Consider the following 70,471-nt stretch of genomic DNA (forward strand, 5'->3'; position numbering starts at 1 on the left):
AAACTTCAAGTCCATTTCCTCCACTACCAGCTCTGCAACCTGGACTGCTAGAACTGCTGCACATAGCTCCAATCTAGGAACCGTGATCTCTGGCAGTGGTGCTAATCGAGCTTTCCCAAAGACAAAGCTGACTTCACATCTCCCATCTTTAGCGGTGCGCTTTAAATAAGCCACCGCTGAAATTGCTTGCACAGAGGCATCAGAGAAGACACAGAGTTCTTTGTCTTGAGCGTCGGAGGGTGAGAATGATGAGTAAGGTCGTGGTATTTGGAGCTTCTGGAGGTCTTGAAGGGAGCTTTTCCATGTTGTCCATTCCTGTTTCATGTCACCCGGTAGTGGTGAATCCCAGTTCTCGGCTCGCTTAGAGAGCTCTCTGAGTAGCAGTCTGCCTCGTATGGTGACTGGGGCCAGGAAGCCGAGAGGATCATATAGGCTGTTGATTGTAGACAGAACTCCTCTTCGGGTGTATGGCTTCTCATCATCTGGGGTCTGAAAGGTGAATGTGTCTGTGGCAATGTTCCAAGACACTCCAAGACTTCGCTGCAGAGGGAGATCATCTCTAGAGAGGTCTAAGTCTTTAATTTCTTTGGTGCGATCCTCAGGAGGGAATGCCTCGATAACTGCAGGTCTGTTGGAAGCTATTTTGTGCAGCCGAAGGTTTGACACAGCAAGCATTTTCTGAGTGCGCCCAATGACACTGATGGCTTCTGCTTCTGTGGAGAAGGACTTCAGCCCATCATCAACGTAGAAATCTCGCTCTACATACTGTCTGGCGTTGCTGCCGAACTCTGCTTCTCCTTGCTTGGCTGCTCTTCTGAGGCCGTAGATTGCAACTGCAGGGGATGGGCTGTTACCAAAAACATGCACACGCATTCTGTAGTCTATGATTTCATTGCTTGGATTATTGTTACGGTACCACAAGAAGCGTAGATAATCTCTGTGGTCTTCTCTTACTACGAAGCAGTGAAACATGTGCTGGATATCAGCGGTGACAGCCACAAGTTCCTTTCTAAATCTGAGCAACACACCCAACAAGCTGTTGTTGAGATCGGGCCCTGTGAGTAGAACATCGTTGAGAGAGATTCCCTCAAAGGGAGCACTCGAATCGAAGACCACACGGATTTGTTCGGGCTTTTTAGGATGATAGACTCCAAATGACGGGAGGTACCAGCATTCTTGGCCTTCAGGGATTGGTGGAGCTACCTCAGCGTGTTGGTTGACCAGCAGTTTTCCCATAAACTCCAGGTACTGTGCCTTCATTTTTGGCTGCTTCTCGAGAGTCTGATGGAGTGAAGAAAGGCGGCGGTATGCATAGCCTCTGTTGTTGGGTAGCTGTGGTCTAGGGGACCGGAAAGGCAGAGGTGCAACCCAGTTCTTACTGGTGTCCTGATAGCACTCATCCATCCATCCATCTTCAACCGCTTATCTGGGGCCGGGTCGCGGGGGCAGCAGTCTCAGCAGAGATGCCCAGACTTCCCTGTCCCCAGACACTTCCTCCAGCTCTTCCGGGAGGATCCCAAGGCGTTCCCAGGCCAGCCGAGAGACATAGTCTCTCAAGCGTGTCCTGGGTCTTCCCCGGGGTCTCCTCCCGGTGGGACATGCCCGGAAAACCTCCCCAGGGAGGCGTCCAGGAGGCATCCTGAACAGATGCCCGAGCCACCTCAGCTGGCCCCTCTCGATGTGGAGGAGAAGCGGCTCTACTCCGAGCTCCTCCCTGGTGACTGAGCTCCTCACCCTATCTCTAAGGGAGCGCCCAGCCACCCTACGGAGGAAGCTCATTTCGGCCGCTTGTATCCGGGATCTTGTCCTTTCGGTCATGACCCAAAGCTCATGACCATAGGTGAGGGTGGGAACGTAGATTGACCGGTAAATCGAGAGCTTCGCCTTTCGGCTCAGCTCCCTCTTCACCACAACGGACCGATACAACGACCGCATCACTGCAGACGCTGCACCGATCCGCCTGTCAATCTCACGCTCCATCCGTCCCTCACTCGTGAACAAGACCCCAAGATACTTAAACTCCTCCACCTGGGCTAGGGTCTCTCCACCTACCTGGAGAGGGCAAGCCACCTTGTTCCGGTTGAGGACCATGGCCTCGGATTTGGAGGTGCTGATCCTCATTCCTGTCGCTTCACACTCGGCTGCGAACCGCCCCAGTGCATGCTGTAGGTCCTGGTTCGATGAAGCCAACAGGACAACATCATCTGCAAAAAGCAGAGATGAAATCCTGTGGTCCCCGAACCGGACCCCGTCCGGCCCCTGGCTGCACCTAGAAATTCTGTCCATAAAAATGATGAACAGAACCGGTGACAAAGGGCAGCCCTGCCGGAGTCCAACATGCACCGGGAACAGGTCCGACTTACTGCCGGCAATGCGGACCACACTCCTGCTCCGGTCATACAGAGAACGGACGGCCCCTTAACAGGGGGCCCCGGACTCCGTATTCCCGGAGCACCCCCCACAAGACGCCACGAGGGACGCGGTCGAACGCCTTCTCCAAATCCACAAAACACATGTGGACTGGTTGGGCAAACTCCCACGACCCCTCGAGCACCCTGTGGAGGGTGTAGAGCTGGTCCACTGTTCCACGACCAGGACGAAAACCGCATTGTTCCTCCTGAATCCGAGGTTCGACTATCGGTCGGATCCTCCTCTCCAGTACCCTGGAATAGACTTTCCCGGGGAGGCTGAGTGTGATCCCCCTATAGTTGGAGCACACCCTCCGGTCCCCCTTTTTAAACAGGGGGACCACCACCCCGGTCTGCCAGTCCAGAGGCACCGTCCCCGACTGCCACGCAATGTTGCAGAGACGTGTCAACCAAGACAGTCCCTGCACATCCAGAGACTTGAGGTACTCAGGGCGAATCTCGTCCACCCCCGGTGCCTTGCCACCGAGGAGCTTACCGACCACCTCGGTGACTTCGGCTTGGGTGATGGACGAGTCCACCTCTGAGACCTCAGCCTCTGCTTCCTCCACGGAAGACGTGGCGACGGGATTGAGGAGGTCCTCGAAGTATTCCTTCCACCGTCCTATGATATCCCCAGTTGAGGTCAGCAACTCCCCACCTCCACTGTAAACAGTGTTGGCAGAGACCTGCTTTCCCCTCCTGAGGTGCCGGACAGTTTGCCAGAATTTCTTCGAGGCCGACCGATAGTCTTCCTCCATGGCCTCTCCGAACTCCTCCCAGATCCGAGTGTTTGCCTCCACAACCACTCGGGCTGCGGTTCGCTTGGCCTGCCGGTACCTGTCAGCTGCTTCTGGAGTCCCGTGAGCCAACATGGCTCGGTAGGACTCCTTCTTCAGCTTGACGGCAGCCCTTACTTCCGGTGTCCACCACCGGGTTCGGAGGTTGCCGCCACGACAGGCACCAGAGATCTTACGACCACAGCTCCGGGCAGCTGCTTCGACAATGGAGGTGGAGAACATGGTCCACTCGGACTCAATGTCTCCAACCTCCCTCGGGACATGAGAGAAGCTCTCCCGGAGGTGGGAGTTAAAAACCATGCTGACAGAGGGTTCCACCAGACGTTCCCAACAGACCCTCACAATACGTTTGGGTCTGCCAAGTCTGTCCGGTTTTCTCCTCCGCCAGCGAATCCAACTCACCACCAGGTGGTGATCGGTCGACAGCTCTGCTCCTCTCTTCACCCGAGTGTCCAACACACGAGGCCGAAGGTCAGATGACACGACAACAAAGTCGATCATCGACCTCCGACCTAGGGTGTCCTGGTGCCAAGTGCACTTATGGACACCCCTGTGCTCGAACATGGTGTTTGTTCTGGACAAACTGTGACTAGCACAGAAGTCCAATAACAGAACACCACTCGGGTTCAGATCAGAGAGGCCATGCGATCCAATCACCCCCTTCCAGGTCTCACTGTCGCTGCCCACGTGGGCGTTGAAGTCCCCCAGCAGAACAATGGAGTCCCCAGTCGGGGGCACTGTCCAGCACCCCTCCCAGGGACTCCAAGAAGGCCGGGTACTCTGCACTGCTGTTCGGCCCATAAGCCGAAACAACAGTGAGGCACCTATCCCCGACCCGAAGGCGCAGGGATGCGACCCTCTCGTTCACTGGGGTGAACTCCAACACATGGCGGCGGAGCTGCGGGGCTATAAGCAAACCCACACCAGCCCGCCGCCTCTCACCGCAGGCAACGCCAGAGAAGTGGAGAGTCCAGCCCTTCTCGAGAGGTTGGGTTCCAGAGCCCAGGCTATGTGTGGAGGTGAGCCCGACTATATCTAGCCGGTATCTCTCAACCTCCCTTACAAGCTCAGGCTCCTTCCCCCCCAATGAGGTGACATTCCATGTCCCGAGAGCTAGTCTCTGTGTCTGACGATCGGGTCGCCGGGCACCCTGCCGTCGGCTGCCACCCAATCCACATTGCACCCGGCCCCTACGATTCCCTCGGCGGGTGGTGGGTCCACCAGAGGGTCGGCCCACGTCGCCCCTTTGGGCTGAGCCCGGCCGGGCCCCGATAGCACTCCTCTCCCATTAATTGAAGGAATCTCAAATCCTCCATTGATGGTGCAAGTTGGTGGTCATTTGCTGACTGATGGAAGACTGAATGACCCAAACTCTCTCCAGCATCTGTCAACAAGCGATGCGTGATGAGGTTCTTGCTGGCGGGAGGACAGGTGAAGTTCTCTTTTACTTGAACCTTGCTGGTGCACGGGTCTAAATAAGTTGGACGTCCATTTTCAAGAATGGAGGTCTTGAAGGCATTGACTTGAGATGGCCTGTGTGCACCCCCGAGACACACATCACCAACGATGACCCACCCTAAGTCAAGCCTTTGAGCAAAGGGGGCATCGTGTGGACCATTAATCTGCTCCCGTACCTTATGCACTCGCAGTATATCTCTCCCCAACAGGAGAAGAATGCCGGCCTCTGGATCGAGGGGTGGGATCTGTCCAGCAATGCGTTTCAGGTGACTGTGGTGAAGAGCTGCATTTGAGGTTGGGATCTCAGTGCGGTTTTTTGGAACTTGATTGCATTCCAGAAGTTTTGGAAGTGGAAGACTGATCTTCTCATCCACTGACTCGATCATGAACCCGCAGGCTCTTCTGCCAGCCGTCTGCTTCAGTCCCGCACACGTCTTCAGAGTGTAAGGTTGAGAATCTCCTGTGATGTTGAAGAGCTTGAAGAATTCGGACCGAGCCAAGGACCTATTGCTTTGGTCGTCTAGTATGGCATACATCCGTTTCAATTCTTCACGATGTCCATTGGGATATTTTTGAGCATGCTCTTTTGCTCACTCCATCTCCACATACTTTGGTGCACTTGGACGTAACCTTGTCATCATCAGGTTCGTCAGACTCCCCGCCATGCTCTGAGATGGGAGGATCTGACCTTGTCTTCGAAGGAGGTGGACCTGGGTGGAGTGCTGAAACATGGTGGGTGCTTTCACATTCTTTGCAATGTATTTCAGCTTGGCAGTCCTTGGCAAGGTGACTTGTGGAGGAGCAGCACCGGAAACATATAGAACGCTCCTTCAAAAACTGTTTGCGGTCTTCGTAACTTTTTTCTCTAAATGCCCTGCACTTCTTTAGAGGATGTGGCTTGTCATGGATAGGGCAATGTTTAGTGAGGCACACATATTTTTCCGGATCTCCTTTTCCTTTATTCTGAGCAGATCCAATTTGGGTCTTGTGGACTGCTACAGGTGTCCAAACAGCTTTTCCTTGCTTCTCTCTTTTTGCGGGCGCTGATTGGGAGAACGTGGTGTTGAAGCTGGGGTCCGTTCTTATCCTAGCCTCCATGCAGACAAAGTCTACAAAGACACAAAAGGGTGGAAATGCAACCTTGTGTTCAAACTTATATTTTGACCCCACCGATGGCCATTTCTCCTGGATGCCAAATGGGAGTTTCTCTGTGATGGGGCAGACACCTCTGGAAGTGTCTAGGTACGAAAGTCCAGGTAGGTTACCATCCAGTTTTGCAGCCTCCACCTCCATTAACAAGTCCGCCAGCTCTGTGACCTTATGAGGGTCTTTGTATGACACCTTCGGAAAATTCTCTAATCTAGTGAAGAGACTTTGTTTGATGGCCTCAGGTGAGCCATAGGTTACCTCAAGCCTTTCCCATACCATCTTTAGGCCTCTCGATGGATCTTTTATATTAACAGTCTTTAACCGGCGTGCATGCTCAGAAGATTGTTTCCCAAGCCAGTTAATGAGTAAATCCAGTTCTTCTCCCGGCGAGATGTCTAGTCCAGCAATGGCACTCTGGAAGGACGATTTCCATCCCCAATAGCTTTCTGGTTTGTCGTTGAAGACACTTAACCCGGTTGTCAGCAGCTGGGAACGGGCCATATATTTAGCGAGCTCGAGAGTGGTGGCTTGGGTGGGCACAAGAGGACTGTTGTGGGATTGGCAGGTGGTGGACGGCAGCCCATGAGGTTCCTGTTGGCAGTCTCCATGCTGGTGAGGCTGCTGAGGTTGTTGAAGACATGGCCTTGGGGCTTCAAACTGGGAACCGTTTCTCACATACTGGATACCATACTGCAGCTGTTGTGGAGTGGCTGGCTGCAGAAGGAGGTATCCACCTGGGGTCTGGCATTGTTGACTGTACTGACCAGCATCAGGAATGACAGGTGGTTCAACGGTGACTGGAAGTGGTGTGAAAGTCATGGTTTTGTAATCCTGGGGCGGGGTGGATGGCTGGTGGACAGATTTGACACTGGCTTGGTCTTTCACGTAGTCTGCTGTGCGCTGAAGTCTTTGTTGGAGAGGGACAGGTGAAGAACTTTTCTGTGACTCACAATCTGCTTCCAATAAGCCTGCCTCTAGTATATCAGCCTCAGCTTGAGCAGCATTCATTTCTTTTTCCTCCTGCATTGCTTCGAGAGTGGCTTGAAGGCGAGTAGCTTCAACATTTAGGGTGGCTTGAGCAACTTTCAGTTCAATTTCTTTACTTGCAAAGGCAGCCCTGGCTTGAGCAGCTTGTGCTTTAGCTCTTGCTTGTAGGGCCACCAGGCTGGCGCTGGAGACTGAAATTAGCTTTGATCTGCCTGATCTTGATGACTTGGACTGTCTATCATCATGTTGTGATGCATCCCCACGATGGCTTGATGACATGATGATATTAGATGTAGGAGAAGACACTTGGCTTGCGTTGGAGCAGAGACAGCAAGGAGGCTGTGATGGCTGGCAACGTGCTGTGTGTAGAATCCTTACAGGCTCTTCTTTCTTCACAGCTTATTGTATAGCTGTCTTTTCACTGTATTGGTCTCACCACCTGATAGGTTACCCAGTCAGTTAAACACAGGGCTCAATAACACCAGGGAAGCCGGGGCTTGTATTGATGATTTACTGAACCTCAGTGTGAAACTGTAACAAATAAAGGCACATATACAATACATCAGGCGAGTACATACTTTGTAAATACAGTAAATAATAAGTTTTTTCTCATTTACAGTTAATCATGACAGGTAAGTAATTATGAAGTACAGATATGCATAAAAATACACAGCCACAGACAGTCTTCACAACATCTGACTTAGTGAACAACTTAATAACTAAACAATTTAATAACTATCAGTTAAACTTCACAAATAATGTATTCTCAATATTAATATAAACCTTCCGAACATATATACTTACAAACCATGAAGGTCGACAGAGAAAGGAAAAACACAAAAACGCTTCCTCCCCAGCATAGCTGTCAAATTGGTCTCCTAGTTACCGTCACTTCCGCTCTCAACGACGTACTGGAGTGACGTAATGCTGGGACCAAAGAAGCGGCCCCACCGCCCAACTGCCAGCAGGGGGCGCCAAACAATATACAGAGAACACAATGAAATCATAAGCAGCGGTCCATATGGGGTCCATAACAACATTTGTAATAGGGCTGTCGCGGTAAACCGGTATTGACGATAATCGTGGTATTAAAAAAATGAAATTTCAATATCGTCTTCAAAATGCGCACATGATAATATCGTAAAGAGGATCCAGTGCCGCTTGAAACGTGTTGAAGTGTATTTTCAAAATCCGCTCCTGTTCTTCCGCCCTGCTTCGTCTCCCTCCTGCAGCTCCCCAGCCTCTCCCCCTCCCCTCACATGTAAACACAGCAGCAGCGGTAGCGGCACGGCTCCTAGCTAGCGTGGCTCCCAGTTAGCGAGCGTCACGAGTAAAATAAACATGTCGGCGGTGGCCGACCGCGACAGCGAGACGCTCTATCCAACCCAAAAAAAGTGTGTTTAGCAACACTGACTGCACGTTGATGCAAGCCGGGTAGTAGTGGGGCCCCATTCGGTAGGTTCCAGACGTGTCATTGTAATGTGTCCGGGGGGTTTCAAGTTGTGTCGCTGATATCCGCCGTCTTCTCCGCCGGCCCGCTTCGAGCAACTAACCGGTGAGCACTCGGAAAGGGCCCCATGCGGGGGATTTTCGACACGTTGTCGTTGCAGCGTCTAGCGTAGCGCCTTAAATTTGTCATTGAAATTGACTGATGTCAGCCGTTCCTCGGGCCCCCTTCAGCTCGGGGCCCCAGCCAGTAGCGGCGCCTCTGGCTGGAGAGAAGCAGCTGCTGCTCATTCCGCCTCGGATTTAAACAAACTAACAAACAAACAAACAACAATTCTCGGCAGTGTGGTGGTGGTACAGGATTTCACCCCAACAGGGCCCGTGGGTTTTCATGACCCACCAACCCCGACGTAAATGACGCCTCTGCTGTGGATCCTCTGTTAGTCAGTTCATCAGGTTTTAATTAGTTGAGAGTAACTACACTTTTGGTATGCAGTTGTACAGTTACTGTTCTCATATTGTTTCAACACCTCATTTGACAGGTATTCTGAATGTAATTCATCTGGGAAAAGAGAGAAAACAAACAAAAATAAAATTAAAGATGAATCTGAATGCTTGTACCATTATTAGTTAAATTTTTGCTGATATCGTGATAATATCGTTACCGTGATATTTTTTGCCCATGATAATCGTGAAGAGAAAATTTGATATCGTGACAGCCCTAATTTGTAATTATATTTAATAGATGCAGAAATATAGATGATCACATAGTCCGATAAAGAACTGGACATAGTGATTTATAAACAACTGAATATCTATATTTGAATATATATTTTCAAAAAACAATAAGAAATGTGAAAGGCTGTGGTAAAGGAGTGCTAAAGCAGGAAGCATGTGTCACATAATATTTCAACTGCTCAGCTGTGAAAAACCTGCAAACTCGGAAGATTGAAAAATCCAGATTACAACCCATTAAGACACCCTGAGAAAGTAGCTGCTGAACTTCGGCTGGTTGTGATTAGTGTGTGTGTGTGTGTGTGTGTGTGTGTGTGTGTGTGTGTGTGTGTGTGTGTGTGGTGTGTGTGTGTGTGTGTGTGTGTGTGTGTGTGTGTGTGTGTGTGTGTGTGTGTGTGTGTGTGTGTGTGTGTGTGTGTGTGTGTGTGTGTGTGTCAGTGGACAGGTACTGCCCCTGCGACGCTCTCGGGGATGTGTGTGACATTAACTGCTGCTGTGACAGAGACTGCAGCAGTGAGGACGTGTCTCTGTTCAGCAGCTGCTCGGTCCAGACCGTCAGGTCAGTGAACGTCTCAGCTCCAGGCAGGCTGGGAGGCGTACCTTAAGGTGTGCAAATGAAGGCGAGCAGCCGCTGTGGTGCATCTTATTGGGTATCTTGATTAAATCTCAAAGTGACTGGAGGAAAAAACACACTGAGTAATGAAATTGTATTGTTAATACATTCTCTGTGAGTTTCTCCTGTTTAATGTAGAGTAGAAAGTTACTTTATTGATCCCTGACTGGGGAATTCAGGGTTACAGCAGCCTCAGAAAAAAAACAAAATAAATATGAAATATCAAATCAGACCGTCCCAGATCATGAGTAACTGCTGGTTTGACTACATTAAGTGTTAGTTGGATGTACAGACTGAAGGAATACGTCTCATGATGGGACTGGCTCTGAAGAGGTGTTCACTGTGTGTTTAGAAATCTCAGGAAATGGAGAAAGGAGGAAGAGGTCAGAGTCACTGCTGTCATGATGGAATAGTGTCTCATCATCCACATACGTGCATCTCAGCAGTCGGTCTTCTGGTTTATTGAGTGTTGGTTTGTCTGACTGGACATGCGGTCTGAGCGGCTGTCCTCCCTTTGCAGCGGCAGCCGGCAGCTGTGCAGCCGAGACGTGGCGTCCTACTCCCTGAGGAGCACCGAGGAGGGATACTCCGAGCTGCAGGCGTCCGTCCGACAGCAGAGCAGCAGTGACGCTCTGTGTGTCCAGTTGCAGAACCGTGAGTGTCTCAGAAAGGCAGTGCGTCGAAACCGGGACGACGAGTCCGATGAGAGGGATGTAAAGCTGCTGCGTGTCTCGTCCTCAGGCTTCGACGGGTTGTCCCACTCCTCGCCGGCTATTCCCACCGACAGAAGCTTTGAGGGGCTCTTCCAGCAGTTCACCAGCTTCATGTTTGGCTCAGAGAGCAGCGATCAGGAGTCCCAGGCTTCCCCGGGATACCAGGCCAGTCACCTGCTCACCTCGTCCTCCTGCAGGCTCCGAGGTGGACGCCACTCCTCCTGTCAGTGTTACCTCTGCTGATCACAGATCAGCAGTGTCGATCAGATGGGGCCATTGATGAGTTTTATCATAGGAAGTAATGGACGTTTCTTGAACTGTCCGTGTCCAGACATCTTCTCTCCAGTCCCTCATGTTCCTCACTCCCACAGCTCGTCCAGGTTCCTCCCTGCTGTGGACACTTCTCTCTGCTCTGAAGCAGCTTCCTGCGTCAGACAGTGACATCTAGTGGCCACAGAGGGTGTATCTAACGAACTAACGAACTCATAACTAGTGATTAGTTAGTTAGCAGAAGCTGACCAGCCAGCCAGACAACTAAACAGTGCAATTTAAGGTATGCAAAGTAGTTTTTAGTGTAGAAAAATAAAATCATTATAAAGTGTTTTATTGAGTGCAGAATACATTTACTACAAGGTGGAAACATTCCCAGAAGCACCAGAGTTGACAGTGTTGAGTGTGTGTTGAGTGTGTGTTGACAGTGCTGAGTGTGTGTTGAGTGTGTGCTGAGTGTGTGTTGACAGTGCTGAGTGTGTGTTGAGTGTGTGTTGACAGTGCTGAGTGTGTGTTGACAGTGCTGAGTGTGTGTTCCAGCTGGGGGACGTGATGCTGACAGCAGGCCAGAGTGGACAGACGGGTGTGTTTCTCCTGCCGGCTCCTGGTCTCACTGCTCACTGTGTGGACAGCAGTCCTGCAGGTAATGGGGGTCCAGGGTCCAGGGTCCAGGGTTCTCTTCCTGTTCCGTGGAGGACAGTTGTTTGTTTTAAACGGTTTAAGCTGTGTTCGGCTTTGCTTTGTTCTGCGTTTCCAGCTGTGAAGCAGATCATGCAGTGAAGCCGGCCAGCCTGGTTCATTCGTCCTCAGTCCTTTGGATCCAGCTGTTATTAAAGTTCTGTCCTCGCCGCTGGGACTCGCCTCTGGCTGTCAGCCATCCTTGCTTTGTATTTAACATGCTTTATGGCAGCCGCTGTGGCGTGACTTCCTGTTTTATTAGAAAGTGCTCCGGCTGCTCAGACACCTGCAGGCCGTCCAGACCTGGTCCAAAGTGCAGCTCATATAAAAGAGAAGCCAGACTGAGTGACGGCCTCAGAGCCGCTCACACATCCAGGACTCCTAAAGGTAAAGTGAAGCGGAGCGGCTGGTCGTGACTGTTGTTGTTGTTGTTTGTGTCCACAGCGTTCCTGAAGGACCAGAGCAGCGTCTGCTCCCGGCGGCTGGTCCTGGATCAGGACTGCGGCTCTCTGCCTGCTCTCAGCATGGACGCCTACACCAGCATCCGGCTGCTGGCTGTGAGTCCCGCGCTCAGGACCAGATGCTCTCTCAGTTTGATAACTTTAACCCGCAGCAACACACTCAATCATTCAGCTGCACAGAAGTACAAGGAATTCACTGAAAACTATTGTTTGGAATAAAAATAACATGAAATCATTAAATCTGCATGGTATGATGTTAGAAAACAGAACGACATGGAAATCATTCCAGCTTCAAGTTCAAAACAAGATGTGAAATGTTGAAACTTTAGACTTTTATTGTATTTGAAGCGTCGTCATCAATGTTTTGATGAAATCAGTCAGGAAAATAACAGCTCTGAGACTGGTTGGATACTTCACAGACAGATGTGTAAACGACAGAAGACTGAGTGTCTGTGCTTCCTGCTGTCAGGTTGTTCCTCTGGAGGTGTCGTCAGTCGTCCTGCGGTCTACAGACAACACCGAGACGGAGCTGAAGCTCAGCGCAGGACAGACCGTCAGGCCCTCTCTGACTGAGCCCACGCTCTGCGCTAATGTGGTGCTGAAGGTAACGCAGACCCCACAGACCCCTGATCACATGACGCCCTGATCACATGACGCAGCCCCCACAGACCCCCTGATCACATGACGCCCTGATCACATGACGCAGACCCCCTGATCACATGACGCAGACCCCACAGACCCCTGATCACATGACGCAGACCCCACAGACCCCTGATCACATGACGCCCTGATCACATGACGCAGACCCCACAGACCCCTGATCACATGACGCGGACCCCCTGATCACATGACGCCCTGATCACATGACGCAGACCCCACAGACCCCTGATCACATGACGCCCTGAACATGTATGAACCTCCCAGAGTGACGGGTGGAGGTCAGATGTCTCCTGATAGATGGGTGTAGTTTTGTGTGTCGGACCGAGCAGAGCGAGCAGAATAAAGTCACAACTCATTTCCATATGATTCCGCTGGCCGCATCACATCAGCCCCCGCCTCTTCTTGTAGTCCTCCAGGCTGAAGGACCTGCGGGGGGCGCCGCCGCTCACAGGCAGTGGGTTGGAGCTCACAGGCAGCGACTGTGCTCCTGCTGTGGGAACTTGTAGATCGATGCTGAGATCAAAATCATGAGCTTGAAGCCAGTCTTCTGAGAGCTGAGTGGCTGGCGTCTTCTCCTCTGCGTTGGAAGGATCTGCTGCTGCCGAATTGCTCCGGTACTTCTGGTCGAGCTGAGCGAGGATCGCTCCTCGGGCCAACGGATCTCTGGTGTTTGACATCAGGGTGGGCTGGCACTTCCTCCGCGCGAAAGGATTGTATCCTTCAGCCACCAGGGCTTTCTGAGACGCAGTAAGATTCCAGCTTCTGTTCCTCTGGTTGATGGAGCTGATGTAGGAGATGCTCTGAGTCCGTTTTCTGTCCAGAGCAGCTGCCCTGTCCTCCAGCTCCTCCAGCTCCTTCTGGATGGCCTTCACTCGACCACCATCTCTTCGCTCCTCTGCCACGGCCTTGTCTTTGAGCAGCTGCGTCTTCTTCATGGCGTAATTTGGGGGACCTTTTCGGAACTTGTCTTTTTCTCTGACGATGTCGTCAATGTCTTTGTCGTTAAGCTGGTAGTTGATGGCGTCTTGGATGGACTGCTCCTTCTTGGAGATTTCATCTAGTGTTGGCACCTGCAGGCCAGCACCTGCCATGGCTTCTTTCCACTTTGTGAATTCACCTCCTGTGAACTCCTGATTTGAAACAAACTCCAGCCTGAACACCCGAGCGTCGCCACCGTGCCGTAGGAGTAATCCCTTGTTTGTTCGCGTCGATCCAAGCTGGTAAACCTTCTCCGTTTCTACCACGTCCACAACTTCAGCAACCCTATAAACTGGTGGACTGCTGCTGTTCCCGACCGCTATCCTGACGAAGCAGCCGGTCACGGTGCGAGAGAAGAAAGGCATGTGGCACCAGCGCTCCAGCTTGTGTCTGGACAGGCGGATCTTGTTGAGCTCATCCGGTAGAGAAACAGGCTGAGACTTTGGAGGAGTTTCCTCTTCTTTGTCACTGTCGCACAACGAGCTGTGATCGCTCTGGACCGATGACTTGCTAACCTGCAGAGGCCGACGTTTGGCCCGCAGCCAGACTGTCCTTGACTGTTCTTGGTTGCTCTTGGTCTTCTTCGATCCGTTCGCTGAGCCTGTGGGTGCTGCTGCTCGGCTGACCGGCTCTTTCTGCTCACCAGAGTCAACTCTCTTCCTCTTTGCCGGAGGCATCGACTCGCTGGCTCTGTCTTCAGAGTCGGAGTCGATACTGACTCCACCTTTCCGCTTCTTTCCATTGTCCATGGGTCGCTTAGCTAACCATGGTGGCAGCTCTTGTGGCGGCTGATGGAGGCTTGTTCCTCCTGCTAGCAAGCTACTTGGCTCTGCACTCATGTCTGCAAAAGAAAGAAATACCAGTGAGTTTGAACATAGGAAGATCTGCCAACATTTGTCTCTGGTTTCTAAAACCTCTGCAGGTAATTTGATTAAAGCTCAGTAAACTCAAAGCTCTAAAGAAAAGATGGACTCTTACTGAAACTGCGTCCGTTGTTTCTCTCCGCTCTGTCTGTCTCGTCATGTCCGTGTCTCTCGTCCGCGCTGCTCAAAAATCGAATGTCAAACCTGTGACTTGAGCTGGCCTGTCTGAACTGATGACATCACTCTCTTGTGATGACATCACACAGTCCCAGTGGAACACACTTGTTGTCATGGAGACGGCTCCCGGGTGCAGAGCTCAGTCTGTGTGTAGAACGAGGTTCTAAACTGTGCGTTAAGAAGGAACTTCAGAAAGTGTGTCAGATCAAACAAATGGAGAATGACTGGACTGACTGGAGCGTTTCTCTGGGAAAAGAGAAAGAGTGTCCGATCACTCCACAGGGAGTGATCGGACACTACGTTTTGGGTTCCAGCGTTCTCTAGCCACGATTCAGGCCTGCAAGTTTTTTTTTTTTTTTAATTAATTAACGAATTTAAAAAGGGGGTGCCGGCTTTATTTTGGTAAAATATTTGAAGACTGTGAAACTGAGACACTGATTGTGTGAAATATTGTATTTGCTGAAGAAAAAGATTGCTTTTTGAACTGTTGTTTACCTTTGTGTTAACTTTCCCACTACAAGGGTACTCATAGCACCTGTTTTAACATAGTCTGTTTTTGTTTACAATTATTTTATTTCATTAAATTGGAAATTTGCTATTTTGATTAAAAGGTTTCTGTTGTGTTTCAAAGAAAAAGTCCCATTCATCCAGTTAATTGTATTGTCCTTAGTAACTGCTTTGGTCCCAGTTTTAAGTTAAAGGCGTTTTATTGACTTAATGATCTCATCCAAAATATCACACCATATATGAGAGTTTAACAGAAATGAACCAAGGGCCCTTTCTCAAGAAGTAGGATTGGAGGGGCTTCACAGTTATTGATCCTTCCTGACCTCTCATCATCACGGCAAAAAAGAGGAACACCTGTCAGCAGGTTGAAACAAACCACTAAATATGATTTAGTCAAGACATGATGGGAAAACCCAACTAAAGGAGGAATTGTGCCTGGGATCAGGTAACCACCACGGTTCATTTAAAAGACATCTTGTGGTGCAAATAGGAAAATAAATAAATAAAGAACATCAATAAAAGCCAAGCGGTCTCTGGTCCTCCTCCTGCTCCATCCATGAGGGGCGGCTGATGATATGAATCCACATCGACACATGAACTCTGTCACCAGATGTGTTTGGAAGCTTCAGACCTCGCCGGCTGCTTCTCCTGAGCTCTGTCCTGTGCAGCTTGATGCCGTTTCCAGCCGCTTTAACAGCAGACGGAGCTTCCTCTGCTCCCCGGAGGACACAGCGTCTGCAGGAAACAGGACGGGATTCTCAGGACCTCGGACCAGGGTTTGGAAAACCTCTCAATTCATGGATCTGCTGATGGCAGGGAGCTTTTAGCTACAAGCGAGGCGTCGTCGCTGTTTGAACACTGACAGCCAGACACGGTCCGGTGTCTGGGAGCCGCAGGCTGGACCACATCAAGTCCAGAGTCAGGACCAGGAGCAGGACCAGGACCAGGACCAGAACCAGGAGCCGAACCAAGTTCTCATTTCATCTGGTTTTTTTTTCTTAATTTAGCAGGTGTTTTCCTATTTTACCAGCTTTCTTTTACTGTTATCAGCTGTTTAATCCAGATAGCCATGAGTCTAACCCACCACAAGACAACAAGGTGACCGAGTCCACATGCAGAATATGAGGAGTGTTAAAGATCAGCCTGATCATGACCTTTGACATTACTGTAGCAGGCATAGCCTATAAGAGGGCCAGTCAGAAATGTGATGGAGCATCGTATGCTCACATCAAGTTCCAGCATTTTCCCCCTGTGCTTATAGTAACAGTGTTTTCTTCATTAAACTGGGTTGTTAGCTCTGTGTCCATCCCGAGCCTAGAGAAGTGGACTGCACTGAGTCAGGCTCTGCCTTCAGACCTGTCCAGCTGGGTGTCCCTCCTGAAGACTACGCTCCTGCTGGTATTGCCCTGAAGGTCACTGAGGCATGAAAACCCCCTCACCACAATAAGGTGGCAATCCCTCAAGGGGGAAACTGAGAAATAAAAATAAAATATCCTTCATGTAGATTTTATCAACCACCAATATATCTGAACTGGATGGCCTCATTCTCAAATAAATTTTAATATAAAGTCAGACTTCACACACTATAATCAATATTTACAAAACTGAAAGGTAGTCTTATTAATAAAAAAATTCTCAGTCTAATTTAGAAAACACAACTGATATTCAACAGAACATTTCATGTTTTCTTTCTTTTTCTTTTCTGGCTTTTCTTTGTTAGCAACCGAACAGTTCAAAAATGGCATTTGCTGGTTTGAAGACACCAAGCTCCTGCTGCAGAAACTTTCCTCTCAAAGAAGCGATGCCTCTTAATTGGACATAAAGGCCTGATGCCTCGGTGCACAGGTCGACTGCAGCATCACCGTCCTCTGTCATCTCAGGCAGGATTCTGGCTTGTCCATCGGATTTCAAGCAGCCTTTTCAGATTTGGTGCACCATATTTCTTGGACACATGGTGGTGCTGAAAAAACTTGTAGAGTGAACTTGAGAGGCCAAAACAACTTTTTGCACATGGTTCACTCTGCATGGCATCACAACTGCTCGGTGCAGTTGGTGGTTGTAGCAGTGGATGTATGGGATATATCTAGGAAGCTTCTTTTGGAGCAGAGCTTGTACACCACCTCTTACCCCAGTCACCACAGAAGCCCCATCATAACACTGGCTAAGTATGCTGTCAGCCCTGTAGCAGCATCAGGAAGGAGGGTCAATATCTCAGAGGTGATGTACCGTGGACGGTCAGTGAGGTAGTCCACGGTCCAGGCAGCTGGTCACCTGGGCTGGAGACGTGTGAAGAGGGGGAGGAGGGAGGGGGGCAGAGGGGGTGGGGAGAGAATCAAATCTGTTAAAGTAACAGTTTAATTCATCCGCCCAGCGCTGGTCTCCATCGCTGCCCCTCCGACACTCTGCCCAAGTCCAGAGACGTTCTTCAGCCCTCTCCAGTTCTGTAGAGTGATAACGTTCCTTCAGTCTACGGACTACTGGAGAGCAGCAGCAGAGACACGGTGATGAGAGGAGCCGCCGGCCAGCACCGAAACTGAAGAATGATGAAGCCCCACCTTCATTTACCACCAGCAGATCCCTTCCAGACGCCCAGCCAGTCCCAGACATCCTGAGACCAAGACAAGACCAAGACCGAGGCCAAGACCACAAAGAATTGGTCTCGAGAGCAAGACCAGTCTGGAGAACTACAAGTCCAGTTCAGAGTGAATGAAACAAAACCATGAGGCATAATGTGACTGGCCAGAACATTATGACCACAATGACATTACCAGGTCTTTGAGCCCTGACTGTCCTGACACACTGAATGCCACGACACCCCCGAAGTTGTGCCGTGGCATCTGGCACCAGATCTCAGACTTGACTGATTTACCATTCTCCAGACAATAAAAGAACAGCACTATAAGTACCTCAAATACAGAAAGACATCACCTGTTCTTTACCTCTCAAGCCTTCCTCTCTCAACCAACAGTTCATATTTTCACCTGAGAGTGTGTGTGTGTGTGTGTGTGTGTGTGTGTGTGTGTGTGTGTGTGTGTGTGTGTGTGTGTGTGTGTGTGTGTGTGTGTGTGTGTGTGTGTGTGTGTGTGTGTGTGTGTGTGTGTGTGTGTGTGTGTGTGTAATCCAGAGTCAACTGAACAAACTCTGTCTTCACTTCATAATGAGGCTGTACAAAAGGTTAAATTGAAGGAAAGATAACTGATAAGGACGAACAAGAGAACCTAAAAACTGACTAAGGAGAATAAAACAACCCACAGAAAGGCTCTCAAGAAAGGCGTGAATAAATTAGGATAAATATGACTATATTTGTCAAGAAAAATAACATTTTTTTGAAGAAAATTCATTTTGTCTGGTTGAGGAATACCTGCAGGTGTGGATGTAGTGAGTGTAACTGGCCAGCAGGGGGCGATAGAGGCACTCCATGGTGTTTAGCATGGGGGAACAGGGATTTCAGGGTGTAACTGCATTGCATTTGCAGTTCATCATTGATGACGTTTCTCTTTGATTAAATTTCGGTTCCTCCCTCTACTGGCAGAGAGCGTATTTACAGCGGAACTAACCGTCCGCCAAGGTTTCAAGTAGGACCGCATTAAGTGATGCACGGACAAACGCGGAGGGAGAAATAAGCTCCAGAAGTCTGTAAAAACAGCTGAAACACACAGCTTACCTCTCTTGTAGGGTGATGCAGCCAATGAGGTGTGTAAATTTCCGTTTTACGTGGTGTTTGTGTTGATCATTATAGCGATGGCAGTATAATATGCTTGGCAGCTGGGTGCTGGTGTGTCTCATGTTTCTCATGTGCAGGCTTGGGTGAATGTTTGTGTTGCAATGTAGGTTTCATGTGCATGTCTGATGTTGTAAATATGGGTTGTGTGAGGGTTTTGTGATTGCAGTTAAAGGATTTAAGACCACATGCTGTAAATGAAAAGGTTGAAGTTTTAATAGAGAAAGACAAACAATTTACTATATAAATAACAATGCCTTTCAGGAAACATTTTACTGTGCACAAGGATTATAGTGTCTTATGTTGAAGGGTTAAGGTTATTTGTTTTGTGCAATGTGTATATTTGCTAACTGCATAAGTTTCTGTTTATTAATATGTGTGTTTGTATGTTTCAGTTCTCACGTTTGGTGTTGAGATCAATAAACCCTGAGCAGTAGAAGGAACAGTTGTGCTGTCGTCGCTTCATCACGCCGAGGGAGGTACAGTGAGAACTCAACGCTCCAGAAGACAGCACCTGAGAGCAGTGACATATCAAGTAAGATGTCTCAGAGTGAAAGTGTGTGTGCAGATGTGGATGTCCTGCAGAGTCTCATGGACATGCAACTACAAGTGACTGGTGCACATAGTACTCATGAAGATGAGCAGAAAGGCTGCACTGGTATGCTGCCACCAGCATCTGAGGCCACAAGAGTTGACAACTCTACTTCCTCCAATGAGCCACAAAGAGACCGAAGAATCCGCAAGTTCACGGAAAAGGGTCAGCAACTGCTCGATGAGCAAGTGAAGAAAGTTGCACATCGCTTCAGTGTGTGCTATGAGAAGTGGAAAGCTGTCACTAAAGATGCCAAACAGACACTGAGTGGACAGTGCTCCAGCATTTTGCTGAATGAAAACATCACTAAAGTAAAGAATGCCTTAATGAGCGTGAATGCTGTTTATGATGAGTTTAGATGAATCAGCGTGGCTGATAATGACACACGTCGTAGAGTTGACACCTGTCAAACAGTCACAGAGAACATCATTAAGAAAGCAAAGGACATTGTCGACACAAGCCAAGGTGAAGATCCTGTGGATAAGGCACAAGGTGATGAAGAGACCAAGTTTGACAAGAAAAGCATCAGCGCTCACAGCGGTCACAGCTCTCACAGCTCCAAGTCTTCCACATCTTCCACTTCTTCCCGTCTCACTTCTGCCAGCAAAAGGAGCGCAGCTGCTGAAGTTGCTGCCAATGAGGCCACCTTGGAAGTGCAACTTGAGCAAGAACGTCACATTGAAGAACTGCATAAGCTAGAAGTGGAAGCTGCTGAGTTAAAGGCCAAACAAGAGGCTGAAAATGCAGAGAAACAAAGAGCGTTTGAAGCCAAACGCAGAGAGCTAGAACGACTAGAGACAATTAAGAAATTGAAGGCAGCCAAGGCACGATAGCGAGTCTATGAAGAGAGTGAACATTCAAGCCGCACATCTAAACAAAATGGATGCTCAGATGATGAGATAGATGAGCTGCTTCACCAAAATGTCTCTGTGAAGGTGAAAAGTGAAAGAAAGCATGACGTGAAGCATGACGTTAGCCTATCGCAACGCCATTCGCCACCACAATCTAGAAAACAAACAAGACAAGAGGCTAATACGGCAGATCTTGTTAAAGTGTTTGCAGAGTCAATCAGCAGCAGCCGCATTCCTGTACCTGAACCTACAACGTTCAGTGGTGACCCACTCAGGTTTAATGACTGGAAGGTTTCCTTTCAGATTCTCATTGACAGAAAGAACATCCCAGCTGAAGAAAGGATATACTACCTTCGGAAGTATGTGGGTGGATCTGCCAAGAAGGCCATAGAAAGCTACTTCCTCCTCGGTACTGAGTCAGCCTACCATGCAGCATGGAAAATCTTTGAAAAGCGATACGGCAATCCGTTCCTCATCGCTAAAGCCTTCAGAGACAAGATTGATGCGTGGCCCAAGATCAGTGCCAAAGGCAGCCTGGAACTTCAAGAACTTGCAGACTTTCTTCGCAGCTGTGAATCCGCAATGTCTGAAATCAGAGGTCTTGAAGTGCTTAATGACTGCAATGAGAACCAAAAAATCCTTACAAAGCTCCCAGACTGGTTGACTTCAAGTTGGACCGTAAAGTCATGGAAGTAGAAGAAGAAAGTCACACATTCCCAAGCTTCAGCGAGTTCGTTAAATTCCTCACACGTGAAGCCAAAATTGCCTGCAATCCAATTACATCACTTCACGCTCTGAAATTAAGTGAACAAGAGAAGAGCAAGGTTTCAAAAGTCAGAAATCTTGGAGCAAAGGTCTTAGCGACCAGCACAGATGAGAAGTCGGACACTACAAGTTGTTTTTTCTGTGAGAAGGCAGGCCACGACCTACAAGAGTGCCGTAAGTTCGCGAAGAAGACTATCACAGAAAGACTCAAGTTCGTCCAAGAAGGAAAGCTGTGTTTCGGCTGTCTGAAGTCTGGTCACCGCTCCAAGTACTGTGAAGACAGAAGTATCTGCAAAACGTGTGAGAAAAGACATCCAACTTGCCTCCATGATAACCGCACCAGAGATGAAAAGATGCAAGCAAGACCTGAAGCAAGGGACCGTGAGCAGTCAAAGGGAAGAAGGTCAGATCAGCCGCAAGACCAAAGGTCAAGCACATTATATGAAGCAACATCTAATGGAGTCACCCAGAATGGCCGAAGCACTCATACATCCACAATAATTCCAGTGTGGGTGTCTGCTACTACTGAGCCAAATCGTGAAGTTCTCGTATATGCACTCCTCGATACGCAAAGTGACACAACGTTCATCCTCGAGGAGACAGCAAAGGTGCTCAACGTAAAAAGTGAAGCAGTTCAGCTGAAACTGTCCACGCTGGCTTCACAGAACGCAGTTGTGTCCTGCCAAAGGCTAACTGGTCTTCAGGTGAGAGGATTCTACTCTGACAAAATAATCCCTCTACCAGTGACCTATTCCAGAGAATTTATTCCTGCGAACAGAGACCATATTCCCACACCAGAGACTGCAATGGCGTGGGCTCATCTTGAACGGATCGCTGATGAGATTGCCCCTCAGCAGAGCTGTGATGTTGGCTTGCTGATTGGCTACAATTGCCCTCAAGCCCTCGTACCAAGACAAGTGATGCCTGGTGAGGGAAATCAGCCATTTGCACAGCGAACAGATCTGGGATGGAGTGTGGTTGGCTATGGTAACCCATGTCTAAACCATGGCGACACAATTGGAGTAAGCCATCAAGTTATAGTGAAGCAAGTCATGCCAGATCTTCATTCCAACTCTAACCTCACAACTGAAGTGCACTACGTCTGCAGAACACAGATCAAGGAGGTGGTCGTATCAGCAGACATCATCAAAGTGCTGGAGTCTGACTTTGTTGAAAGAGCCTCAGACGCTAGTCAAGTCTCTCAGGAAGATTTCCGATTCCTGTCAATACTGGAAGAGGGCATTAGATTTAAGAGTAATGGTCATTTGGAGATGCCGTTACCATTCAAGAAAGACAGACCCAACTTACCTGATAACTAGGGCTGCACGATTATGGCCAAAATGATAATCACGATTATTCATCACGATTATTCATTATGTTATGTAAAACATACCTTTTTATTGCACTTTTTTTTTCAACAAACAAGTGTCGAATTGAAGATGTGTGTCTTCAGCACTTTAGTGAAGTCTGGTGTGCATGCGCACATAATTGAAGATGTTTTAATTAGAATCTAAACAACTATTTAGAACCATGTCAATGTTGTGAACGATCGCTTTCCCTTAGAAACGAACATATAGACGCGCCGACTGTGAGTTTTTACAAATGTTTGACCAGACCTGTTCTGAAAAGAGCCGGATTATGACTTTGGAACCTGAACGCCTCACAGCTGAGCGACCGTCACTTGCTGCATTCTAATCCCTGAGAGCAACACGATGATCACTGAACAACAAGATGAAGATAAAACAACAAGAGAACAGTAAACAGCCACGCTAAACCCAGAAATGAAACCTACCAGAACAATGATTCCCTCGTTCTCTCTAAGCCGCCGCTACGCCGCTCAGACACTGAACTGTCCATCAATAACAACTTTTCCCGTTCCGTCCCAGACGCTCAGCGTTTACATCTTCTTTCCACCGGTACAGAAGTTGAGATGCGTTCCATCGACTGATGTTTGAGCATGAAGGAATCATTCAAAGCCAGCTAGTTCATCGGTGGCTAACAGCTAAGCTAACAGCTGACTGAGACACCGCAGTGGCGTCCATCAGCAGCTACTTTTACGGAGTGTCCCTGAAGGCAGCAGGAGCTACATGGCTCAGGTTGTTCACTGACGCAGAGGGTTTCAGGTGTTCCACAGGTAATGAAGGCGGGTTAGGAGGAGGTGCATACTGACAGGTGAATGGACGGTGTTACTGCCTCCGTGAAGCAGGTGCCTCAGATTCTCAAAATCATCTGGCGGGCCAGATATTGTTGTTCGCGGGCCAAAAGTGGCATCGGGCCGCCAGTTGCCGACCGCTGCAGTAGATGATGCTCCTTTTGGAGGCGCTAGCAGCTCCTCGCCTCCAGATGCCTCAGCACTGTCACTGCCTGCTGCTCTCCACATTGTACTGTCTGCGGGGTTCACTCGCTTGCTGTTTAGGAGGCGTAATGATGAGGCCCTAACCTCGGTCGCCCCCTGGTGGTTGGCTGATTGTTGGATTTAAAAAGTGCTTGATTTGACACGCAACAGAGCCTGTTTTTTCAATTAAAAAATCGCAACGATCATCTAAATTTAATCGCAGCAGCCAAAATCGTGATCATGATCAAAATTCGATTAATTGTGCAGCCCTACTGATAACAAGGTGTGTGCCATCCAACGTCTCAAATGCCGAGAAAGAAAGCTGAGAAGAAATGAACAATACTACAAAGACTACAAGACTTTCATGAACGAGACCATAGCCCGTGGAGATGCTGAAAAGGTCCAAGTAGAAGAGATCAACAATGTTCCTGCCTGGTACATCCCACGTCATGGCGTGTATCATCCAAAAAAGCCAGGCAAGATACGCGTCGTCTTTGATTGCTCCGCCAAGTTCCAGGGAACTTCGTTGAATGATCATCTCCTGACTGGTCCGGAGCTGACAAATACTTTGGTGGGAGTTCTCTGTCGTTTCAGAAAGGGCCCAGTGGCGATGATGTGTGACATCGAACGTATGTTCCACCAGTTTCACGTGAAGGCAGAAGACCAACATTATCTTCGATTCCTTTGGTGGGAGAATGGAAACCTCGAAGCCCAACCTTCCACCTATAAAGTGAAGGTTCATCTGTTCGGCGCAGCTTCGTCACCTGGCTGTGCGAATTATGGACTCAAGCACATTGCCGCAGAAGGACAAGGACGCTTCAGTGATGACACTGTCAAGTTCATCCAGCGGAACTGCTATGTTGATGACGGCTTGTTAAGTGTACAATCCAAAGATGATGCAATACAGCTGGTGAAAGAAGCCAGAGAACTTTGCAACACAGGCAAACTTCGTTTGCATAAATTTATCTCCAACAACAAGGAAGTCTTGGCCACCATTCCCAAGGAGGAATGTGCTGAAGCTGCTAAGGACAAAGACATGGCACTGGGTGAACTGAACATGAAAGAGCACTTGGTGTGCAGTGGTGTGTAGCTTCTGATGAGTTCCAGTTCAGAGTGGTTGTCAAAGAGAATCCACTTACCCGGAGGGGAGTCTTATCCACGGTCGCTTCAGTATATGACCCACTTGGATTTGTGGCACCCTTCATCCTAGTGAGCAAGCAAATTCTTCAGCAGATGTGTCGCGACAAACTCAGTTGGGATGACCCCTTACCTGGTGACCTACGACCCCAATGGCAAAGTTGGCTTCATGACCTGCGAAATTTGGCTGATGTTAAGATCCGAAGATGCTATCTTCCAGCAAACTTCAAAGTCCAGCAGTACGAGCTTCATCATTTCTCAGATGCCAGTGTGTCAGGCTATGGTGTGTGCTCATACCTCAGAGCAGTCAGTGAAACAGGTGAAGTCCATTGTGCATTGGTCCTGGGGAAGTCAAGAGTTGCGCCTACTAAGGTTACCACCATACCAAGACTGGAGCTGTCAGCAGCAGTTCTTGCCGTCCGGATCAGTGACATGCCCAAGAAAGAGCTCGAAGTAGATTGCCTACAAGAATTGTTCTGGACTGATTCAATGGTTGTGCTCAGGTACATCAACAACGAGGCAAGAAGATTTCACGTGTTTGTAGCAAACCGCGTGGAACGTATCAAGCAAAGCACAGAATCCACACAATGGAAGTATGTTACTTCTGAAGAAAATCCAGCAGACCACGCCTCTCGAGGTCTCACAGCAGAGCAACTTGCGTCCTCAAGATGGTTTACAGACCCAGCGTTTCTGTGGAAGATAGATTTACCAGATGGAGAAGTTACGGTGGGAGAAATCTCGCATAGTGACCCAGAGATCAAAGAGGTTCAGGTGCATGACATCCAAGCAAAAGAGACAAAGTCGCTACTTCACCGCCTGAGCAAGTTCTCAAACTGGTTCAGAATGGTGAAAGCTATTGCGAGACTGAAACGCCATGTGAAAGAAACCAAGGGTCTCCAGCCTAGGTCCTGTGATGGCACCAGTCTGGAGGAAAGAAGAGAAGCATAGCTGACCATAGTCAAGATGGTTCAAGAAGCAGCTTTCTCAAAGGAGATACAGTGCCTGCAGAGACACAAGGAGATGCAAGTCAAAGACAAAACCACCAAGTTGCACCGATTAAGTCCATTCCTCGATGAGCACGGAATCCTCAGAGTGGGAGGCCGCTTAACACATGCTGCTCTTCATCCACATGTGAAGCATCCTGTTGTTCTTCCAAGAAACAGTCATGTATCAGCTAGGGCTGTCACGATATCAAATTTTCTCTTCACGATTATCATGGGCAAAAAATATCACGATAACGATATTATTACGATATCAGCAAAAATTTAACTAATAATAGTACAAACTTTCAGATTCATCTTTAATTTTATTTTGTTTTATCTCTTTTCCCAGATGAATTACATTCAGAATACCTGTCAAATGAGGTGTTGAAACAATATGAGAACAGTAACTGTACAACTGCATACAAAAGTGTAGTTACACTCAAATAATTAAAATCTGATGAACTGATTAACAGAGGATCCACAGCAGAGGCGTAATCTACGTAGGGTTGGTGGGTTATGAAAACCCACGGGCCCTGTTGGGGTGAAATCCTGTACCACCACCACTCTGCACTAGAATCTTTGTTTGTTTGTTTAAATCCGAGGCGGAATGAGCAGCAGCTGCTTCTCTCCAGCCAGAGGCGCTGCTACTGGCTTGGGCCCCGAGCTGAAGGGGCCCCGAGGAACGGCTGACATCAGTCAGGGGGGGTGGGGTTGGGGGGGGGGGGGGGGGGGGGGGGGTGCTGCAGGAGGGAGACGAAGCAGGGCGGAAGAACAGGAGCGGATTTTGAAAATACACTTCAACACGTTTCAAGCGGCACTGGATCCTCTATACGATATTATCATGTGCGCATTTTGAAGACGATATTGAAATTTCATTTTTTTAATACCACGATTATCGTCAATTCCGGTTTACCGCGACAGCCCTAGTATCAGCATTACTCATCAAGCACTATCATGAGAAAGTATTCCATCAGGGACGAGGAATGACCATGAATGCACTTCGATCCAATGGCATCTGGATCCTCGACTGCAGGAAGGCAGTATCATCTCATATCTACAAGTGCTTAAAGTGCAGGAAGTTCAGAAGATGCACAGAGCAACAAAAAATGGCAGACCTCCCAGAAGAGCGGATGGAAACAACTCCTCCATTTACTTATTGTGGGATGGACTGTTTCGGGCCCTTCTATGTTAAAGAAGGGAGGAAAGAACTGAAGCGTTATAGGTTGTTGCTTACCTGCATGTGTTCTCGAGCAGTGCATATTGAGATGCTCGATGACATGACCACGGATGCTTTCATTAACGCTCTGCGTTCATTCATCGCCATTCGAGGAAAGGTGCGCCAGCTCAGATCAGATCAAGGAAGAAACTTCGTCGGAGCGAGGCGCGAGTTCGCTGCAGCACTGAAAGAGATGGATCAAGACCAGCTCAAAGAACTTGGATGTGAGTTCGTCATGAACACCCCAGCCTCTAGTCATATGGGAGGAGTCTGGGAAAGACAAATCCGCACCATCAGAAGTGTCTTGACATCAATCCTAGAACAGTCATCCACACAGCTGGACTGCTCCTCTCTACGAACGTTTCTGTATGAAGTCATGGCGGTTGTCAACAGCAGACCTCTGACCACAGATTGCCTGAATGACTCATCAAGTCCAGAGCCCTTGACCCCTAACCACATTCTGACCATGAAGTCTACGATCCTTGCTCCACCTCCTGGGAGGTTCGTCGATGAGGACCTCTACCTCCGCAAAAGATGGCGTCGTGTTCAACTCTTAGCCAACAACTTCTGGATGTGGTGGAAGAAGGAATATCTTCTGAATCTACAACGCAGACAGAAGTGGGTCAAAGGTCGGAGAGACGCAAAAGTGAATGACATCGTTCTTCTGCAAGATGACATCACACCACGTAACGAGTGGAAATTGTCAAAGGTCATCGAGGTGTACCCAGGAAAAGATGGAAGAGTGAGAAGCCTGAAGTTACTCATCAGTGACTCTACTCTTGATTAGAATGGAAAGAGGATCACCAAACCTGTCCACCTGGAGAGACCCATCCATAAGACTGTGACACTGCTGGAAGCAGACTAAGGACTGCAGTCTTTCTATCTCTCTCTATCTCTTTCTTCTCTCTTTTTTCTCTCTTTTTTCTCTATCTACCTGCAGGTGCAGCCGGAGGTCATTACCCTTGAGATGACCAAGGAGGACACTAATATTGTTTGGTTATTTCGTAAATAGTTGTTACTGTGAATCATTTTTTGTTAGAAATCATGAATTTCGGTGGGAGTGTAACTGCATTGCATTTGCTTTTCATCACTGATGACGTTTCTATTTGATTAAATTTCGGTTCCTCCCTCTACTGGCAGAGAGTGTATTTACAGCGGAACTAACCGTCCGCCAAGGTTTCAAGTAGGACCGCATTAAGTGATGCACGGACAAACGCGAAGGGAGAAATAAGCTCCAGAAGTCTGTAAAAACAGCTGAAACACACAGCTTACCTCTCTTGTAGGGAGATGCAGCCAATGAGGTGTGTAAATTTCCGTTTCACGTGGTGTTTGTGTTGATCATTATAGCGATGGCAGTATAATATGCTTGGCAGCTGGGTGCTGGTGTGTCTCATGTTTCTCATGTGCAGGCTTGGGTGAATGTTTGTGTTGCAATGTAGGTTTCATGTGCATGTCTGATGTTGTAAATATGGGTTGTGTGAGGGTTTTGTGATTGCAGTTAAAGGATTTAAGACCACATGCTGTAAATGAAAAGGTTGAAGTTTTAATAGAGAAAGACAAACAATTTACTATATAAATAACAATGCCTTTCAGGAAACATTTTACTGTGCACAAGGATTATAGTGTCTTATGTTGAAGGGTTAAGGTTATTTGTTTTGTGCAATGTGTATATTTGCTAACTGCATAAGTTTCTGTTTATTCATATGTGTGTTTGTATGTTTCAGTTCTCACGTTTGGGGTTGGGTGTTGAGATCAATAAACCCTGAGCAGGAGAAGGAACAGTTGTGCTGTCGTCGTTTCATCACGCCGAGGGAGGTACATAGGGTTTCAACGGAAGAAGAAGAACTTCCATGGCAACGATGAAACAAAGATGGCGGCCTGTGTTGTCGTGTGTGTTTCTTTAACTTTCTCTCTGCTTTTGGCTGATGTGGCTTCAATAGAAACTACAACCAGCGACGGGATAAGGACCACCGCGCCCAGTGACCGGAACTCCACCTCTAACGTTATGGATGGTGGTCCACCGACACAGTGGACCAGCCCGACCCCGAGCGACCCCAGCCCCGCCAGCAGCCCCACGGAGGGGCCGGTCAGCCCCACGGAGGAGCCGGTCAGCCCCACGGAGCCTCTGCCCGTGTCCGGCCGCCTGCCTGTCCCTCCCCGGAGATAACCCGCTGCCCCGTGTTTCGGATTAACTTGATTCCGTGTTAACTGGTGACCGACTTCCTTAAGGCTGCGAGTGATAACCGGCAACAACAGGTCATACAATACGACTGACAAAAGGTTTTTTTCTCTTTAAAACTTTGTTGTGAATGCTGTTCAACGTCGTTCTCAAGAATCGCTCCTGAGTTTTTAACATCTGCTGTTAAACGCAGCGACCAAGTCCACGAAAGGAAATCTGTCACCAGTTAACAGGGAAACCAGCTAATCCAAAACACCTGCTCCGCCTCACCTCATGCTCTAACAGCTCACTTTGTGTTAATGTGTTTATGTGCAGATGAGAGAAGCACATTACATTTCCGTTGAGTAAATTCCATCAATATAGTTTCTGTTTTTTATTTTGAAATACATCCTAAAGCAAACAGGAAATGCAAACAAACCCAACACATTGTCCTGGCTCACCACCTGGCTCACCACCTGATAGGTTACCCAGTCAGTTAAACACAGGGCTCAATAACACCAGGGAAGCCAGGGCTTGTATTGATGATTTACTGAACCTCAGTGTGAAACTGTAACAAATAAAGGCACATATACAATACATCAGGCGAGTACATACTTTGTAAATACAGTAAATAATAAGTTTTTTCTCATTTACAGTTAATCATGACAGGTGAGTAATTATGAAGTACAGATATGCATAAAAATACACAGCCACAGACAGTCTTCACAACATCTGACTTAGTGAACAACTTAATAACTAAACAATTTAATAACTATCAGTTAAACTTCACAAATAATGTATTCTCAATATTAATATAAACCTTCCGAACATATATACTTCCAGACATTGCGTCTTAACAAACCATGAAGGTCGACAGAGAAAGGAAAAACACAAAAACGCTTCCTCCCCAGCATAGCTGTCAAATTGGTCTCCTAGTTACCGTCACTTCCGCTCTCAACGACGTACTGGAGTGACGTAATGCTGGGACCAAAGAAGCGACCCCACCGCCCAACTGCCAGCAGGGGGCGCCAAACAATATACAGAGAACACAATGAAATTATAAACAGCGGTCCATATGGGGTCCATAACACTCCCCGTCTGGGGTCTTTCATGACTCCACATAAATGTCATTCTTCACTTAGAGTTCTCAGAAGACAGAAGAAGAACCACTTCAGTAACAGGTCGACAGAATACTGTATGAGCTCCATCTCTGAAGACTCTAATTTCCACTTTTCTGACCTTTCCGTCTTGACTTGGAATGGCTTTCACAATGATAGCCATTGGCCACTCATTCCTTTTGGCCCGATTGTCTTTCATCAGGACAATGTCTCCTTCTTTGAGATTTGGCCTGTTGTCTTGCCATTTGGATCGACACTTGGAGAGAGCTCAGATATTCCCGACGCCACCGGTTCCAAAATGTCTCTGCCAGGCTTTGGACATGTTTCCATTGTCCTTTGAGAAGTTCCGCTTTCCCAAAATCTCCAGGAGGAGAGGGAGGGATGCTGGTTTTCTGGGTTAAGAGCACAGCTGGGGTCAGAATAAGTGGTGCTTCTGGGTCTGACGACACAGGAATCAGGGGTCTTGAATTAATCACAGCTGAGACCTCAGCCATGAACGTTGTCAGCACCTCGTGAGTGAGACGAGATGATCCATTTTGGAGGAGCATACAGTCTAGGATGCGACGGGCAATCCCAATCATTCGCTCCCACGCTCCGCCCATATGGGATGAATGGGGCGGATTGAAAACCCATCTGCACTGCTGTTCTTTAAGGTACTTCTCAACAGTCACCGAAGTTGAATTCGAGATATCCATGCTCAGCTCATTGCAAGCACCAATGAAATTAGTTCCGCAATCGGAGTAGATCTGCTTTGCTGGGCCTCGGATAGCAAAGAATCTTCTCAGAGCATTTATAAAGCTACCAGCACTCATGCTCTCGACAACCTCTATGTGTACTGCTCTTGTGCACATGCAACAGAACAGTGCAGCCCATCGTTTACTACTGGCGTGACCTCCTCTGGTACGGCGTGAGACCACCTCCCATGGCCCGAAGATGTCAACGCCCACATAGGTAAAGGGTGGTGCTGTTTGAAGCCGCTCTCCTGGCAGATCTGCCATTTGCTGGTGTTCTGTCTTACCACGAAGCTTTCTGCATGTGACTCATTTGAAGAGGAGGCTTGCAATACACCTTTTAGCGCCAATAATCCAGAACCCTGCAGCACGGATGGCACCCTCTGTGAAATGCCTGCCTTGGTGCTTCACGGCTTCGTGGTGATGACGTACAAGGAGAGTAGCCACATGATGCCGACCAGGAACGAGGATTGGGTTGGTTTCATCTCTCCCAAGGTTGGACTGCGTAATACGGCCTCCCACTCTCAGCAACCCACTACTATCAACGATGGGGCGTAGCTTCCTTAGATTGCTTTGGGAAGGGAGATTTTGGCCTTTTGTAATGCAGCACAGTTCTTTCAAAAAGCACTCATGTTGTACACTTTTGATCACAAGGATTTTGGCTTTCTCCTGCTCTTCTTCGGTGGGGCCTGTACTACAGATATGCCATCCATGGCAAGTATTGTCTGGTGTAGGTTGAGTGAAGGAGTGAGCGACATGGATTAGGTGTGCAACTGCAGTTATGAGTTTGCTCCAAGTAGAGAAACGTTCAAACCTTTCAGTGCTCATTGGTTGCTTCGAAACTTCGGTGGTGCTTGCTGTGATCAATGGACGTATCTCAGCGTCGGTGAGAGGGTTGATGAGGTTGAAGGTTTCTTCATGTTTGAAGAGGTGTTGGGATGGGTTCTGAAGGAATGCTGGTCCAGACAACCAATTTGTGGTGCCAAGTGAGGCTGCGGAAACTGATCTGGAGCCATGGTCAGCTGCATTGTGCTCAGTGGGAACATATTGCCACTGGTCAGGGGATGAGGACTGTCTGATACGCTGCACCCGGTTATTCACATAGACATAAAACCGCCTTTCTTGGTTGTGAATATACCCCAACACCACCTTGCTGTCAGTGTAGTAACTGATACGGTCAAACTTCAAGTCCATTTCCTCCACTACCAGCTCTGCAACCTGGACTGCTAGAACTGCTGCACATAGCTCCAATCTAGGAACCGTGATCTCTGGCAGTGGTGCTAATCGAGCTTTCCCAAAGACAAAGCTGACTTCACATCTCCCATCTTTAGCGGTGCGCTTTAAATAAGCCACCGCTGAAATTGCTTGCACAGAGGCATCAGAGAAGACACAGAGTTCTTTGTCTTGAGCGTCGGAGGGTGAGAATGATGAGTAAGGTCGTGGTATTTGGAGCTTCTGGAGGTCTTGAAGGGAGCTTTTCCATGTTGTCCATTCCTGTTTCATGTCACCCAGTAGTGGTGAATCCCAGTTCTCGGCTCGCTTAGAGAGCTCTCTGAGTAGCAGTCTGCCTCGTATGGTGACTGGGGCCAGGAAGCCGAGAGGATCATATAGGCTGTTGAGTGTAGACAGAACTCCTCTTCGGGTGTATGGCTTCTCATCATCTGGGGTCTGAAAGGTGAATGTGTCTGTGGCAATGTTCCAAGACACTCCAAGACTTCGCTGCAGAGGGAGATCATCTCTAGAGAGGTCTAAGTCTTTAATTTCTTTGGTGCGATCCTCAGGAGGGAATGCCTCGATAACTGCAGGTCTGTTGGAAGCTATTTTGTGCAGCCGAAGGTTTGACGCAGCAAGCATTTTCTGAGTGCGCCCAATGACACTGATGGCTTCTGCTTCTGTGGAGAAGGACTTCAGCCCATCATCAACGTAGAAATCTCGCTCTACATACTGTCTGGCGTTGCTGCCGAACTCTGCTTCTCCTTGCTTGGCTGCTCTTCTGAGGCCGTAGATTGCAACTGCAGGGGATGGGCTGTTACCAAAAACATGCACACGCATTCTGTAGTCTATGATTTCATTGCTTGGATTATTGTTACGGTACCACAAGAAGCGTAGATAATCTCTGTGGTCTTCTCTTACTACGAAGCAGTGAAACATGTGCTGGATATCAGCGGTGACAGCCACAAGTTCCTTTCTAAATCTGAGCAACACACCCAACAAGCTGTTGTTGAGATCGGGCCCTGTGAGTAGAACATCGTTGAGAGAGATTCCCTCAAAGGGAGCACTGGAATCAAAGACCGCACGGATTTGTTCGGGCTTTTTAGGATGATAGACTCCAAATGACGGGAGGTACCAGCATTCTTGGCCTTCAGGGATTGGTGGAGCTACCTCAGCGTGTTGGTTGACCAGCAGTTTTCCCATAAACTCCAGGTACTGTGCCTTCATTTTTGGCCGCTTCTCTAGAGTCTGATGGAGGGAAGAAAGGCGGCGGTATGCATAGCCTCTGTTGTTGGGTAGCTGTGGTCTAGGGGACCGGAAAGGCAGAGGTGCAACCCAGTTCTTACTGGTGTCCTGATGGCAGTCCATCCATCCATCCATCCATCCATCTTCAACCGCTTATCCGGGGCCGGGTCGCGGGGGCAGCAGTCTCAGCAGAGATGCCCAGACTTCCCTGTCTCCAGACACTTCCTCCAGCTCTTCCGGGAGGATCCCAAGGCGTTCCCAGGCCAGCCGAGAGACATAGTCTCTCCAGCGTGTCCTGGTTCTTCCCTGGGGTCTCCTCCCGGTGGGACATGCCCGGAAAACCTCCCCAGGGAGGCGTCCAGGAGGCATCCTGAACAGATTCCCGAGCCACCTCAGCTGGCCCCTATCGATGTGGAGGAGAAGCGGCTCTACTCCGAGCTCCTCCCTGGTGACTGAGCTCCTCACCCTATCTCTAAGGGAGCGCCCAGCCACCCTACGGAGGAAGCTCATTTCGGCCGTATCCGGGATCTTGTCCTTTCGGTCATGACCCAAAGCTCATGACCATAGGTGAGGGTGGGAACGTAGATTGACCGGTAAATCGAGAGCTTCGCCTTTCGGCTCAGCTCCCTCTTCACCACAACGGACCGATACAACGACCGCATCACTGCAGACGCTGCACCGATCCGCCTGTCAATCTCACGCTCCATCCGTCCCTCACTCGTGAACAAGACCCCAAGATACTTAAACTCCTCCACCTGGGCTAGGGTCTCTCCACCTACCTGGAGAGGGCAAGCCACCTTGTTCCGGTTGAGGACCATGGCCTCGGATTTGGAGGTGCTGATCCTCATTCTTGTCGCTTCACACTCGGCTGCGAACCGCCCCAGTGCATGCTGTAGGTCCTGGTTCGATGAAGCCAACAGGACAACATCATCTGCAAAAAGCAGAGATGAAATCCTGTGGTCTCCGAACCGGACCCCGTCTGGCCCCTGGCTGCACCTAGAAATTCTGTCCATAAAAATGATGAACAGAACCGGTGACAAAGGGCAGCCCTGCCGGAGTCCAACATGCACCGGGAACAGGTCCGACTTACTGCCGGCAATGCGGACCACACTCCTGCTCCGGTCATACAGAGAACGGACGGCCCTTAACAGGGGGACGAACTCCTACGAACTCCTCCCAGATCCGAGTTTTTGCCTCCACAACCACTCGGGCTGCGGTTCGCTTGGCCTGCCGGTACCTGTCAGCTGCTTCTGGAGTCCCGTGAGCCAACATGGCTCGGTAGGACTCCTTCTTCAGCTTGACGGCAGCCCTTACTTCCGGTGTCCACCACCGGGTTCGGGGGTTGCCGCCACGACAGGCACCAGAGACCTTACGACCACAGCTCCGGGCAGCTGCTTCGTCAATGGAGGTGGAGAACATGGTCCACTCGGACTCAATGTCTCCAACTTCCCTCGGGACATGAGAGAAGCTCTCCCGGAGGTGGGAGTTAAAAACCATGCTGACAGAGGGTTCCACCAGACGTTCCCAACAGACCCTCACAATACGTTTGGGTCTGCCAAGTCTGTCCGGTTTTCTCCTCCGCCAGCGAATCCAACTCACCACCAGGTGGTGATCGGTCGACAGCTCTGCTCCTCTCTTCACCCGAGTGTCCAACACACGAGGCCGAAGGTCAGATGACACGACAACAAAGTCGATCATCGACCTCCGACCTAGGGTGTCCTGGTGCCAAGTGCACTTATGGACACCCCTGTGCTCGAACATGGTGTTTGTTATGGACAAACTGTGACTAGCACAGAAGTCCAATAACAGAACACCACTCGGGTTCAGATCAGAGAGGCCATGCGATCCAATCACCCCCTTCCAGGTCTCACTGTCGCTGCCCACGTGGGCGTTGAAGTCCCCCAGCAGAACAATGGAGTCCCCAGTCAGAGCACAGTCCAGCACCCCTCCCAGGGACTCCAAGAAGGCCGGGTACTCTGCACTGCTGTTCGGCCCATAAGCCGAAACAACAGTGAGGCACCTGTCCCCGACCCGAAGGCGCAGGGATGCGACCCTCTCGTTCACTGGGGTGAACTCCAACACATGGCGGCTGAGCTGCGGGGCTATAAGCAAACCCACACCAGCCCGCCGCCTCTCACCGCGGGCAACGCCAGAGAAGTGGAGAGTCCAGCCCTTCTCAAGAGGTTGGGTTCCAGAGCCCAGGCTGTGTGTGGAGGTGAGCCCGACTATATCTAGCCGGTATCTCTCAACCTCCCTTACAAGCTCAGGCTCCTTCCCCCCCAATGAGGTGACATTCCATGTCCCGAGAGCTAGTCTCTGTGTCTGAGGATCGGGTCGCCGGGCACCCTGCCGTCGGCTGCCACCCAATCCACATTGCACCCGGCCCCTACGATTCCCTCGGCGGGTGGTGGGTCCACCAGAGGGTCGGCCCACGTCGCCCCTTTGGGCTGAGCCCGGCCGGGCCCCGATAGCACTCCTCTCCCATTAATTGAAGGAATCTCAAATCCTCCATTGATGGTGCAAGTTGGTGGTCATTTGCTGACTGACGGAAGACTGAATGACCCAAACTCTCTCCAGCATCTGTCAACAAGCGATGCGTGATGAGGTTCTTGCTGGCGGGAGGACAGGTGAAGTTCTCTTTTACTTGAACCTTGCTGGTGCACGGGTCTAAATAAGTTGGACGTCCATTTTCAAGAATGAAGGTCTTGAAGGCATTGACTTGAGATGGCCTGTGTGCACCCCCGAGACACACATCACCAACGATGACCCACCCTAAGTCAAGCCTTTGAGCAAAGGGGGCATCGTGTGGACCATTAATCTGCTCCCGTACCTTATGCACTTGCAGTATATCTCTCCCCAACAGGAGAAGAATGCCGGCCTCTGGATCGAGGGGTGGGATCTGTCCAGCAATGCGTTTCAGGTGACTGTGGTGAAGAGCTGCATTCCAGAAGTGTTGGAAGTGGAAGACTGATCTTCTCATCCACTGACTCGATTATGAACCCGCAGGCTCTTCTGCCAGCCGTCTGCTTCAGTCCCGCACACGTCTTCAGAGTGTAAGGTTGAGAATCTCCTGTGATGTTGAAGAGCTTGAAGAATTTGGACCGAGCCAAGGACCTATTGCTTTGATCGTCTAGTATGGCATACATCCGTTTCAATTCTTCACGATGTCCATTGGGGAACACATTAACAAGGCATATTTTTGAGCATGCTCATTTGCTCACTCCATCTCCACATACTTTGGTGCACTTGGACGTAACCTTGTCATCATCAGGTTCGTCAGACTCCCCGCCATGCTCTGAGATGGGAGGATCTGACCTTGTCTTCGAAGGAGGTGGACCTGGGTGGAGTGCTGAAACATGGTGGGTGCTTTCACATTCTTTGCACTGTATTTCCGCTTGGCAGTCCTTGGCAAGGTGACTTGTGGAGGAGCAGCACCGGAAACATATAGAACGCTCCTTCAAAAACTGTTTGCGGTCTTCGTAACTTTTTTCTCTAAATGCCCTGCACTTCTTTAGAGGATGTGGCTTGTCGTGGATAGGGCAATGTTTAGTGAGGCAGACATATTGTTCCGGATCTCCTTTTCCTTTATTCTGAGCAGATCCAATTTGGGTCTTGTGGACTGCTACAGGTGTCCAAACAGCTTTTCCTTGCTTCTCTCTTTTTGCGGGCGCTGATTGGGAGAACGTGGTGTTGAAGCTGGGCTCCGTTCTTATTCTAGCCTCCATGCAGACAAAGTCCACAAAGACACAAAAGGATGGAAATGCAACCTTGTGTTCAAACTTATATTTTGACCCCACCGATGCCCATTTCTCCTGCATGCCAAATGGGAGTTTCTCTGTGATGGGGCAGACACCTCTGGAAGTGTCTAGGTAGGAAAGTCCAGGTAGGTTACCATCCAGTTTTGCAGCCTCCACCTCCATTAACAAGTCCGCCAGCTCTGTGAGCTTATGAGGGTCTTTGTATGACACCTTCGGAAAATTCTCTAATCTAGTGAAGAGACTTTGTTTGATGGCCTCAGGTGAGCCATAGGTTACCTCAAGCCTTTCCCATACCATCTTTAGGCCTCTCGATGGATCTTTTATATTAACAGTCTTTAACCGGCGTGCATGCTCAGAAGATTGTTTCCCAAGCCAGTTAATGAGTAAATCCAGTTCTTCTCCCAGCGAGAGGTCTAGTCCAGCAATGGCACTCTGGACAGACGATTTCTATCCCCAATAGCTTTCTGGTTTGTCGTTGAAGACACTTAACCCGGTTGTCAGCAGCTGGGAACGGGCCATATATTTAGCGAGCTCCAGAGTGGTGGCTTGGGTGGGCACAAGAGGACTGTTGTGGGATTGGCAGGTGGTGGACGGCAGCCCATGAGGTTCCTGTTGGCAGTCTCCATGCTGGTGAGGCTGCTGAGGTTGTTGAAGACATGGCCTTGGGGCTTCAAACTGGGAACCGTTTCTCACATACTGGATACCATACTGCAGCTGTTGTGGAGTGGCTGGCTGCAGAAGGAGGTATCCACCTGGGGTCTGGCATTGTTGACTGTACTGACCAGCATCAGGAATGACAGGTGGTTCAACGGTGACTGGAAGTGGTGTGAAAGTCATGGTTTTGTCATCCTGGGGCGGGGTGGATGGCTGGTGGACAGATTTGACACTGGCTTGGTCTTTCACGTATTCTGCTGTGCGCTGAAGCCTTTGTTGGAGAGGGACAGGTGAAGAACTTTTCTGTGACTCACAATCTGCTTCCAATAAGCCTGCCTCTAGTATATCAGCCTCAGCTTGAACAGCATTCATTTCTTTTTCCTCCTGCATTGCTTCGAGAGTGGCTTGAAGGCGAGTAGCTTCAACATTTAGGGTGGCTTGAGCAACTTTCAGTTCAATTTCTTTACTTGCAAAGGCAGCCCTGGCTTGAGCAGCTTGTGCTTTAGCTCTTGCTTGTAGGGCCACCAGGCTGGCGCTGGAGACTGAAATTAGCTTTGATCTGCCTGATCTTGATGACTTGGACTGTCTATCATCATGCCGTCTTCTCCGCCGGCCCGCTTCGAGCAACTAACCGGTGAGCACTCGGAAAGAGCCCCATGCGGGCGATTTTCGACACGTTGTCGTTGCAGCGTCTAGCGTAGCGCCTTAAATTTGTCATTGAAATTGACTGATGTCAGCCGTTCCTCGGGACCCCCTTCAGCTCGGGGCCCCAGCTAGTAGCGGCGCCTCTGGCTGGAGAGAAGCAGCTGCTGCTCATTCCGCCTCGGATTTAAACAAACTAACTAACAAACAAACAAACAACAATTCTCGGCAGTGTGGTGGTGGTACAGGATTTCACCCCAACAGGGTCCGTGGGTTTTCATAACCCACCAACCCTACGTAAATGACGCCTCTGCTGTGGATCCTCTGTTAATCAGTTCATCAGGTTTTAATTAGTTGAGAGTGACTACACTTTTGGTATGCAGCTGTACAGTTACTGTTCTCATATTGTTTCAACACCTCATTTGACAGGTATTCTGAATGTAATTCATCTGGGAAAAGAGAGAAAACAAACAAAAATAAAATTAAAGATGAATCTGAATGTTTGTACCATTATTAGTTAAATTTTTGCTGATATCGTGATAATATCGTTATTGTGATATTTTTTGCCCATGATAATCGTGAAGTGAAAATTTGATATCGTGACAGCCCTAATTTGTAATTCTATTTAATAGATGCAGAAATATAGATGATCACATAGTCCGATAAAGAACTGGACATAGTGATTTATAAACAACTGAATATCTATATTTGAATATATATTTTCAAAAAACAATAAGAAATGTGAAAGGCTGTGGTAAAGGAGTGCTAAAGCAGGAAGCATGTGTCACATTATAATTCAACTGCTCAGCTGTGAAAAACCTGCAAACTCGGAAGATTGAAAAATCCAGATTACAACCCATTAAGACACCCTGAGAAAGTAGCTGCTGAACTTCGGCTGGTTGTGATTAGTGTGTGTGTGTGTGTGTGTGTGTGTGTGTGTGTGTGTGTGTGTGTGTGTGTGTGTGTGTGTGTGTGTGTGTGTGTGTGTGTGTGTGTGTGTGTGTGTGTGTGTGTGTGTGTGTGTGTGTGTGTGTGTGTGTGTGTGTCAGTGGACAGGTACTGCCCCTGCGACGCTCTCGGGGATGTGTGTGACATTAACTGCTGCTGTGACAGAGACTGCAGCAGTGAGGACGTGTCTCTGTTCAGCAGCTGCTCGGTCCAGACCGTCAGGTCAGTGAACGTCTCAGCTCCAGGCAGGCTGGGAGGCGTACCTTAAGGTGTGCAAATGAAGGCGAGCAGCCGCTGTGGTGCATCTTATTGGGTATCTTGATTAAATCTCAAAGTGACTGGAGGAAAAAACACACTGAGTAATGAAATTGTATTGTTAATACATTCTCTGTGAGTTTCTCCTGTTTAAAGGTGCTGTAGGCAGGATTCCGCATCTCCGCCATCTTGCTTAGGGTTACCGAAGGAAGATAGTGATTTGAAACCCAGCACAGCCAATCCTGTCCTGTTTTCTCTGACATCACGCCCTTACGCAAGTTAAGCCCCTCCCACAAGAATGTGCGATGAACGCCCCTCGACCAATCACGGTTAGAGCCTCATGGGCTCTTCTGATTGGTCAACGATACCTGAAGCTGTCGAGATTCCTTTTCAGCTCAGAACAGAGACAGATGGAAATGCTGCGCCCTCACGGTAGTGCAATTATGCTACACTCCTAAAGGATTATCAATGGATACTCTAACATTTAATCCAAAGAAAACACAGAAAAATTAGCATTGACTAGTAAAATCCTGCCTACAGCAGCTTTAATGTAGAGTAGAAAGTTACTTTATTGATCCCTGACTGGGGAATTCAGGGTTACAGCAGCCTCAGAAAAAAACCAAAATAAGTATGAAATATCAAATCAGACCGTCCCAGATCATGAGTAACTGCTGGTTTGACTACATTAAGTGTTAGTTGGATGTACAGACTGAAGGAATACGTCTCATGATGGGACTGGCTCTGAAGAGGTGTTCACTGTGTGTTTAGAAATCTCAGGAAATGGAGAAAGGAGGAAGAGGTCAGAGTCACTGCTGTCATGATGGAATAGTGTCTCATCATCCACATACGTGCATCTCAGCAGTCGGTCTTCTGGTTTATTGAGTGTTGGTTTGTCTGACTGGACATGCGGTCTGAGCGGCTGCCCTCCCTTTGCAGCGGCAGCCGGCAGCTGTGCAGCCGAGACGTGGCGTCCTACTCCCTGAGGAGCACCGAGGAGGGATACTCCGAGCTGCAGGCGTCCGTCCGACAGCAGAGCAGCAGTGACGCTCTGTGTGTCCAGTCGCAGAACCGTGAGTGTCTCAGAAAGGCAGTGCGTCGAAACCGGGACGACGAGTCCGATGAGAGGGATGTAAAGCTGCTGCGTGTCTCGTCCTCAGGCTTCGACGGGTTGTCCCACTCCTCGCCGGCTATTCCCACCGACAGAAGCTTTGAGGGGCTCTTCCAGCAGTTCACCAGCTTCATGTTTGGCTCAGAGAGCAGCGATCAGGAGTCCCAGGCTTCCCCGGGATACCAGGCCAGTCACCTGCTCACCTCGTCCTCCTGCAGGCTCCGAGGTGGACGCCACTCCTCCTGTCAGTGTTACCTCTGGGGCCATTGATGAGTTTTATCATAGGAAGTAATGGACGTTTCTTGAACTGTCCGTGTCCAGACATCTTCTCTCCAGTCCCTCATGTTCCTCACTCCCACAGCTCGTCCAGGTTCCTCCCTGCTGTGGACACTTCTCTCTGCTCTGAAGCAGCTTCCTGCGTCAGACAGTGACATCTAGTGGCCACAGAGGGTGTATCTAACTAACTAACGAACTCATAACTAGTGATTAGTTAGTTAGCAGAAGCTGACCAGCCAGCCAGACAACTAAACAGTGCAATTTAAGGTATGCAAAGTAGTTTTTAGTGTAGAAAAATAAAATCATTATAAAGTGTTTTATTGAGTGCAGAATACATTTACTACAAGGTAGAAACATTCCCAGAAGCACCAGAGTTGACAGTGCTGAGTGTGTGCTGAGTGTGTGCTGAGTGTGTGCTGAGTGTGTGTTGAGTGTGTGTTGAGTGTGTGTTGACAGTGTTGAGTGTGTGTTGAGTGTGTGTTGACAGTGCTGAGTGTGTGTTCCAGCTGGGGGACGTGATGCTGACAGCAGGCCAGAGTGGACAGACGGGTGTGTTTCTCCTGCCGGCTCCTGGTCTCACTGCTCACTGTGTGGACAGCAGTCCTGCAGGTAACGGGGGTCCAGGGTCCAGGGTCCAGGGTTCTCTTCCTGTTCCGTGGAGGACAGTTGTTTCTGTTTAAACGGTTTAAGCTGTGTTCGGCTTTGCTTTGTTCTGCGTTTCCAGCTGTGAAGCAGATCATGCAGTGAAGCCGGCCAGCCTGGTTCATTCGTCCTCAGTCCTTTGGATCCAGCTGTTATTAAAGTTCTGTCCTCGCCGCTGGGACTCGCCTCTGGCTGTCAGCCATCCTTGCTTTGTATTTAACATGCTTTATGGCAGCCGGTGTGGCGTGACTTCCTGTTTTATTAGAAAGCGCTCCGGCTGCTCAGACACCTGCAGGCCGTCCAGACCTGGTCCAAAGTGCAGCTCATATAAAAGAGAAGCCAGACTGAGTGACGGCCTCAGAGCCGCTCACACATCCAGGACTCCTAAAGGCAAAGTGAAGCGGAGCGGCTGGTCGTGACTGTTGTTGTTGTTGTTTGTGTCCACAGCGTTCCTGAAGGACCAGAGCAGCGTCTGCTCCCGGCGGCTGGTCCTGGATCAGGACTGCGGCTCTCTGCCTGCTCTCAGCATGGACGCCTACACCAGCATCCGGCTGCTGGCTGTGAGTCCCGCGCTCAGGACCAGATGCTCTCTCAGTTTGATAACTTTAACCCGCAGCAACACACTCAATCATTCAGCTGCACAGAAGTACAAGGAATTCACTGAAAACTATTGTTTGGAATAAAAATGACATGAAATCATTAAATCTGCATGGTATGATGTTAGAAAACAGAACGACATGGAAATCATTCCAGCTTCAAGTTGAAAACAAGATGTGAAATGTTGAAACTTTAGACTTTTATTGTATTTGAAGCGTCGTCATCAATGTTTTGATGAAATCAGTCAGGAAAATAACAGCTCTGAGACTGGTTGGATACTTCACAGACAGATGTGTAAACGACAGAAGACTGAGTGTCTGTGCTTCCTGCTGTCAGGTTGTTCCTCTGGAGGTGTCGTCAGTCGTCCTGCGGTCTACAGACAACACCGAGACGGAGCTGAAGCTCAGCGCAGGACAGACCGTCAGGCCCTCTCTGACTGAGCCCACGCTCTGCGCTAATGTGGTGCTGAAGGTAACGCAGACCCCACAGACCCCTGATCACATGACGCAGACCCCACAGACCCCTGATCACATGACGCCCTGATCACATGACGCAGACCCCCTGATCACATGACGCAGACCCCACAGACCCCTGATCACATGACGCAGACCCCACAGACCCCTGATCACATGACGCCCTGATCACATGACGCAGCCCCCACAGACCCCCTGATCACATGACGCCCTGATCACATGACGCAGACCCCACAGACCCCTGATCACATGACGCAGACCCCCTGATCACATGACGCCCTGATCACATGACGCAGACCCCACAGACCCCTGATCACATGACGCAGACCCCCTGATCACATGACGCCCTGATCACATGACGCAGACCCCACAGACCCCTGATCACATGACGCCCTGAACATGTATGAACCTCCCAGAGTGACGGGTGGAGGTCAGATGTCTCTTGATAGATGGGTGTAGTTTTGTGTGTCGGACCGAGCAGAGCGAGCAGAATAAAGTCACAACTCATTTCCATTTGATTCCGCTGGCCGCATCACATCAGCCCCCGCCTCTTCTTGTAGTCCTCCAGGCTGAAGGACCTGCGGGGGGCGCCGCCGCTCACAGGCAGTGGGTTGGAGCTCACAGGCAGCGACTGTGCTCCTGCTGTGGGAACTTGTAGATCGATGCTGAGATCAAAATCATGAGCTTGAAGCCAGTCTTCTGAGAGCTGAGTGGCTGGCGTCTTCTCCTCTGCGTTGGAAGGATCTGCTGCTGCCGAATTGCTCCGGTACTTCTGGTCGAGCTGAGCGAGGATCGCTCCTCGGGCCAACGGATCTCTGGTGTTTGACATCAGGGTGGGCTGGCACTTCCTCCGCGCGAAAGGATTGTATCCTTCAGCCACCAGGGCTTTCTGAGACGCAGTAAGATTCCAGCTTCTGTTCCTCTGGTTGATGGAGCTGATGTAGGAGATGCTCTGAGTCCGTTTTCTGTCCAGAGCAGCTGCCCTGTCCTCCAGCTCCTCCAGCTCCTTCTGGATGGCCTTCACTCGACCACCATCTCTTCGCTCCTCTGCCACGGCCTTGTCTTTGAGCAGCTGCGTCTTCTTCATGGCGTAATTTGGGGGACCTTTTCGGAACTTGTCTTTTTCTCTGACGATGTCGTCAATGTCTTTGTCGTTAAGCTGGTAGTTGATGGCGTCTTGGATGGACTGCTCCTTCTTGGAGATTTCATCTAGTGTTGGCACCTGCAGGCCAGCACCTGCCATGGCTTCTTTCCACTTTGTGAATTCACCTCCTGTGAACTCCTGATTTGAAACAAACTCCAGCCTGAACACCCGAGCGTCGCCACCGTGCCGTAGGAGTAATCCCTTGTTTGTTCGCGTCGATCCAAGCTGGTAAACCTTCTCCGTTTCTACCACGTCCACAACTTCAGCAACCCTATAAACTGGTGGACTGCTGCTGTTCCCGACCGCTATCCTGACGAAGCAGCCGGTCACAGTGCGAGAGAAGAAGGGCATGTGGCACCAGCGCTCCAGCTTGTGTCTGGACAGGCGGATCTTGTTGAGCTCATCCGGTAGAGAAACAGGCTGAGACTTTGGAGGAGTTTCCTCTTCTTTGTCACTGTCGCACAACGAGCTGTGATCGCTCTGGACCGATGACTTGCTAACCTGCAGAGGCCGACGTTTGGCCCGCAGCCAGACTGTCCTTGACTGTTCTTGGTTGCTCTTGGTCTTCTTCGATCCGTTCGCTGAGCCTGTGGGTGCTGCTGGTCGGGTGACCGGCTCTTTCTGCTCACCAGAGTCAACTCTCTTCCTCTTTGCCGGAGGCATCGACTCGCTGGCTCTGTCTTCAGAGTCGGAGTCGATACTGACTCCACCTTTCCGCTTCTTTCCATTGTCCATGGGTCGCTCAGCTAACCATGGTGGCAGCTCTTGTGGCGGCTGATGGAGGCTTGTTCCTCCTGCTAGCAAGCTACTTGGCTCTGCACTCATGTCTGCAAAAGAAAGAAATACCAGTGAGTTTGAACATAGGAAGATCTGCCAACATTTGTCTCTGGTTTCTAAAACTTCTGCAGGTAATTTGATTAAAGTTCAGTAAACTCAAAGCTCTAAAGAAAAGATGGACTCTTACTGAAACTGCGTCCGTTGTTTCTCCGCTCTGTCTGTCTCGTCATGTCCGTGTCTCTCGTCCGCGCTGCTCAAAAATCGAATGTCAAACCTGTGACTTGAGCTGGCCTGTCTGAACTGATGACATCACTCTCTTGTGATGACATCACACAGTCCCAGTGGAACACACTTGTTGTCATGGAGACGGCTCCCGGGTGCAGAGCTCAGTCTGTGTGTAGAACGAGGTTCTAAACTGTGTGTTAAGAAGGAACTTCAGAAAGTGTGTCAGATCAAACAAATGGAGAATGACTGGACTGACTGGAGCGTTTCTCTGGGAAAAGAGAAAGAGTGTCCGATCACTCCACAGGGAGTGATCGGACACTACGTTTTGGGTTCCAGCGTTCTCTAGCCACGATTCAGGCCTGCAAGTTTTTTTTTTTTTTTTTAATGAATTAACGAATTTAAAAAGCGGGTGCCGGCTTTATTTTGGTAAAATATTTGAAGACTGTGAAACTGAGACACTGATTGTGTGAAATATTGTATTTGCTGAAGAAAAAGATTGCTTTTTGAACTGTTGTTTACCTTTGTGTTAACTTTCCCACTACAAGGGTACTCATAGCACCTGTTTTAACATAGTCTGTTTTTGTTTACAATTATTTTATTTCATTAAATTGGAAATTTGCTATTTTGATTAAAAGGTTTCTGTTGTGTTTCAAAGAAAAAGTCCCATTCATCCAGTTAATTGTATTGTCCTTAGTAACTGCTTTGGTCCCAGTTTTAAGTTAAAGGCGTTTTATTGACCTAATGATCTCATCCAAAATATCACACCATATATGAGAGTTTAACAGAAATGAACCAAGGGCCCTTTCTCAAAAAGTAGGATTGGAGGGGCTTCACAGTTATTGATCCTTCCTGACCTCTCATCATCACGGCAAAAAAGAGGAACACCTGTCAGCAGGTTGAAACAAACCACTAAATATGATTTAGTCAAGACATGATGGGAAAACCCAACTGAAGGAGGAATTGTGCCTGGGATCAGGTAACCACCACGGTTCATTTAAAAGACATCTTGTGGTGCAAATAGGAAAATAAATAAATAAAGAATATCAATAAAAACCAAGCGGTCTCTGGTCCTCCTCCTGCTCCATCCATGAGGGGCGGCTGATGATATGAATCCACATCGACACATGAACTCTGTCACCAGATGTGTTTGGAAGCTTCAGACCTCGCCGGCTGCTTCTCCTGAGCTCTGTCCTGTGCAGCTTGATGCCGTTTCCAGCCGCTTTAACAGCAGACGGAGCTTCCTCTGCTCCCCGGAGGACACAGCGTCTGCAGGAAACAGGACGGGATTCTCAGGACCTCGGACCAGGGTTTGGAAAACCTCTCAATTCATGGATCTGCTGATGGCAGAGAGCTTTTAGCTACAAGCGAGGCGTCGTCGCTGTTTGAACACTGACAGCCAGACACGGTCCGGTGTCTGGGAGCCGCAGGCTGGACCACATCAAGTCCAGAGTCAGGACCAGGAGCAGGACCAGGACCAGGACCAGAACCAGGAGCCGAACCAAGTTCTCATTTCATCTGGTTTTTTTTTCTTAATTTAGCAGGTGTTTTCTTATTTTATCAGCTTTCTTTGACTGTTATCAGCTGTTTAATCCAGATAGCCATGAGTCTAACCCACCACAAGACAACAAGGTGACCGAGTCCACATGCAGAATATGAGGAGTGTTAAAGATCAGCCTGATCATGACCTTTGACATTACTGTAGCAGGCATAGCCTACTAGAGGGCCAGTCAGAAATGTGATGGAGCATCGTATGTTCACATCAAGTTCCAGCATTTTCCCCCTGTGCTTATAGTAACAGTGTTTTCTTCATTAAACTGGGTTGTTAGCTCTGTGTCCATCCCGAGCCTAGAGAAGTGGACTGCACTGAGTCAGGCTCTGCCTTCAGACCTGTCCAGCTGGGTGTCCCTCCTGAAGACTACGCTCCTGCTGGTATTGCCCTGAAGGTCACTGAGGCATGAAAACCCCCTCACCACAATAAGGTGGCAATCCCTCAAGGGGGAAACTGAGAAATAAAAATAAAATATCCTTCATGTAGATTTGATCAACCACCAATATATCTGAACTGGATGGCCTCATTCTCAAATAGATTTTAATATAAAGTCAGACTTCACACACTATAATCAATATTTACAAAACTGAAAGGTAGTCTTATTAATAAAAAAAATTCTCAGTCTAATTTAGAAAACACAACTGATATTCAACAGAACATTTCATATTTTCTTTCTTTTTCTTTTCTGGCTTTTCTTTGTTAGCAACCGAACAGTTCAAAAATGGCATTTGCTGGTTTGAAGACACCAAGCTCCTGCTCCAGAAACGTTCCTCTCAAAGAAGCGATGCCTCTTAATTGGACATAAAGGCCTGATGCCTCGGTGCACAGGTCGACTGCAGCATCACCATCCTCTGTCATCTCAGGCAGGATTCTGGCTTGTCCATCGGATTTCAAGCAGCCTTTTCAGATTTGGTGCACCATATTTCTTGGACACATGGTGGTGCTGAAAAAACTTGTAGAGTGAACTTGAGAGGCCAAAACAACTTTTTGCACATGGTTCACTCTGCATGGCATCACAACTACTCGGTGCAGTTGGTGGTTGTAGCAGTGGATGTATGGGATATATCTAGGAAGCTTCTTTTGGAGCAGAGCTTGTACACCACCTCTTACCCCAGTCACCACAGAAGCCCCATCATAACACTGGCTGAGTATGCTGTCAGCCCTGTAGCAGCATCAGGAAGGAGGGTCAATATCTCAGAGGTGATGTACCGTGGACGGTCAGTGAGGGAGTCCACGGTCCAGGCAGCTGGTCACCTGGGCTGGAGACGTGTGAAGAGGGGGAGGAGGGAGGGGGGCAGAGGGGGTGGGGAGAGAATCAAATCTGTTAAAGTAACAGTTTAATTCATCCGCCCAGCGCTGGTCTCCATCGCTGCCCCTCCGACACTCTGCCCAAGTCCAGAGACGTTCTTCAGCCCTCTCCAGTTCTGTAGAGTGATAACGTTCCTTCAGTCTACGGACTACTGGAGAGCAGCAGCAGAGACACGGTGATGAGAGGAGCCGCCGGCCAGCACCGAAACTGAAGAATGATGAAGCCCCACCTTCATTTACCACCAGCAGATCCCTTCCAGACGCCCAGCCAGTCCCAGACATCCTGAGACCAAGACAAGACCAAGACCGAGGCCAAGACCACAAAGAATTGGTCTCGAGAGCAAGACCAGTCTGGAGAACTACAAGTCCAGTTCAGAGTGAATGAAACAAAACCATGAGGCATAATGTGACTGGCCAGAACATTATGACCACAATGACATTACCAGGTCTTTGAGCCCTGACTGTCCTGACACACTGAACGCCACGACACCCCCGAAGTTGTGCCGTGGCATCTGGCACCAGATCTCAGACTTGACTGATTTACCATTCTCCAGACAATAAAAGAACAGCACTATAAGTACCTCAAATACAGAAAGACATCACCTGTTCTTTACCTCTCAAGCCTTCCTCTCTCACCCAACAGTTCATATTTTCACCTGAGTGTGTGTGTGTGTGTGTGTGTGTGTGTGTGTGTGTGTGTGTGTAATCCAGAGTCAACTGAACAAACTCTGTCTTCACTTCATAATGAGGCTGTACAAAAGGTTAAATTGAAGGAAAGATAACTGATAAGGACGAACAAGAGAACCTAAAAACTGACTAAGGAGAATAAAACAACCCACAGAAAGGCTCTCAAGAAAGGCGTGAATAAATTAGGATAAATATGACTATATTTGTCAAGAAAAATAACATTTTTTTGAAGAAAATTCATTTTGTCTGGTTGAGGAATACCTGCAGGTGTGGATGTAGTGAGTGTAACTGGCCAGCAGGGGGCGATAGAGGCACTCCATGGTGTTTAGCATGGGGGAACAGGGATTTCAGGGTGTAACTGCATTGCATTTGCAGTTCATCATTGATGACGTTTCTCTTTGATTAAATTTCGGTTCCTCCCTCTACTGGCAGAGAGCGTATTTACAGCGGAACTAACCGTCCGCCAAGGTTTCAAGTAGGACCGCATTAAGTGATGCACGGACAAACGCGGAGGGAGAAATAAGCTCCAGAAGTCTGTAAAAACAGCTGAAACACACAGCTTACCTCTCTTGTAGGGTGATGCAGCCAATGAGGTGTGTAAATTTCCGTTTTACGTGGTGTTTGTGTTGATCATTATAGCGATGGCAGTATAATATGCTTGGCAGCTGGGTGCTGGTGTGTCTCATGTTTCTCATGTGCAGGCTTGGGTGAATGTTTGTGTTGCAATGTAGGTTTCATGTGCATGTCTGATGTTGTAAATATAGGTTGTGTGAGGGTTTTGTGATTGCAGTTAAAGGATTTAAGACCACATGCTGTAAATGAAAAGGTTAAAGTTTTAATAGACAAAGACAAACAATTTACTATATAAATAACAATGCCTTTCAGGAAACATTTTACTGTGCACAAGGATTATAGTGTCTTATGTTGAAGGGTTAAGGTTATTTGTTTTGTGCAATGTGTATATTTGCTAACTGCATAAGTTTCTGTTTATTAATATGTGTGTTTGTATGTTTCAGTTCTCACGTTTGGGGTTGGGTGTTGAGATCAATAAACTCTGAGCAGTAGAAGGAACAGTTGTGCTGTCGTCGTTTCATCACGCCGAGGGAGGTACAGTGAGAACTCAACGCTCCAGAAGACAGCACCTGAGAGCAGTGACATATCAAGTAAGATGTCTCAGAGTGAAAGTGTGTGTGCAGATGTGGATGTCCTGCAGAGTCTCATGGACATGCAACTACAAGTGACTGGTGCACATAGTACTCATGAAGATGAGCAGAAAGGCTGCACTAGTATGCTGCCACCAGCATCTGAGGCCACAAGAGTTGACAACTCTACTTCCTCCAATGAGCCACAAAGAGACCGAAGAATCCGCAAGTTCACGGAAAAGGGTCAGCAACTGCTCGATGAGCAAGTGAAGAAAGTTGCACATCGCTTCAGTGTGTGCTATGAGAAGTGGAAAGCTGTCACTAAAGATGCCAAACAGACACTGAGTGGACAGTGCTCCAGCATTTTGCTGAATGAAAACATCACTAAAGTAAAGAATGCCTTAATGAGCGTGAATGCTGTTTATGATGAGTTTAGATGAATCAGCGTGGCTGATAATGACACACGTCGTAGAGTTGACACCTGTCAAACAGTCACAGAGAACATCATTAAGAAAGCAAAGGACATTGTCGACACAAGCCAAGGTGAAGATCCTGTGGATAAGGCACAAGGTGATGAAGAGACCAAGTTTGACAAGAAAAGCGTCAGCTCTCACAGCTCTCACAGCTCCAAGTCTTCCACATCTTCCACTTCTTCCCGTCTCACTTCTGCCAGCAAAAGGAGCGCAGCTGCTGAAGTTGCTGCCAATGAGGCCACCTTGGAAGTGCAACTTGAGCAAGAACGTCACATTGAAGAACTGCATAAGCTAGAAGTGGAAGCTGCTGAGTTAAAGGCCAAACAAGAGGCTGAAAATGCAGAGAAACAAAGAGCGTTTGAAGCCAAACGCAGAGAGCTCGAACGACTAGAGACAATTAAGAAATTGAAGGCAGCCAAGGCACGATAGCGAGTCTATGAAGAGAGTGAACATTCAAGCCGCACATCTAAACAAAATGGATGCTCAGATGATGAGATAGATGAGCTGCTTCACCAAAATGTCTCTGTGAAGGTGAAAAGTGAAAGAAAGCATGACGTGAAGCATGACGTTAGCCTATCGCAACGCCATTCGCCACCACAATCTAGAAAACAAACAAGACAAGAGGCTAATACGGCAGATCTTGTTAAAGTGTTTGCAGAGTCAATCAGCAGCAGCCGCATTCCTGTGCCTGAACCTACAACGTTCAGTGGTGACCCACTCAGGTTTAATGACTGGAAGGTTTCCTTTCAGATTCTCATTGACAGAAAGAACATCCCAGCTGAAGAAAGGATATACTACCTTCGGAAGTATGTGGGTGGATCTGCCAAGAAGGCCATAGAAAGCTACTTCCTCCTCGGTACTGAGTCAGCCTACCATGCAGCATGGAAAATCTTTGAAAAGCGATATGGCAATCCGTTCCTCATCGCTAAAGCCTTCAGAGACAAGATTGATGCGTGGCCCAAGATCAGTGCCAAAGGCAGCCTGGAACTTCAAGAACTTGCAGACTTTCTTCGCAGCTGTGAATCCGCAATGTCTGAAATCAGAGGTCTTGAAGTGCTTAATGACTGCAATGAGAACCAAAAAATCCTTACAAAGCTCCCAGACTGGTTGACTTCAAGTTGGACCGTAAAGTCATGGAAGTAGAAGAAGAAAGTCACACATTCCCAAGCTTCAGCGAGTTCGTTAAATTCCTCACACGTGAAGCCAAAATTGCCTGCAATCCAATTACATCACTTCACGCTCTGAAATTAAGTGAACAAGAGAAGAGCAAGGTTTCAAAAGTCAGAAATCTTGGAGCAAAGGTCTTAGCGACCAGCACAGATGAGAAGTCGGACACTACAAGTTGTTTTTTCTGTGAGAAGGCAGGCCACGACCTACAAGAGTGCCGTAAGTTCGCGAAGAAGACTATCACAGAAAGAGTCAAGTTCGTCCAAGAAGGAAAGCTGTGTTTCGGCTGTCTGAAGTCTGGTCACCGCTCCAAGTACTGTGAAGACAGAAGTATCTGCAAAACATGTGAGAAAAGACATCCAACTTGCCTCCATGATAACCGTACCAGAGATGAAAAGATGCAAGCAAGACCTGAAGCAAGGGACCGTGAGCAGTCAAAGGGAAGAAGGTCAGATCAGCCGCAAGACCAAAGGTCAAGCACATTATATGAAGCAACATCTAATGGAGTCACCCAGAATGGCCGAAGCACTCATACATCCACAATAATTCCAGTGTGGGTGTCTGCTACTACTGAGCCAAATCGTGAAGTTCTCGTATATGCACTCCTCGATACGCAAAGTGACACAACGTTCATCCTCGAGGAGACAGCAAAGGTGCTCAACGTAAAAAGTGAAGCAGTTCAGCTGAAACTGTCCACGCTGGCTTCACAGAACGCAGTTGTGTCCTGCCAAAGGCTAACTGGTCTTCAGGTGAGAGGATTCTACTCTGACAAAATAATCCCTCTACCAGTGACCTATTCCAGAGAATTTATTCCTGCGAACAGAGACCATATTCCCACACCAGAGACTGCAATGGCGTGGGCTCATCTTGAACGGATCGCTGATGAGATTGCCCATCAGCAGAGCTGTGATGTTGGCTTGCTGATTGGCTACAATTGCCCTCAAGCCCTCGTACCAAGACAAGTGATGCCTGGTGAGGGAAATCAGCCATTTGCACAGAGAACAGATCTGGGATGGAGTGTGGTTGGCTATGGTAACCCATGTCTAAACCATGGCGACACAATTGGAGTAAGCCATCAAGTTATAGTGAAGCAAGTCATGCCAGATCTTCATTCCAACTCTAACCTCACAACTGAAGTGCACTACGTCTGCAGAACACAGATCAAGGAGGTGGTCGTATCAGCAGACATCATCAAAGTGCTGGAGTCTGACTTTGTTGAAAGAGCCTCAGACGCTAGTCAAGTCTCTCAGGAAGATTTCCGATTCCTGTCAATACTGGAAGAGGGCATTAGATTTAAGAGTAATGGTCATTTGGAGATGCCGTTACCATTCAAGAAAGACAGACCCAACTTACCTGATAACTAGGGCTGCACGATTATGGCCAAAATGATAATCACGATTATTCATCACTATTATTCATTATGTTATGTAAAACATACCTTTTTATTGCACTTTTTTTTTCAACAAACAAGTGTCGAATTGAAGATGTGTGTCTTCAGCACTTTAGTGAAGTCTGGTGTGCATGCGCACATAATTGAAGATGTTTTAATTAGAATCTAAACAACTATTTAGAACCATGTCAATGTTGTGAACGATCGCTTTCCCTTAGAAACGAACATATAGACGCGCCGACTGTGAGTTTTTACAAATGTTTGACCAGACCTGTTCTGAAAAGAGCCGGATTATGACTTTGGAACCTGAACGCCTCACAGCTGAGCGACCGTCACTTGCTGCATTCTAATCCCTGAGAGCAACACGATGATCACTGAACAACAAGATGAAGATAAAACAACAAGAGAACAGTAAACAGCCACGCTAAACCCAGAAATGAAACCTACCAGAACAATGATTCCCTCGTTCTCTCTAAGCCGCCGCTACGCCGCTCAGACACTGAACTGTCCGTCAATAACAACTTTTCCCGTTCCGTCCCAGACGCTCAGCGTTTACATCTTCTTTCCACCGGTACAGAAGTTGAGATGCGTTCCATCGACTGATGTTTGAGCATGAAGGAATCATTCAAAGCCAGCTAGTTCATCGGTGGCTAACAGCTAAGCTAACAGCTGACTGAGACACCGCAGTGGCGTCCATCAGCAGCTACTTTTACGGAGTGTCCCTGAAGGCAGCAGGAGCTACATGGCTCAGGTTGTTCACTGACGCAGAGGGTTTCAGGTGTTCCACAGGTAATGAAGGCGGGTTAGGAGGAGGTGCATACTGACAGATGAATGGACGGTGTTACTGCCTCCGTGAAGCAGGTGCCTCAGATTCTCAAAATCATCTGGCGGGCCAGATATTGTTGTTCGCGGGCCAAAAGTGGCATCGGGCCGCCAGTTGCCGACCGCTGCAGTAGATGATGCTCCTTTTGGAGGCGCTAGCAGCTCCTCGCCTCCAGATGCCTCAGCACTGTCACTGCCTGCTGCTCTCCACATTGTACTGTCTGCGGGGTTCACTCGCTTGCTGTTTGGGAGGCGTAATGATGAGGCCCTAACCTCGGTCGCCCCCTGGTGGTTGGCTGATTGTTGGATTTAAAAAGTGCTTGATTTGACACGCAACAGAGCCTGTTTTTTCAATTAAAAAATCGCGACGATCATCTAAATTTAATCGCAGCAGCCAAAATCGTGATCATGATCAAAATTCGATTAATTGTGCAGCCCTACTGATAACAAGGTGTGTGCCATCCAACGTCTCAAATGCCGAGAAAGAAAGCTGAGAAGAAATGAACAATACTACAAAGACTACAAGACTTTCATGAACGAGACCATAGCCCGTGGAGATGCTGAAAAGGTCCAAGTAGAAGAGATCAACAATGTTCCTGCCTGGTACATCCCACATCATGGCGTGTATCATCCAAAAAAGCCAGGCAAGATACGCGTCGTCTTTGATTGCTCCGCCAAGTTCCAGGGAACTTCGTTGAATGATCATCTCCTGACTGGTCCGGAGCTGACAAATACTTTGGTGGGAGTTCTCTGTCGTTTCAGAAAGGGCCCAGTGGCGATGATGTGTGACATCGAACGTATGTTCCACCAGTTTCACGTGAAGGCAGAAGACCAACATTATCTTCGATTCCTTTGGTGGGAGAATGGAAACCTCGAAGCCCAACCTTCCACCTATAAAATGAAGGTTCATCTGTTCGGCGCAGCTTCGTCACCTGGCTGTGCGAATTATGGACTCAAGCACATTGCCGCAGAAGGACAAGGACGCTTCAGTGATGACACTGTCAAGTTCATCCAGCGGAACGGCTATGTTGATGACGGCTTGTTAAGTGTACAATCCAAAGATGATGCAATACAGCTGGTGAAAGAAGCCAGAGAACTTTGCAACACAGGCAAACTTCGTTTGCATAAATTTATCTCCAACAACAAGGAAGTCTTGGCCACCATTCCCAAGGAGGAATGTGCTGAAGCTGCTAAGGACAAAGACATGGCACTGGGTGAACTGAACATGAAAGAGCACTTGGTGTGCAGTGGTGTGTAGCTTCTGATGAGTTCCAGTTCAGAGTGGTTGTCAAAGAGAATCCACTTACCCGGAGGGGAGTCTTATCCACGGTCGCTTCAGTATATGACCCACTTGGATTTGTGGCACCCTTCATCCTAGTGAGCAAGCAAATTCTTCAGCAGATGTGTCGCGACAAGCTCAGTTGGGATGACCCCTTACCTGGTGACCTACGACCCCAATGGCAAAGTTGGCTTCATGACCTGCGAAATTTGGCTGATGTTAAGATCCGAAGATGCTATCTTCCAGCAAACTTCAAAGTCCAGCAGTACGAGCTTCATCATTTCTCAGATGCCAGTGTGTCAGGCTATGGTGCGTGCTCATACCTCAGAGCAGTCAGTGAAACAGGTGAAGTCCATTGTGCATTGGTCCTGGGGAAGTCAAGAGTTGCGCCTACTAAGGTTACCACCATACCAAGACTGGAGCTGTCAGCAGCAGTTCTTGCCGTCCGGATCAGTGACATGCCCAAGAAAGAGCTCGAAGTAGATTGCCTACAAGAATTGTTCTGGACTGATTCAATGGTTGTGCTCAGGTACATCAACAACGAGGCAAGAAGATTTCACGTGTTTGTAGCAAACCGCGTGGAACGTATCAAGCAAAGCACAGAATCCACACAATGGAAGTATGTTACTTCTGAAGAAAATCCAGCAGACCACGCCTCTCGAGGTCTCACAGCAGAGCAACTTGCGTCCTCAAGATGGTTTACAGACCCAGCGTTTCTGTGGAAGATAGATTTACCAGATGGAGAAGTTACGGTGGGAGAAATCTCGCATAGTGACCCAGAGATCAAAGAGGTTCAGGTGCATGACATCCAAGCAAAAGAGACAAAGTCGCTACTTCACCGCCTGAGCAAGTTCTCAAACTGGTTCAGAATGGTGAAAGCTATTGCGAGACTGAAACGCCATGTGAAAGAAACCAAGGGTCTCCAGCCTAGGTCCTGTGATGGCACCAGTCTGGAGGAAAGAAGAGAAGCATAGCTGACCATAGTCAAGATGGTTCAAGAAGCAGCTTTCTCAAAGGGGATACAGTGCCTGCAGAGACACAAGGAGATGCAAGTCAAAGACAAAACCACCAAGTTGCACCGATTAAGTCCATTCCTCGATGAGCACGGAATCCTCAGAGTGGGAGGCCGCTTAACACATGCTGCTCTTCATCCACATGTGAAGCATCCTGTTGTTCTTCCAAGAAACAGTCATGTATCAGCTAGGGCTGTCACGATATCAAATTTTCTCTTCACGATTATCATGGGCAAAAAATATCACGATAACGATATTATTACGATATCAGCAAAAATTTAACTAATAATAGTACAAACTTTCAGATTCATCTTTAATTTTATTTTGTTTGTTTTATCTCTTTTCCCAGATGAATTACATTCAGAATACCTGTCAAATGAGGTGTTGAAACAATATGAGAACAGTAACTGTACAACTGCATACAAAAGTGTAGTTACACTCAACTAATTAAAATCTGATGAACTGATTAACAGAGGATCCACAGCAGAGGCGTAATCTACGTAGGGTTGGTGGGTTATGAAAACCCACGGGCCCTGTTGGGGTGAAATCCTGTACCACCACCACTCTGCACTAGAATCTTTGTTTGTTTGTTTAAATCCGAGGCGGAATGAGCAGCAGCTGCTTCTCTCCAGCCAGAGGCGCCGCTACTGGCTTGGGCCCCGAGCTGAAGGGGCCCCGAGGAACGGCTGACATCAGTCAGGGGGGGTGGGGGGGGGGGGGGGGTGCTGCAGGAGGGAGACGAAGCAGGGCGGAAGAACAGGAGCGGATTTTGAAAATACACTTCAACACGTTTCAAGCGGCACTGGATCCTCTATACGATATTATCATGTGCGCATTTTGAAGACGATATTGAAATTTCATTTTTTTAATACCACGATTATCGTCAATTCCGGTTTACCGCGACAGCCCTAGTATCAGCATTACTCATCAAGCACTATCATGAGAAAGTATTCCATCAGGGACGAGGAATGACCATGAATGCACTTCGATCCAATGGCATCTGGATCCTAGACTGCAGGAAGGCAGTATCATCTCATATCTACAAGTGCATAAAGTGCAGGAAGTTCAGAAGATGCACAGAGCAACAAAAAATGGCAGACCTCCCAGAAGAGCGGATGGAAACAACTCCTCCATTTACTTATTGTGGGATGGACTGTTTCGGGCCCTTCTATGTTAAAGAAGGGAGGAAAGAACTGAAGCGTTATAGGTTGTTGCTTACCTGCATGTGTTCTCGAGCAGTGCATATTGAGATGCTCGATGACATGACCACGGATGCTTTCATTAACGCTCTGCGTTCATTCATCGCCATTCGAGGAAAGGTGCGCCAGCTCAGATCAGATCAAGGAAGAAACTTCGTCGGAGCGAGGCGCGAGTTCGCTGCAGCACTGAAAGAGATGGATCAAGACCAGCTCAAAGAACTTGGATGTGAGTTCGTCATGAACACCCCAGCCTCTAGTCATATGGGAGGAGTCTGGGAAAGACAAATCCGCACCATCAGAAGTGTCTTGACATCAATCCTAGAACAGTCATCCACACAGCTGGACTGCTCCTCTCTACGAACGTTTCTGTATGAAGTCATGGCGGTTGTCAACAGCAGACCTCTGACCACAGATTGCCTGAATGACTCATCAAGTCCAGAGCCCTTGACCCCTAACCACATTCTGACCATGAAGTCTACGATCCTTGCTCCACCTCCTGGGAGGTTCGTCGATGAGGACCTCTACCTCCGCAAAAGATGGCGTCGTGTTCAACTCTTAGCCAACAACTTCTGGATGTGGTGGAAGAAGGAATATCTTCTGAATCTACAACGCAGACAGAAGTGGGTCAAAGGTCGGAGAGACGCAAAAGTGAATGACATCGTTCTTCTGCAAGATGACATCACACCACGTAACGAGTGGAAATTGTCAAAGGTCATCGAGGTGTACCCAGGAAAAGATGGAAGAGTGAGAAGCCTGAAGTTACTCATCAGTGACTCTACTCTTGATTAGAATGGAAAGAGGATCACCAAACCTGTCCACCTGGAGAGACCCATCCATAAGACTGTGACACTGCTGGAAGCAGACTAAGGACTGCAGTCTTTCTATCTCTCTCTATCTCTTTCTTCTCTCTTTTTTCTCTCTTTTTTCTCTATCTACCTGCAGGTGCAGCCGGAGGTCATTACCCTTGAGATGACCAAGGAGGACACTAATATTGTTTGGTTATTTTGTAAATAGTTGTTACTGTGAATCATTTTTTGTTAGAAATCATGAATTTCGGTGGGAGTGTAACTGCATTGCATTTGCTTTTCATCACTGATGACGTTTCTATTTGATTAAATTTCGGTTCCTCCCTCTACTGGCAGAGAGCGTATTTACAGCGGAACTAACCGTCCGCCAAGGTTTCAAGTAGGACCGCATTAAGTGATGCACGGACAAACGCGGAGGGAGAAATAAGCTCCAGAAGTCTGTAAAAACAGCTGAAACACACAGCTTACCTCTCTTGTAGGGAGATGCAGCCAATGAGGTGTGTAAATTTCCGTTTCACGTGGTGTTTGTGTTGATCATTATAGCGATGGCAGTATAATATGCTTGGCAGCTGGGTGCTGGTGTGTCTCATGTTTCTCATGTGCAGGCTTGGGTGAATGTTTGTGTTGCAATGTAGGTTTCATGTGCATGTCTGATGTTGTAAATATGGGTTGTGTGAGGGTTTTGTGATTGCAGTTAAAGGATTTAAGACCACATGCTGTAAATGAAAAGGTTGAAGTTTTAATAGAGAAAGACAAACAATTTACTATATAAATAACAATGCCTTTCAGGAAACATTTTACTGTGCACAAGGATTATAGTGTCTTATGTTGAAGGGTTAAGGTTATTTGTTTTGTGCAATGTGTATATTTGCTAACTGCATAAGTTTCTGTTTATTAATATGTGTGTTTGTATGTTTCAGTTCTCACGTTTGGGGTTGGGTGTTGAGATCAATAAACCCTGAGCAGGAGAAGGAACAGTTGTGCTGTCGTCGTTTCATCACGCCGAGGGAGGTACATAGGGTTTCAACGGAAGAAGAAGAACTTCCATGGCAACGATGAAACAAAGATGGCGGCCTGTGTTGTCGTGTGTGTTTCTTTAACTTTCTCTCTGCTTTTGGCTGATGTGGCTTCAATAGAAACTACAACCAGCGACGGGATAAGGACCACCGCGCCCAGTGACCGGAACTCCACCTCTAACGTTATGGATGGTGGTCCACCGACACAGTGGACCAGCCCGACCCCGAGCGACCCCAGCCCCGCCAGCAGCCCCACGGAGGGGCCGGTCAGCCCCACGGAGGGGCCGGTCAGCCCCACGGAGGAGCCGGTCAGCCCCACGGAGCCTCTGCCCGTGTCCGGCCGCCTGCCTGTCCCTCCCCGGAGATAACCCGCTGCCCCGTGTTTCGGATTAACTTGATTCCGTGTTAACTGGTGACCGACTTCCTTAAGGCTGCGAGTGATAACCGGCAACAACAGGTCATACAATACGACTGACAAAAGGTTTTTTTCTCTTTAAAACTTTAAAACTTTGTTGTGAATGCTGTTCAACGTCGTTCTCAAGAATCGCTCCTGAGTTTTTAACATCTGCTGTTAAACGCAGCGACCAAGTCCACGAAAGGAAATCTGTCACCAGTTAACAGGGAAACCAGCTAATCCAAAACACCTGCTCCGCCTCACCTCATGCTCTAACAGCTCACTTTGTGTTAATGTGTTTATGTGCAGATGAGAGAAGCACATTACATTTCCGTTGAGTTAATTCCATCAATATAGTTTCTGTTTTTTATTTTGAAATACATCCTAAAGCAAACAGGAAATGCAAACAAACCCAACACATTGTCCTGGCTTTAAAACCTGCAGTTCAGTCTGATACCATAATATTCTTTGTGGATTACATTTGTACTGGTCTCACCACCTGATAGGTTACCCAGTCAGTTAAACACAGGGCTCAATAACACCAGGGAAGCCGGGGCTTGTATTGATGATTTACTGAACCTCAGTGTGAAACTGTAACAAATAAAGGCACATATACAATACATCAGGCGAGTACATACTTTGTAAATACAGTAAATAATAAGTTTTTTCTCATTTACAGTTAATCATGACAGGTAAGTAATTATGAAGTACAGATATGCATAAAAATACACAGCCACAGACAGTCTTCACAACATCTGACTTAGTGAACAACTTAATAACTAAACAATTTAATAACTATCAGTTAAACTTCACAAATAATGTATTCTCAATATTAATATAAACCTTCCGAACATATATACTTCCAGACATTGCGTCTTAACAAACCATGAAGGTCGACAGAGAAAGGAAAAACACAAAAACGCTTCCTCCCCAGCATAGCTGTCAAATTGGTCTCCTAGTTACCGTCACTTCCGCTCTCAACGACATACTGGAGTGACGTAATGCTGGGACCAAAGAAGCGACCCCACCGCCCAACTGCCAGCAGGGGGCGCCAAACAATATACAGAGAACACAATGAAATTATAAACAGCGGTCCATATGGGGTCCATAACACTCCCCGTCTGGGGTCTTTCATGACTCCACATAAATGTCATTCTTCACTTAGAGTTCTCAGAAGACAGAAGAAGAACCACTTCAGTAACAGGTCGACAGAATACTGTATGAGCTCCATCTCTGAAGACTCTAATTTCCACTTTTCTGACCTTTCCGTCTTGACTTGGAATGGCTTTCACAATGATAGCCATTGGCCACTCATTCCTTTTGGCCCGATTGTCTTTCATCAGGACAATGTCTCCTTCTTTGAGATTTGGCCTGTTGTCTTGCCATTTGGATCGACACTTGGAGAGAGCTCAGATATTCCCGACGCCACCGGTTCCAAAATGTCTCTGCCAGGCTTTGGACATGTTTCCATTGTCCTTTGAGAAGTTCCGCTTTCCCAAAATCTCCAGGAGGAGAGGGAGGGATGCTGGTTTTCTGGGTTAAGAGCACAGCTGGGGTCAGAATAAGTGGTGCTTCTGGGTCTGACGACACAGGAATCAGGGGTCTTGAATTAATCACAGCTGAGACCTCAGCTATGAACGTTGTCAGCACCTCGTGAGTGAGACGAGATGATCCATTTTGGAGGAGCATACAGTCTAGGATGCGACGGGCAATCCCAATCATTCGCTCCCACGCTCCGCCCATATGGGATGAATGGGGCTGATTGAAAACCCATCTGCACTGCTGTTCTTTAAGGTACTTCTCAACAGTCACCGAAGTTGAATTCGAGATATCCATGCTCAGCTCATTGCAAGCACCAATGAAATTAGTTCCGCAATCGGAGTAGATCTGCTTTGCTGGGCCTCGGATAGCAAAGAATCTTCTCAGAGCATTTATGAAGCTACCAGCACTCATGCTCTCGACAACCTCTATGTGTACTGCTTTTGTGCACATGCAACAGAACAGTGCAGCCCATCGTTTACTACTGGCGTGACCTCCTCTGGTACGGCGTGAGACCACCTCCCATGGCCCGAAGATGTCAACGCCCACATAGGTAAAGGGTGGTGCTGTTTGAAGCCGCTCTCCTGGCAGATCTGCCATTTGCTGGTGTTCTGTCTTACCACGAAGCTTTCTGCATGTGACTCATTTGAAGAGGAGGCTTGCAATACACCTTTTAGCGCCAATAATCCAGAACCCTGCAGCACGGATGGCACCCTCTGTGAAATGCCTGCCTTGGTGCTTCACGGCTTCGTGGTGATGACGTACAAGGAGAGTAGCCACATGATGCCGACCAGGAATGAGGATTGGGTTGGTTTCATCTCTCCCAAGGTTGGACTGCGTAATACGGCCTCCCACTCTCAGCAACCCACTACTATCAACGATGGGGCGTAGCTTCCTTAGATTGCTTTGGGAAGGGAGATTTTGGCCTTTTGTAATGCAGCACAGTTCTTTCAAAAAGCACTCATGTTGTACACTTTTGATCACAAGGATTTTGGCTTTCTCCTGCTCTTCTTCGGTGGGGCCTGTACTACAGATATGCCATCCATGGCAAGTATTGTCTGGTGTAGGTTGAGTGAAGGAGTGAGCGACATGGATTAGGTGTGCAACTGCAGTTATGAGTTTGCTCCAAGTAGAGAAACGTTCAAACCTTTCAGTGCTCATTGGTTGCTTCGAAACTTCGGTGCTGCTTGCTGTGATCAATGGACGTATCTCAGCGTCGGTGAGAGGGTTGATGAGGTTGAAGGTTTCTTCATGTTTGAAGAGGTGTTGGGATGGGTTCTGAAGGAATGCTGGTCCAGACAACCAATTTGTGGTGCCAAGTGAGGCTGCGGAAACTGATCTGGAGCCATGGTCAGCTGCATTGCGCTCAGTGGGAACATATCGCCACTGGTCAGGGGATGAGGACTGTCTGATACGCTGCACCCGGTTATTCACATAGACATAAAACCGCCTTTCTTGGTTGTGAATATACCCCAACACCACCTTGCTGTCAGTGTAGTAACTGATACGGTCAAACTTCAAGTCCATTTCCTCCACTACCAGCTCTGCAACCTGGACTGCTAGAACTGCTGCACATAGCTTCAATCTAGGAACCGTGATCTCTGGCAGTGGTGCTAATCGAGCTTTCCCAAAGACAAAGCTGACTTCACATCTCCCATCTTTAGCGGTGCGCTTTAAATAAGCCACCGCTGAAATTGCTTGCACAGAGGCATCAGAGAAGACACAGAGTTCTTTGTCTTGAGCGTCGGAGGGTGAGAATGATGAGTAAGGTCGTGGTATTTGGAGCTTCTGGAGGTCTTGAAGGGAGCTTTTCCATGTTGTCCATTCCTGTTTCATGTCACCCGGTAGTGGTGAATCCCAGTTCTCGGCTCGCTTAGAGAGCTCTCTGAGTAGCAGTCTGCCTCGTATGGTGACTGGGGCCAGGAAGCCGAGAGGATCATATAGGCTGTTGAGTGTAGACAGAACTCCTCTTCGGGTGTATGGCTTCTCATCATCTGGGGTCTGAAAGGTGAATGTGTCTGTGGCAATGTTCCAAGACACTCCAAGACTTCGCTGCAGAGGGAGATCATCTCTAGAGAGGTCTAAGTCTTTAATTTCTTTGGTGCGATCCTCAGGAGGGAATGCCTCGATAACTGCAGGTCTGTTGGAAGCTATTTTGTGCAGCCGAAGGTTTGATGCAGCAAGCATTTTCTGAGTGCGCCCAATGACACTGATGGCTTCTGCTTCTGTGGAGAAGGACTTCAGCCCATCATCAACGTAGAAATCTCGCTCTACATACTGTCTGGCGTTGCTGCCGAACTCTGCTTCTCCTTGCTTGGCTGCTCTTCTGAGGCCGTAGATTGCAACTGCAGGGGATGGGCTGTTACCAAAAACATGCACACGCATTCTGTAGTCTATGATTTCATTGCTTGGATTATTGTTACGGTACCACAAGAAGCGTAGATAATCTCTGTGGTCTTCTCTTACTACGAAGCAGTGAAACATGTGCTGGATATCAGCGGTGACAGCCACAAGTTCCTTTCTAAATCTGAGCAACACACCCAACAAGCTGTTGTTGAGATCGGGCCCTGTGAGTAGAACATCGTTGAGAGAGATTCCCTCAAAGGGAGCACTGGAATCAAAGACCGCACGGATTTGTTCGGGCTTTTTAGGATGATAGACTCCAAATGACGGGAGGTACCAGCATTCTTGGCCTTCAGGGATTGGTGGAGCTACCTCAGCGTGTTGGTTGACCAGCAGTTTTCCCATAAACTCCAGGTACTGTGCCTTCATTTTTGGCCGCTTCTCTAGAGTCTGATGGAGGGAAGAAAGGCGGCGGTATGCATAGCCTCTGTTGTTGGGTAGCTGTGGTCTAGGGGACCGGAAAGGCAGAGGTGCAACCCAGTTCTTACTGGTGTCCTGATGGCAGTCCATCCATCCATCCATCCATCCATCTTCAACCGCTTATCCGGGGCCGGGTCGCGGGGGCAGCAGTCTCAGCAGAGATGCCCAGACTTCCCTGTCTCCAGACACTTCCTCCAGCTCTTCCGGGAGGATCCCAAGGCGTTCCCAGGCCAGCCGAGAGACATAGTCTCTCCAGCGTGTCCTGGTTCTTCCCCGGGGTCTCCTCCCGGTGGGACATGCCCGGAAAACCTCCCCAGGGAGGCGTCCAGGAGGCATCCTGAACAGATTCCCGAGCCACCTCAGCTGGCCCCTATCGATGTGGAGGAGAAGCGGCTCTACTCCGAGCTCCTCCCTGGTGACTGAGCTCCTCACCCTATCTCTAAGGGAGCGCCCAGCCACCCTACGGAGGAAGCTCATTTCGGCCGCTTGTATCCGGGATCTTGTCCTTTCGGTCATGACCCAAAGCTCATGACCATAGGTGAGGGTGGGAACGTAGATTGACCGGTAAATCGAGAGCTTCGCCTTTCGGCTCAGCTCCCTCTTCACCACAACGGACCGATACAACGACCGCATCACTGCAGACGCTGCACCGATCCGCCTGTCAATCTCACGCTCCATCCGTCCCTCACTCGTGAACAAGACCCCAAGATACTTAAACTCCTCCACCTGGGCTAGGGTCTCTCCACCTACCTGGAGAGGGCAAGCCACCTTGTTCCGGTTGAGGACCATGGCCTCGGATTTGGAGGTGCTGATCCTCATTCTTGTCGCTTCACACTCGGCTGCGAACCGCCCCAGTGCATGCTGTAGGTCCTGGTTCGATGAAGCCAACAGGACAACATCATCTGCAAAAAGCAGAGATGAAATCCTGTGGTCTCCGAACCGGACCCCGTCTGGCCCCTGGCTGCACCTAGAAATTCTGTCCATAAAAATGATGAACAGAACCGGTGACAAAGGGCAGCCCTGCCGGAGTCCAACATGCACCGGGAACAGGTCCGACTTACTGCCGGCAATGCGGACCACACTCCTGCTCCAGTCATACAGAGAACGGACGGCCCTTAACAGGGGGCCCCGGACTCCGTATTCCCGGAGCACCCCCCACAAGACACCACGAGGGACGCGGTCAAACGCCTTCTCCAAATCCACAAAACACATGTGGACTGGTTGGGCAAACTCCCACGACCCCTCGAGCACCCTGTGGAGGGTGTAGAGCTGGTCCACTGTTCCACGACCAGGACGAAAACCGCATTGTTCCTCCTGAATCCGAGGTTCGACTATCGGTCGGATCCTCCTCTCCAGTACCCTGGAATAGACTTTCCCGGGGAGGCTGAGGAGTGTGATCCCCCTATAGTTGGAGCACACCCTCCGGTCCCCCTTTTTAAACAGGGGGACCACCACCCCAGTCTGCCAGTCCAGAGGCACCGTCCCCGACTGCCACGCAATGTTGCAGAGACGTGTCAACCAAGACAGTCCCTGCGCATCCAGAGACTTGAGGTACTCAGGGCGAATCTCGTCCACCCCCGGTGCCTTGCCACCGAGGAGCTTACCAACCACCTCGGTGACTTCGGCTTGGGTGATGGACGAGTCCACCTCTGAGACCTCAGCCTCTGCTTCCTCCACGGAAGACGTGGCGACGGGATTGAGGAGGTCCTCGAAGTATTCCTTCCACCGTCCTATGATATCCCCAGTTGAGGTCAGCAACTCCCCACCTCCACTGTAAACAGTGTTGGCGGAGACCTGCTTTCCCCTCCTGAGGCGCCGGACAGTTTGCCAGAATTTCTTCAAGGCCGACCGATAGTCTTCCTCCATGGCCTCTCCGAACTCCTCCCAGATCCGAGTTTTTGCCTCCACAACCACTCGGGCTGCGGTTCGCTTGGCCTGCCGGTACCTGTCAGCTGCTTCTGGAGTCCCGTGAGCCAACATGGCTCGGTAGGACTCCTTCTTCAGCTTGACGGCAGCCCTTACTTCCGGTGTCCACCACCGGGTTCGGGGGTTGCCGCCACGACAGGCACCAGAGACCTTACGACCACAGCTCCGGGCAGCTGCTTCGTCAATGGAGGTGGAGAACATGGTCCACTCGGACTCAATGTCTCCAACTTCCCTCGGGACATGAGAGAAGCTCTCCCGGAGGTGGGAGTTAAAAACCATGCTGACAGAGGGTTCCACCAGACGTTCCCAACAGACCCTCACAATACGTTTGGGTCTGCCAAGTCTGTCCGGTTTTCTCCTCCGCCAGCGAATCCAACTCACCACCAGGTGGTGATCGGTCGACAGCTCTGCTCCTCTCTTCACCCGAGTGTCCAACACACGAGGCCGAAGGTCAGATGACACGACAACAAAGTCGATCATCGACCTCCGACCTAGGGTGTCCTGGTGCCAAGTGCACTTATGGACACCCCTGTGCTCGAACATGGTGTTTGTTATGGACAAACTGTGACTAGCACAGAAGTCCAATAACAGAACACCACTCGGGTTCAGATCAGAGAGGCCATGCGATCCAATCACCCCCTTCCAGGTCTCACTGTCGCTGCCCACGTGGGCGTTGAAGTCCCCCAGCAGAACAATGGAGTCCCCAGTCAGAGCACAGTCCAGCACCCCTCCCAGGGACTCCAAGAAGGCCGGGTACTCTGCACTGCTGTTCGGCCCATAAGCCGAAACAACAGTGAGGCACCTGTCCCCGACCCGAAGGCGCAGGGATGCGACCCTCTCGTTCACTGGGGTGAACTCCAACACATGGCGGGTGAGCTGCGGGGCTATAAGCAAACCCACACCAGCCCGCCGCCTCTCACCGCGGGCAACGCCAGAGAAGTGGAGAGTCCAGCCCTTCTCAAGAGGTTGGGTTCCAGAGCCCAGGCTGTGTGTGGAGGTGAGCCCGACTATATCTAGCCGGTATCTCTCAACCTCCCTTACAAGCTCAGGCTCCTTCCCCCCCAATGAGGTGACATTCCATGTCCCCAGAGCTAGTCTCTGTGTCTGAGGATCGGGTCGCCGGGCACCCTGCCGTCGGCTGCCACCCAATCCACATTGCACCCGGCCCCTACGATTCCCTCGGCCCTTTTCTCCTGCATGCCAAATGGGAGTTTCTCTGTGATGGGGCAGACACCTCTGGAAGTGTCTAGGTACGAAAGTCCAGGTAGGTTACCATCCAGTTTTGCAGCCTCCACCTCCATTAACAAGTCCGCCAGCTCTGTGAGCTTATGAGGGTCTTTGTATGACACCTTCGGAAAATTCTCTAATCTAGTGAAGAGACTTTGTTTGATGGCCTCAGGTGAGCCATAGGTTACCTCAAGCCTTTCCCATACCATCTTTAGGCCTCTCGATGGATCTTTTATATTAACAGTCTTTAACCGGCGTGCATGCTCAGAAGATTGTTTCCCAAGCCAGTTAATGAGTAAATCCAGTTCTTCTCCCAGCGAGAGGTCTCGTCCAGCAATGGCACTCTGGACGGACGATTTCTATCCCCAATAGCTTTCTGGTTTGTCGTTGAAGACACTTAACCCGGTTGTCAGCAGCTGGGAACGGGCCATATATTTAGCGAGCTCCAGAGTGGTGGCTTGGGTGGGCACAAGAGGACTGTTGTGGGATTGGCAGGTGGTGGACGGCAGCCCATGAGGTTCCTGTTGGCAGTCTCCATGCTGGTGAGGCTGCTGAGGTTGTTGAAGACATGGCCTTGGGGCTTCAAACTGGGAACCGTTTCTCACATACTGGATACCATACTGCAGCTGTTGTGGAGTGGCTGGCTGCAGAAGGAGGTATCCACCTGGGGTCTGGCATTGTTGACTGTACTGACCAGCATCAGGAATGACAGGTGGTTCAACGGTGACTGGAAGTGGTGTGAAAGTCATGGTTTTGTCATCCTGGGGCGGGGTGGATGGCTGGTGGACAGATTTGACACTGGCTTGGTCTTTCACGTATTCTGCTGTGCGCTGAAGCCTTTGTTGGAGAGGGACAGGTGAAGAACTTTTCTGTGACTCACAATCTGCTTCCAATAAGCCTGCCTCTAGTATATCAGCCTCAGCTTGAGCAGCATTCATTTCTTTTTCCTCCTGCATTGCTTCGAGAGTGGCTTGAAGGCGAGTAGCTTCAACATTTAGGGTGGCTTGAGCAACTTTCAGTTCAATTTCTTTACTTGCAAAGGCAGCCCTGGCTTGAGCAGCTTGTGCTTTAGCTCTTGCTTGTAGGGCCACCAGGCTGGCGCTGGAGACTGAAATTAGCTTTGATCTGCCTGATCTTGATGACTTGGACTGTCTATCATCATGCCGTCTTCTCCGCCGGCCCGCTTCGAGCAACTAACCGGTGAGCACTCGGAAAGAGCCCCATGCGGGCGATTTTCGACACGTTGTCGTTGCAGCGTCTAGCGTAGCGCCTTAAATTTGTCATTGAAATTGACTGATGTCAGCCGTTCCTCGGGACCCCCTTCAGCTCGGGGCCCCAGCCAGTAGCGGCGCCTCTGGCTGGAGAGAAGCAGCTGCTGCTCATTCCGCCTCGGATTTAAACAAACTAACTAACAAACAAACAAACAACAATTCTCGGCAGTGTGGTGGTGGTACAGGATTTCACCCCAACAGGGTCCGTGGGTTTTCATGACCCACCAACCCTACGTAAATGACGCCTCTGCTGTGGATCCTCTGTTAATCAGTTCATCAGGTTTTAATTAGTTGAGAGTAACTACACTTTTGGTATGCAGCTGTACAGTTACTGTTCTCATATTGTTTCAACACCTCATTTGACAGGTATTCTGAATGTAATTCATCTGGGAAAAGAGAGAAAACAAACAAAAATAAAATTAAAGATGAATCTGAATGTTTGTACCATTATTAGTTAAATTTTTGCTGATATCGTGATATCGTTATCGTGATATTTTTTGCCCATGATAATCGTGAAGAGAAAATTTGATATCGTGACAGCCCTAATTTGTAATTCTATTTAATAGATGCAGAAATATAGATGATCACATAGTCCGATAAAGACTGGACATAGTGATTTATAAACAACTGAATATCTATATTTGAATATATATTTTCAAAAAACAATAAGAAATGTGAAAGGCTGTGGTAAAGGAGTGCTAAAGCAGGAAGCATGTGTCACATTATATTTCAACTGCTCAGCTGTGAAAAACCTGCAAACTCGGAAGATTGAAAAATCCAGATTACAACCCATTAAGACACCCTGAGAAAGTAGCTGCTGAACTTCGGCTGGTTGTGATTAGTGTGTGTGTGTGTGTGTGTGTGTGTGTGTGTGTGTGTGTGTGTGTGTGTGTGTGTGTGTGTGTGTGTGTGTGTGTGTGTGTGTGTGTGTGTGTGTGTGTGTGTGTGTGTGTGTGTGTGTCAGTGGACAGGTACTGCCCCTGCGACGCTCTCGGGGATGTGTGTGACATTAACTGCTGCTGTGACAGAGACTGCAGCAGTGAGGACGTGTCTCTGTTCAGCAGCTGCTCGGTCCAGACCGTCAGGTCAGTGAACGTCTCAGCTCCAGGCAGGCTGGGAGGCGTACCTTAAGGTGTGCAAATGAAGGCGAGCAGCCGCTGTGGTGCATCTTATTGGGTATCTTGATTAAATCTCAAAGTGACTGGAGGAAAAAACACACTGAGTAATGAAATTGTATTGTTAATACATTCTCTGTGAGTTTCTCCTGTTTAAAGGTGCTGTAGGCAGGATTCCGCATCTCCGCCATCTTGCTTAGGGTTACCGAAGGAAGATAGTGATTTGAAACCCAGCACAGCCAATCCTGTCCTGTTTTCTCTGACATCACGCCCTTACGCAAGTTAAGCCCCTCCCACAAGAATGTGCGATGAACGCCCCTCGACCAATCACGGTTAGAGCCTCATGGGCTCTTCTGATTGGTCAACGATACCTGAAGCTGTCGAGATTCCTTTTCAGCTCAGAACAGAGACAGATGGAAATGCTGCGCCCTCACGGTAGTGCAATTATGCTACACTCCTAAAGGATTATCAATGGATACTCTAACATTTAATCCAAAGAAAACACAGAAAAATTAGCATTGACTAGTAAAATCCTGCCTACAGCAGCTTTAATGTAGAGTAGAAAGTTACTTTATTGATCCCTGACTGGGGAATTCAGGGTTACAGCAGCCTCAGAAAAAAACCAAAATAAGTATGAAATATCAAATCAGACCGTCCCAGATCATGAGTAACTGCTGGTTTGACTACATTAAGTGTTAGTTGGATGTACAGACTGAAGGAATACGTCTCATGATGGGACTGGCTCTGAAGAGGTGTTCACTGTGTGTTTAGAAATCTCAGGAAATGGAGAAAGGAGGAAGAGGTCAGAGTCACTGCTGTCATGATGGAATAGTGTCTCATCATCCACATACGTGCATCTCAGCAGTCGGTCTTCTGGTTTATTGAGTGTTGGTTTGTCTGACTGGACATGCGGTCTGAGCGGCTGTCCTCCCTTTGCAGCGGCAGCCGGCAGCTGTGCAGCCGAGACGTGGCGTCCTACTCCCTGAGGAGCACCGAGGAGGGATACTCCGAGCTGCAGGCGTCCGTCCGACAGCAGAGCAGCAGTGACGCTCTGTGTGTCCAGTCGCAGAACCGTGAGTGTCTCAGAAAGGCAGTCCGTCGAAACCAGGACGACGAGTCCGATGAGAGGGATGTAAAGCTGCTGCGTGTCTCGTCCTCAGGCTTCGACGGGTTGTCCCACTCCTCGCCGGCTATTCCCACCGACAGAAGCTTTGAGGGGCTCTTCCAGCAGTTCACCAGCTTCATGTTTGGCTCAGAGAGCAGCGATCAGGAGTCCCAGGCTTCCCCGGGATACCAGGCCAGTCACCTGCTCACCTCGTCCTCCTGCAGGCTCCGAGGTGGACGCCACTCCTCCTGTCAGTGTTACCTCTGCTGATCACAGATCAGCAGTGTCGATCAGATGGGGCCATTGATGAGTTTTATCATAGGAAGTAATGGACGTTTCTTGAACTGTCCGTGTCCAGACATCTTCTCTCCAGTCCCTCATGTTCCTCACTCCCACAGCTCGTCCAGGTTCCTCCCTGCTGTGGACACTTCTCTCTGCTCTGAAGCAGCTTCCTGCGTCAGACAGTGACATCTAGTGGCCACAGAGGGTGTATCTAACTAACTAACGAACTCATAACTAGTGATTAGTTAGTTAGCAGAAGCTGACCAGCCAGCCAGACAACTAAACAGTGCAATTTAAGGTATGCAAAGTAGTTTTTAGTGTAGAAAAATAAAATCATTATAAAGTGTTTTATTGAGTGCAGAATACATTTACTACAAGGTGGAAACATTCCCAGAAGCACCAGAGTTGACAGTGCTGAGTGTGTGTTGAGTGTGTGTTGAGTGTGTGTTGACAGTGCTGAGTGTGTGCTGAGTGT

At 48.8% G+C, this 70,471-nt stretch overlaps 3 protein-coding genes and 2 pseudogenes across 3 annotated transcripts in view; 3 read left to right on the forward strand and 2 right to left on the reverse strand.

Moving 5' to 3' along the window:
- The first annotated feature begins 10,340 nt into the window (after positions 1-10,340).
- Positions 10,341-12,361, forward strand: LOC115397049 (tectonic-3-like). Its single transcript, XM_030103217.1, has 4 exons — positions 10,341-10,471; positions 11,117-11,219; positions 11,699-11,845; positions 12,228-12,361. The coding sequence occupies exons 1-4, from the start codon at positions 10,418-10,420 to the stop codon at positions 12,359-12,361; spliced, it is 438 nt and encodes a 145-aa protein (XP_029959077.1). The 5' UTR covers positions 10,341-10,417.
- A 394-nt stretch (positions 12,362-12,755) lies between these two features.
- LOC115397058 (RNA polymerase-associated protein RTF1 homolog pseudogene) lies at positions 12,756-14,102 on the reverse strand (annotated as a pseudogene).
- Positions 14,103-37,970: 23,868 nt separating this feature from the next.
- LOC115397069 (tectonic-1-like) lies at positions 37,971-42,341 on the forward strand. The gene is made up of 7 exons (XM_030103234.1): positions 37,971-38,010; positions 39,068-39,188; positions 40,158-40,291; positions 40,379-40,515; positions 41,112-41,214; positions 41,695-41,841; positions 42,316-42,341. Exons 1-7 carry the CDS (start codon positions 37,971-37,973, stop codon positions 42,339-42,341), a joined length of 708 nt encoding a protein of 235 aa, XP_029959094.1.
- Positions 42,342-42,849: 508 nt separating this feature from the next.
- On the reverse strand, positions 42,850-44,196 carry LOC115397078 (RNA polymerase-associated protein RTF1 homolog pseudogene; annotated as a pseudogene).
- Positions 44,197-67,383: 23,187 nt separating this feature from the next.
- The window catches only part of LOC115397085 (tectonic-1-like), a 4,575-nt gene continuing 1,487 nt past the window's right edge, over positions 67,384-70,471 (forward strand). Inside the window, exons 1-4 of the mRNA XM_030103258.1 lie at positions 67,384-67,423; positions 68,459-68,579; positions 69,549-69,682; positions 69,770-69,906. Of these exons, the coding sequence (XP_029959118.1) occupies positions 67,384-67,423; positions 68,459-68,579; positions 69,549-69,682; positions 69,770-69,906 (432 nt within the window). The remainder of the gene's footprint in view (positions 67,424-68,458; positions 68,580-69,548; positions 69,683-69,769; positions 69,907-70,471) is intronic.

Source organism: Salarias fasciatus, chromosome 2, assembly GCF_902148845.1.
Source record: "Salarias fasciatus chromosome 2, fSalaFa1.1, whole genome shotgun sequence".
NCBI lineage: Eukaryota > Metazoa > Chordata > Actinopteri > Blenniiformes > Blenniidae > Salarias > Salarias fasciatus.

What these genes read in the sequence shown, in the direction of transcription:
- LOC115397049 (XM_030103217.1), top strand. Translation starts at nt 10,418, where the DNA reads ATGTTTGGCTCAGAGAGCAGCGATCAGGAGTCCCAGGCTTCCCCGGGA. An exon ending in TGTGGACAGCAGTCCTGCAG is followed by an intron (nt 11,220 to 11,698) that starts GTAATGGGGGTC and finishes TTGTGTCCACAG; the next exon opens with CGTTCCTGAAGGACCAGAGC. An exon ending in CAGGACCAGATGCTCTCTCA is followed by an intron (nt 11,846 to 12,227) that starts GTTTGATAACTT and finishes TGCGGTCTACAG; the next exon opens with ACAACACCGAGACGGAGCTG.
- LOC115397069 (XM_030103234.1), top strand. Translation starts at nt 37,971, where the DNA reads ATGCCGTCTTCTCCGCCGGCCCGCTTCGAGCAACTAACCG. An exon ending in CCGCTTCGAGCAACTAACCG is followed by an intron (nt 38,011 to 39,067) that starts GTGAGCACTCGG and finishes TGTGTGTGTCAG; the next exon opens with TGGACAGGTACTGCCCCTGC. An exon ending in TGTGGACAGCAGTCCTGCAG is followed by an intron (nt 41,215 to 41,694) that starts GTAACGGGGGTC and finishes TTGTGTCCACAG; the next exon opens with CGTTCCTGAAGGACCAGAGC.